Below are 72089 nucleotides of genomic sequence, written 5' to 3'. Positions count from 1 at the left end.
GGGCGAAGCTTTGACTCAAGTACAAGAAGTGGCTGATCACTTGCAAACGTTTGTAGTACAAGCCGATGTGCTGAGTTTAAAATACGAGTCAGAGTCGGACCGAGGCCAAAAGCTAGCTTGGCTTCTTAGACAGGTCAAGGCCTTAAGTATCAGGGCCAAGCCTTATATGTAATCTATTTTATGTAAAGAAACTTGTTTTCTAGAAAAGTTACTCTAATGAAATCGAATTGGAATCAACGCTTTTTTGCATTCATCGCATTCATTGCATTCATGCATCAGCATTGCATCATACGCACTAAAACTCACAAGAAACCCTAAAAATCATTGTAGTTACCCTGGAACATCGTTACAGTACAAGAGGGAAAACAAAAGCAATGGATCAAAGGTTAGAGAGATTGGAACAAACGCAAAAAGAGATGCAGGATCAACTACAAACACGTATGCAAGAACAGCTGGCCAAAATCCAGCAAGATGTAAGGGACTAGATGCTGGAGTCCCAAAGGAGTATGATGGATCAATTAACGTGTCTATTGGCTGGTGGATTAGAAAAAGGGAAAAGCCCCATAATCAATGCTGGAGATGACAATGAAGATCCCGTCTACCCTCCGGGGTTTGTCCCAGCGGACGTTCAAACACAACCTGATGTGTACCCAAGAAGGCCATCAGTCACAATCAGGCCTCAACCATTTCAAGTCGATGTCTCGGCACAGATGAATTATCAGACTGGTTCGGGCTCTAATCCGGGGGACAATCCGACCAACCCTGTGGTTCTCAATCTCGATGAAGTAATAGAAGCAGAAAAGACAAGGGTAAAATTCCCGAGAGAGCTTGAAGAAAGATGTAGATGGTTGGAAGAAAAATTTAAAGAAATGGAAAACACCAACTATCGTGGTGGAATCGACGCTAAGGAATTAAGTTTGATTCTAAACCTCGTACTCCCTCCCAAGTTCAAAACTCCAGAATTTGAGAAATACAATGGGACTAGCTGTCCCGAAGCTCACATCACTATGTTCTGCAGACGAATGGCAGGCTATGTCAATAATGATCAACTATTGATCCACTGTTTCCAGGAAAGTCTGGTTGGGGCCGCTTCTAGGTGGTACAACCAACTAAGTCGTAACCAGATTAGTTCATGGAGGGATTTAGCACAGGCTTTCATGAAGCGAAGAGAACACGTGATGAGACATGGCTCCTGATAGAGTCACGTTACAGAACATGGAGAAGAAACAAAATGAGAGTTTTAGGCAATACGCCCAAAGATGGAGAGAGGTAGCAACGCAAGTTCAACCACCTCTTCTGGAGAAAGAAACGACCATGCTCTTTATCAATACGCTGAAGGCTCCATTCATTAACCACATGCTAGGGAGCGCTACTAAAAGCTTGTCAGACATAGTAATGTCTTGAGAAATGATAGAGAACGCGATAAGATGTGGAAGGATTGAAGCAGGGGAAAGTGCTAAGAGATCAACCCCGAGAAGGAAAGAGAACGATGTGAACAACACGAGTATGTATAATAAGCCAGTCACTATGAGCCAACCAAAGGTGGTGACTACCAGCCATCAGGGCTTCGCAAGACGAGACTTCAACCCAAGGCCTAACACGGAAAGAGTCCAGTTTACGCCTATCCCGATGTCCTACAAGGAATTGTACCAAAGCTTATTCGATGCCCATGTAGTGTCGCCCTTCTATCTAAAGTCGATGCAACCCCCATTCCCCAAATGGTATGACGCAAATGCCCAATGCGAATATCATGCAGGAGCCACAGGGCACTCGATAGAAAACTGCACCACTTTCAAGAAGCTGGTTGAAAGACTTATCAACATGGGCATCGTGAAATTTGATGATACACCTAGTGCAGAAAACTCATTACCTAATCATGGGGATAAGGGTATAAATGCCATAATCGAGAGTTCAGGGAAGGAAATTAAGATGAATGTTGCAGAAGTGAATACTCCGCTAAAAGAAGTATGGAAGAAAATAGTGGAAAAAGGGTTGGTAACACAGAATTCAGGGGACAGACACCAAGGAGCAAAAAGTTATTGCGAGTTCCATAATCAAGAGGACCATGAGATTCAGAAATGCAGCAAATTCAGGGCTCTAGTACAAGGGTTAATGGATAATAAGGAGCTGGAATTCTTCAAGTATGTTAGGAACCCAGAAGGAACAGACGTGTGTGCTTCAAAGGAAGGGTCAACGAGAAACGCTTGTAAAATCAACCACCCATTGGTTATCATATCAAGCTTAAGAACTAATGAAGACGGGACACAAGTCGCACCAAAAGTCGTGATCCAGAAGCCCGTTGCTTTCCCTTATAAAGATAGCAAGAGGGTACCATAGAATTATAGCTGCAATGTGACGATTCCAGGAAAGAAGAGCCTGGCCAGTACTTCACAACAAAACCAAGATGTAGGTTTTTTTACACACAGTGGGAGATGTTATGTTCCCGAGGGTACAGGAACCAAAATTGCCGAAGAAAGGATCCCAACAGTTGAGCAAAGGAAAGAAAAGACAGTCGGGTTTGAATCGCCAGTCAATGAGTGCAGAATCGAGAATGAAGCCGAAAATTCTTAAAATTTTAAAACACAGTGAAATAAATGTCGTGGAACAACTACATAAGCAACTGGCTCGCATTTCGGTGCTAGCTTTACTTTTGAGCTCAGAAACACATCGGAGCGCGTTAATGAAAGTGCTGAACGAGACATACGTCGCGCATGACATCTCTGTCAACAAACTGGACTGCCTGGTCAACAATATCAGCGTCGACAATTTTATTTTCTTTAACGACAGCGAAATACCACCAGGAGGTATGGGGTCCACAAAGGCCCTGCACATTACCACGCGTTACAAGGGATACACATTACCGGGTGTATTGATCGATAATGGATCAGCACTAAACGTCTAACCCCTATCCACACTGAATAGGTTGCCCGTGGATAGTTCCCATATGAAAACATGCCAAAATGTAGTAAGGGCGTTTGACGGTACTGAAAGGAAAGTAATGGGGAGGATTGAATTACCCCTTCAAATCGGTCCTAGCACGTACGAGGTAGATTTCCTAGTGATGGACATCAAACCCTCTTACAATTGCCTATTGGGAAGACCATGGATCCACTCGGCGGGGGCAGTGCCGTCATCATTACATCAGAAGCTCAAACTTATAACGGAGGGTTGATTGGTGACTATAAATGCAGAGGAAGACATCATTACATCTGTTACCAGCAACGCACCATATGTGAGGACAGATGATGAAGCCATAGAATGTTCTTTTCGATCATTGGAGTTTGTAAATGCGACCTTTGTTATCGAAGAAAATAAAGTACCGACACCCAGACTTTCCAAAACCACAAGAATGGGACTACAACTAATGGTTGGGAAGGGAGCCTTGCCAGGGAGAAGACTTGGAAGAAGCCTACAATGAAGGGTCAAAGTACCTATGCTCACAGACAAACGGGACCGCTTTGGCTTAGGATTCAAGCCAGATGCAAGACAAAAGAAAGAGGAGCAAGATAAGAAACAAGAAAGGAGAAGAGCGCGTTTAAACGGGGAAGAGGTTAAATGGAAGCCAATGACCTTTCCCCATATATCCAGAACATTCGTGTCGGGAGGAACTATTTATGCCAAAGGAAGATCGACGGGTAAAGAGTCCGCCGAAGAAATGTTGGAAAGCTTAAGCATTAATGCCATGTTCGAAGAAGAAACTGAAGAGGATGGGGCAGGCATTCGCCCTTATGAGCCAGAAAGTGTCTTGAATAATTGGACTGCAGAAGAGATTCCTGTAGTCTTTAAAACTAATACAGAGTAATGCCCAAAACATGCTTATTACCCTAGGCCTAGGAGTAATAAATGTCTTTTTGTGAAATAGGCCTATGTTCAAAATCGTTATTTCAATGAAATGCATCCTTTTGTCTTATTCAGTGCAAATATTCTTTTATTCTTTAATTCATAATCATACCATATATACCATTGTTCTTAGATTCTCTTGTTCTTTGCATCTTCCCTTATTCCTAAAACAGGTCTCCAGATATCAACGATGTGAGTGACCTTGCTACTAATCCGGAGTCTCCTTTTGAGCGCGATATGTGTCTAGAGGGATCCGAAGACTTTGAAGATGACAGAGATTGTAACTTATCCCCCGATTTGTTAAGAATGGTAGAACAAGATGAGAACCAAATTTTACCTCACAAAGAGTCAGTAGAAGTCGTGAACTTGGGAGATGAACTAGAAAGGAGAGAAGTAAAGATCGGAGCTTGCATCACCACAGAGACAAAGCGGCACCTTATTGAGTTACTCCAAGAGTTTAAGGATGTCTTTGCATGGTCATATCGGGATATGCAGGCTAAATCTCGACATTATGGTACATGAGCTCCCCATCAAAGAAGAATGCAAGCCAGTTCAACAAAAGCTTGAAGGATGCGACCCGATGTTCATTGAAAATAAAGAGGAGGTCAAGAAGCAATTTGATGCTGGTTTCTTACAAGTAGTTAAGTACTGGAATGGGTAGCCAACATCGTCCCCGTCCCTAAAAAAGATGGAAAGGTACGGATGTATGTAGACTACAGAGACTTAAACAAAGCCAGCCCGAAGGATAATTTCCCGTTGCCTCATACTGACACCTTAGTGGATAACACGGCAGGTTACTCACTCTTCTCCTTCATGGATGGTTTCTCGGGGTACAATCAGATCAAGATGCATCCTAAAGACATGAATAAAACCACATTTGTGACCATGTGGGGAACCTTTTGCTATAAAGTAATGCCTTTCGAATTGAAAAATGCGGGAGCAACATATCAGAGAGCCATGGTTACCCTATTTCATGATATGATGCATAAAGAAATTGAAGTCTATGTCGACGACATGATCGCCAAATCTCGGACTGAAGAAGAGCATGTGCAAGTCTTGAGAAAATTATTTTTGAGGTTGAGAAAATTCCAGTTGAAACTCAATCCCACAAAATGTACCTTAGGGCCAGGTCAGGAAAACTGCTAGGATTCGTGGTCAGTGAAAAAGGGATTGAGATTGACCCAGATAAAGTCAAAGCCATACAAGAGTTACCTCCACCACGTACTCAGAAAGAAGTTCGAGGATTCCTAGGAAGACTAAATTACATCGCTCGGTTTATTTCGCAACTAACCTAGAAATGTGACCCCGTATTCCGTCTCCTTAAGAAACACAACCCTGGTAGTTGGGACGAGGAATGCCAGAAGACTTTCGAAAAAGTTAAGCAAGATTTGTCTAATGCCCCAGTATTGGCACCACCTAATCCAAATAAGCCATTGATACTGTATTTGACGGTATTTGAAAATTCTATGGGATGCGTGCTTGGCCAACACGATGAATCGGGAAGGAAAGAAAGAGCGATATATTACCTCAGTAAAAAGTTTACTGAGTGTGAGACGAGATACTCGTTCATCGAAAAGTTGTGTTGCGCCTTGATCTGGACAACCCGAAGACTGAGACAATACATGTTGTGCCATACAACTTGGCTGATCTCTAAAATGGATCCTTTGAAATACTTGATGGAGTCGACTGCCTTGAATGGGAGAATAGCCCGATGGCAGATTCTACTTTCTGAGTTCGATATAGTCTATGTGAACCAGAAGGCCATAAAAGGGAGCGCGATAGCAGATTTCCTAGCCAGCAGAGCCCTAGAGGACTACGAGCCTCTGAATTTTAATTTCCCAAATGAAGATTTAATGTGCATAGCAACCACTGAAGAAGACCCTCAAGAAGGTCACCCTTGGAAGCTAAACTTTGACGGAGCATCAAATGCCGTGGGTAACGGAATCGGGGCAGTCCTGATATCCCCGAACGGAGATCATTATCCATTCACTAGTAGATTGGATTTTGATTGCACAAACAATATGGCCATGGAGCATGCATCATGGGAATTCGCGCGGCCATGGAGCGTAAAATCAAGGTGTTAGAAGTATACGGAGATTCTGCCCTTGTGATTTATCAACTCAAAGGTGAATGGGAGACAAGAGACCCCAAATTGATCAATTATCGAAGGCTGATCCTTGAGTTAATTAAAGAGTTTGATGATATTGTCTTCTACTACCTTCCACGAGAAGAAAATCAGATGGCCGACGCCCTAGCAAATTTGGCTTCTATGATCAAGGTGAACCAACCAGAAGATGTGAAACCGATCCAAATGAGCATTTACGAGGCCCCGACTCATTGTTACAACCTTGAAGAAGAAGAGGAAAATGATGATCACTCTTGGTACCACGATATCCTACTATATGTGAAGAATTGTGAGTACCCCGACCAAGCTACTAAGAACGACAAGAGAACGTTAAGAAGACTGGCCAGTGACTATGTCTTAGATGGGGAGATCCTATACAAAAGAAGGAAGGATCAGGTACTATTAAGATGTGTAGACGCCATTGAGGCTAAGAAAATCTTGGAAGAAGTCTACGAGGGCATCTGCGGGACACACGCTAATGGTTTTACAATGGCCAGGCAAATTATGAGGTTCGGTTATTATTGGTCCACCATGGAAGGAGACTGTATTAACTACGCCAAAAGATGTCATAAGTGCCAAATCTATGGAGACAAGATTAATGTACCTCCCTCACCTCTGCATGTCATGACCTCGCCATGGCCTTTCTCGATGTGGAGCATGGATGTGATTGGGCCAATTTTGCCAAAAGCTTCAAATAGGCATCGTTTCATCTTTGTGGTCATCGATTATTTCACCAAATGGGTGGAGGCCGCTTCATATGCCAATGTCACTAAATCAGCAGTTAGCAAGTTCCTGAAAAAGGAAATCATCTGTCGATATAGAATGCCGGAAAGGATCATATCTGATAACGTATTGAATTTGAACAACAGCACGATAACGGATGTCTGCAGTCAGTTCAAGATCAGACACCACAACTCGTCACCGACGCTCAGAAGATGAGCAGTGCGGTCGAAGCGACCAATAAGAACATCAAGAAGATTGTAGGAAAGATGATGCGAAACTTATAAAGATTGGCATGAGAAGCTACCATTCGCCTCTATGCTTATCGAACGTCTATCAGAACTTCTACTGGGGCAACGCCTTTCTCATTAGTCTATGGAATAGAGGCAGTTTTACCTATCGAGGTCGAGATACCTTCCCTCAGAGTTTTGTCAGAATTAAAGTTGGATGAAGCAGAATGGATCCAGTCTCGATACGATCAATTGAATTTGATTGAAGAAAAGAGGCTACGGGCCATTCGCCATGGTCAGATGTACCAAAAACGAATGATGCGAGCTTACGACAAAAAGGTTCATCCCAGAGAGTTCCACGAGGGGGACCTAGTACTGAAAAAGATCCTGCCCATACAAAAAGACTTCAGAGGAAAATGGATGCCGAATTGGGAAGGGCCTTATGTGGTGAAGAAAGCCTTTTCTGGCGGAGCATTGATATTGGCTGAAATGGATGGCAAGACCTTATCCAATCCCGTGAATTCGAATTCAGTTAAGAAATACTTCACCTAAAAAAAAAAAAAGGGAGAGGCCAGAGTGAAAACTCGCAAAGAGCATCTTGAGACCAAAGGGATTTTGAATTGAAAACCCGTAAAGGGCGATTCAAATTTTGACCAAAGGTGGGGCATGCGATGGTCTTATGGTACTTAAATTAACAAGGAGGAGAGATGTTACATCTTGGGGCATCTGCAAGAGTACTCTAGATCCCCTAAACACATATTGGGCAAAAAGGGAGTCCTCAAGAAGTCAGTACAGAGAAACTCACGCTGCGATATCTGGGGCACCTATTCCCTTTTATTCATTTTGTATTCCAGCAATGTTTGTTGACTGTGATTAATATATTCCCTTCAAATGTTGTTTCTGATAAATTTCAGTTTTGTCATTATCTTTTTCAAGCATTTTACATTGAAATGATGATTAATGGACTAAAACCATTTTTGCAAAAAGAGTTCTGCACATTACTCCGAAAGTTTTTAAATAGTACAGGAACCTGAAACAGGACTATTATTTAGAACTAACCAAACTCAAAGATTGGAAGCATCTGAGAAGAAATAGTTTAAATTGGGACTACCTCTTCGGGTTTTCTATTCAAAATTTGAGCTGAACAAGAAGACAGGATACCATTTCAGTAAAGGAATCTTGATTAACTAAGAGCAATGGCAACCTAAACAGGGATTCACGCTCACAACATGCTGCATTCATACATTCATAGATCATTCATAAGTGCATCTAATTAGGAACATTTGATTCATTTTGACCATAACATCCTAATTCCTTGACATAAGCATAAATACATGGAACTGATTCTACAGGTCATGTCCCTAAGAATCAGTGAATTCATAGAAGATAATGAGCTTTAACCCCCTAAGCAGTAGGGTAACAAGCCAGATTTACAGACCTTAACCCCCTAAGAAGTAGGGTAATAGGTTGAAAATTATAGATCTTGTCTCCCTGAAGTTGTAGTGGAACAGATTAAATCCAGCGAATCCTGTCTTCTTGAAGTCTCAGCGAAGCAGATCAAAGTTGCAAGTCTCGTCTCCTTGAAGTCACAGTAGAGCAGACTAAATTTACAGACCTTAACCCCCTAAGAAGTAGGGTAATAGGCTGAAAATTATAGATCTTGTCTCCCTGAAGTTGCAGTGGAACAGATCAAATCCAACGAATCCTGTCTTCCTGAAGTCTCAGCGAAGCAGATCAAAGTTGCAAGTCTCGTCTCCTTGAAGTCACAGTGGAGCAGACTAAATTTACAGACCTTAAACCCCTAAGCAATAGGGTAACAGGTTGAAGGCTTTAACCCCCTAAGCAGTAGGGTGACAAGCCAAATTGCAGATCTTATCTCCCTAAACAGTAGTGGAGCAGATCGAAGATGAAGAACCTTAAACCCCTAAGCAGTAGGGTAACAGGCTAAATTTACAGATCTTATCACCCTAAGCAGTAGGGAAACAGATCGAAGATAATGAGCTTTAACCCCCTAAGCAGTAGGGTAACAAGCTAAATTCATAGACCTTAACCCCCTAAGTAGTAGGGTAATAGGTTGAAAATTACAGATCTTGTCTTCCTGAAGTTGCAGTGAAGCAGATTGAAAATTTACAGATCTTAACCCCCTAAGCAGTAGGGAAACAGATCGAAGGTGATGAGCCTTAAACCCCTAAGCAGTAGGGTAACAGGCTAAATTTACAGATCTTATCACCCTAAGCAGTAGGGAAACAGATCGAGGATAATGAGCTTTAACCCCCTAAGCAGTAGGGTAACAAGCTAAATTCACAGACCTTAACCCCCTAAGTAGTAGGGTAATAGGCTGAAAATTACAGATTTTGTCTCCTTGAAGTTTCAGTGGAGTAGATTGAAGTCACATGTCTTAGCTCCATAGAGTTGCAGTGGAGCAGATCAAAACAAACCTTACCTTCTTGAAGCTGCAGTAGAGCAGTGAAGCGGAGTGAAGCAACAAGATTGGAATGAAGCTACCTGGGGAAAAGGAGCGCTAGACAAGTCCAGACATAGTGAGACCGGGCAAAATTGATCTTTCTCAAGTCTTTGCTCTGTTCTCGTTACACGACAACAAGCAAAGAGGGGCAGCTGTACAAGCCCAATTTTGCGCCCAATACCCAAAACCCACTAAGCCCAATTACAAACCAACCCAAATAACTCAGCCCAACTAAGCCCAAACCTCACCTAACCCTAGCCCACTATCCTAAACTCCTCCAAAGAAACCCTAGCCGTCAGCACATGCTCCCTACCCCTCCACCACCGACGCCTGCAAGTGGCCTCTGCTCCACCACCCATTTTCCTACAAAGAGAGACAATGTAATAAAAAAACATGTAATGGCTATATATAAAGCCGAATCAAAAACCAAAAGGGGGGCACTCGGTATTTTTTTTAGGGAATTGTATTCGAAAAAAAGGGAGGATTTTTCATTTTTTTCAGAAGGAAAAAGAGATTCACATCAAAAGGTTTAGTAAATAAAAACACGAACTTGCAGTAAAGAATTTCGAAGACCGATCTAAAGGTCTATCTACTGTTTTTCTATTTATTTATCATTTTACCCTTTCTTTTACTCTTTCTTTGAACGTTATTAGCACATATTATTTATGTTTATCAAAACAACATGCATCATTAAGTAAATATATAAAACAAAAAAAATAAAAAATTTTATACCTGAGGCGATTTCCGGCCACCGAGTACGGTGGCAGGAGCGACGGAGCCACGGCGGAGCGATGGCCGGAGTCCTCACCGGCATATGGACCTGCAGAGAAAATAAAGAGCTTAGTTTTCTTTTTTTTTTCTTAACTGACAGTAGAAATGATTTAAAAGGCTGATTTTTTAACTTATATAGGTATTATAAAACGACGTCGTTTTGGTCGGCACCCATAAGCCCCAAAACGACGCCGTTTAGCCACCCTGACCCGAGAACCGGCTCCAACCCGCCTCAGGATCCGCGCATTTTCATCTGATGGTCTAATTACGCGCGCGGTCCTTCCGCTTTTCCCACGTTTTGCAATTAGCTTTTTTATTTCTTTCAAATTGGCCCCAAAGTTCATCACGTTTTATGATTTAATCCTCCCTCCTGCAACGTCGTTTTAAGGCTTCGGGTAAATTCCCCTTTTGGCCCTCGGATATTATCTGCGTATTCAAATAGGTGCCCTTTTTTTTATTTCCTTCCGAATTGGCTCCAAAATTCTGTTTTAGTTTCGAATTTAGTCCCTTCTTTGAGATTTAATCTGATTTTTATATTAGTTTTACTCTTTTTTTATTTTTAGCATTATTTTAATCTGTTATTATTATTATTATTCCCATATTCATTAACATATTATCATTATTTTTGCTATACTATTGTTATTATTATATATATACATACCGCTTATTATTTTTATGTATATTTTAAATATCATTATCATTATTATTATCACCTATATGGTTATTATTATTACTATTAATATATTTTATCGCATATGTATGTACATACATTTTCTATAAGTATAGTATTATTTTAATTATCTTATTTTAATATTACTATCATATTATATTTACTTTTTAACATTATTATTACTATCACTATTATCATTATATATTAGTATACATTTTATATGTACATATACACATTTACATATGTAGTTTTATATATATATATTATTACTTTAGTTTAATACTTTTACTCTTGTATTTCTATTATCATTACATAGTAGTACGTATTTTCATTATGTATATATATGTATATATATATGTTATATAGCCTTATTAATAGCTTAATACTATTGTTTTTAGGTATTTGTGTGTCACATATGTTTTCATTAAATATATATACATTATATTCCCTATTAAGCATATATCTTACATTACATACATTTATATATATATATATATGTATATTTTTACGTATACTCTGTCTAATCTTTTAATATATTACATATATTTTTGTGTGCATATATATCATTAATATCGCATTTTATGTACTTTAATACTACGTACACATATTATTATTTTAATATATACATTTATATGTTTATGTATTGTTATTATTAGTCTTTGGTTATTATTACTATTTTAATAAAATTGCATACATAATTATAATCTGGTATTATATGTTTTACATACATGTGCTCCCTACTACTTCATATTCACATTATTACTATCATGTTTAAATACCATGCGTTATTATCGTTCGCACTATTGTTATTTACATTATTATTATCGTTTTCATTTTCGTTATCATTGTCATTTTATTTTTGCCATGTTTATCATTTGTTTATAATCGCATATTATTAGCCTTGATATTACTTTATCTTTTATGGTTGATCATATTACGGTTTTGACAACCGTCGCACCATTATTATATTCTTATACACGTCAATGCTATATTTTGCTTTTACATTTTACTATAAATCGCGTTGCTTTTTGTTCAATGTATTAAAACAATTCTTTCATAAAAGCAAAATCCGTTATTAGGTAGTCCGAGATAATCATGCCCAAACTTACTGGGTTTCGACTTTTCTCATTTAACCTAAATAACGGAATACTCTTTCAAATCACTATACGAGTTTTGAAAAATGCTTATTCTCGAAGATGCGAAGTGTTGTGCCCTAACTTACCGGGTATGATATTTTGTCATCTCGAAATAAGAATTTTGTTTCGAAATAAAGGCAATATCCGGTGTAGCACCCCAAACTCGGCCCAGAAGTTATGGCCGGATCCGGCATGCCACATCAAAAATGTAAAAAAAAAATTCCATTCTAAGTCTAGAAAATCGTACTTGATGTTCAAAAGATTAATTCATTAAGGGTTAAAGTGAATGGAAGTCGTGCACCGGTAGGAAACCGGAAAAGAGGTGGTGAGTCCATCGATCGCTTAAGTACCAAGCTCCTTCGGATCCAATCCTAGACATGCATACCGCCATTGCCACACCTTAACGTCATGGATATTTCTAGAAACCGATTCGATTAAGTCATTTTAGGAAAAGTGATTAATTTTGGAAAATACTTTCATTGCGGAAGCTTTGCTTGTTGTCGTGTTATTTTGAAATCAACTGTTGTTTTTGAAAACGCGCCTAAAGCTATCCAATTTCAACAGTTAAAATAAGTATTACCTATCTTAGTAATACATATTAAAAACCATCAAAATAAATAAGCGGCCTTATTACATTTAAAAGCCCAAAACCTCAAACGTAATTAAAAGGATGTCCAGTTCACGAAGAAAATCAAACTTTCGAGCAGTGGCCACTCCGAATTCCCTCACGACTCCAAGCCCACTATGGTTGGGGATTTCTGCGTGGATGAAAATAAAAGGGTAAGTTTGGGAAACTCGTGTGTAAGGAAAACCCATTCAAAGCCCAAGTCACTCAAGCCTATTGGGCCTAAGCCCATTCAGTAATAGTGGTCTTGGCTAGAGCCCTTTCAGATTACAATAAACTGGGCCTTAGCCCTTATTTAGATAATAAATATGGCCCATAGGCCCATTTCAAAATACATGCAACATCGGTAAACATATGCAAGCCCATTTGGGAGACTACTCAACCCACCAACCACTACTCTCCACCGCACCAGCCATACACTCCATGTGGGAATAGCTCAACCCACTCATTAACACTCCTGATTCTGACATTCTTTGCTCGATTATCGATAAATTGAGGCAAAGCCTCCAGTACATGGACAAGCCACTTTCAGTACTTCCTCCGTCAATATCCCAGTCCCATGCATCAGATAATAACATGGCATGCAGTAAATAACAACAGTCAAACATGCATTTAGGTCAATTTAACCCTAGGGGTATTTCAGTAATTCATCTACTAGGGGTAAAACTGTAAATTTTTCACTTGTAAAGGTATTTCAGTAATTTATCTATTTTAGGGTTTTTCATGCATATTCCTACCTTTCACGTACTACAGAATCACGTATCGAGGGTTCTTACCGAATTGGGTCCGTTGGCCCATCATTCCAATTTTGGCCCATTAAGCCCAAAAATATCGAGGGCATAGAAATCACACACTTTGCAGTCCAAATTTTGCAGCTTACCAAAAACATTAATCGATTTACCTCACGAGCATTCGCACACTCGTAAATCTACAAAATACCGGTTTTCGGCATTTCGACTTTTCGACTTTTGCCGATCCAGACTAAGAAAGAGGGTGTTAGTTACACACATTTATGACGATATCTTGTGAGATCCACACACGAACCGCCTACAATTGGATTACTAACACGTTAATCTAACTATTCAATTACAAACTACATATTAACCCCTTACAATATTCGGCCAACCACACCTACAGATCATAGTAAGCTTATAAGAAATCAATAAGCAACTCATTAACAAATTTTTGTCAATGTTTACCACATAATCATAATTTCACTGCAAGCTGTCTTCCTGAGCAAAGTCACTAAATCATTTATAACCGGAGCTACGAAACTCCAAATCAAGTTTTGTTAATTTTCCCTGAAAATAGACTCATATATCTTCTATCCATAAAATTTTCAGAATTTTTAGTTTAGCCAATAAATACCAGAAATTTCTCAAAGTTTCCCATGTTTCACTGTTTGACTAATCTGACCACCCTTCATTACGAATCAAATTTCTCATTGTACAGAATTCAAAATATGTTCTTGTTTATTTCATTAGAAACTAGACTCAATAAGCTTTAATTACATAATTTATTCAGCTTCTAATTCATCTCCCACAATTTATGGTGATTTTCCAAAGTCATGTTACTGCTGCTGTCCCAAGCAGATTTATTACCAAATCACTCTTTCATACACCTACCTTGCATGCATGTTATTTAAACATGTATATCACCAATCAATCATCACATATCTATGATTTTTACTTAAGCATAATCTCCATTTCATCATTTTAAAGCACATGTTAGCTGATTTTTCCCTTTAGCATCTAAGGCACATGCATGTTCATTTGTTTGGCTCAACTTCACCTATCTTCCATTTTTCATCAAAAGAACATCAAACAACAACCATTTCCTTCATTTTAATTCATGACTAAATGCTCACAACACAACTAAAAATCAAAATATGCTTCAAGAGTTAAGATAGAATCAAGAAGAACTCATGAACATCAAGATAGAAGCAAACTACCATGAACTTACCTTCAATTTTCTTCCCCAAGTGACCGAACATTTAAGAGCTTTCTCCTCTCCTTTCTCTTCTCTAACTTTAGGCTAGGATGAACAAAGATGGACAAAACTTTGTTCTTTTCACCCCTTTTTCTTTTAATAAAACTTCATATTTCATCCATTTAATTCTTTAATACAAAAGACATGAATTTCTTATCATGAAACATTTACCTAAACCATTATCATGAAACATTTACCTAACCCATTATCATGGAATATTTACCTAATCCATTATCATGGAACATTTACCTAACCCATTATCAATTTGTATCAATTTGTACCATAAATTATGGATATCAAGTGTACATTTTGTCTACAACAACATGATGGCTAGCCACTTCATGTAAAATGGGAGGTTTGTCATGCAAATCCTCCTATTTTGCACTCCTATTTATTTGGCCACTTCAATTTAGCCTATAGCATTTTCAAACATTTTCACATAAGTCCTATTTCATAATTTCACTCCCTTTTTCTTATGGAACAAAAATTAACTAAAATTACCGAGTTCTATCTTAAGCTTGGGCTTTTTAGAGGCCCACTAACATAATTAAACCTATGCCAACATTCATAGGATTCCCGAAAATTGGGGCGTTACATCCGGTGTTTGAGAATTCGAGAAAACGTGCCCTAACTTACTGGGTTTCGACTTCTCTCGTTTATTCTAAATAATCGAATACCCTTTTAATAAAATACACAGATTTCATAAAAGGCAAGCTCGCTCTCGAAAATTCAAGATGTCGTGTCCTAACTTAGTGGGTGTGACATTTCACATTTTGAGACGAGAGGGTCTTTAACACTTGAGCTCTTTATAAGAAGGATCGTATTTTAAAATTCTTTCAAGTTTTTTTAATTTTCGATACCAAGACACTAATTAATCAACTAGGTACCAATTTTTGGGCGTATCGAGGGTGCTAATCCTTCTTCGAGCGTAATCGACTCCCGAACCTGTTTTCTTGATTTGCGTAGACCAAAATTGTTGTTTAAAAAAAATCAAACTATTTATTAAAAACAACCACCTTTATGAGGTGACCCGATCACACCTCGTCAAAAAGAATCGGTGGCTACTCCCCTTCTTTTATTTTCAAAATCCAAGTCGATTCCCTTTTTTTTCAAAAAATGGTTACGACACATACATAATTATAATGTTGAAAGAAAACATAATAATATTAATAACAATACTAAGATAAAGATCGATATACCTATATATATATTAAAGATATATACATGTATAATAAAATACATGAATAATAAATAAAAAAATACATATACGTAATACATATAATAAAAATAATAATACATATAATACACAGTATAAGAATATAAGAGTGTTAAAACATTTACATAATAGTATAAAAACATACATAATGCAAAGTTAAAAATAATATATGAAATATATATACATAATATCTATTAAAAGAAAATACACATAATATATATATACATGTATTAAAAATAATAATGATATTAAAAAATAATTATCAACAATGTTACATAAAAGTATATCTATATGAATGTTAAAACATTTATCGAAACTAAAACTAATACTAAAAGTAGTAAAACTAATAATATAATATAATATAAAAATAGGTAATTAATAACACTATGATATGAATACGTATATATATAAAAATACATGCCCAAAATTCAATAATAATAATACTAGAAATAATAATGAAAACACATAAATAAATAAAATATAATAATAATACTAAAAAGTAAATAAAAAATACTATATATAGATATATATACAATAATATAAAATGTGATATAAAAAATATGTACATAAGGTCGCATAAAATATATAACTATGACACTAAAGTATATACATGATATATATGAAAACATAATATAGCATTAGAAATACATATTAGAAATATCTCCACGTAATATAGGATGAAAAATATACATAAATAATAATAATAAGTAAATGAATAAATATAATGAATATAGTAAATATAAAAGTAAAAAGGAAGAAAATATAATATATGAACAAAAACTAGGTATAATAATGATATAAAGAAAATAAAAAATAATAGGTTAAAAATAAATTATAATAATATACAATAGTAAAAAGCACGTCTATACGTATTTAATAAAATATATATTAATAATAATAATAAGGATAATATAAGTATATATACGATAATACTACATAAATACATATATATTTTAAAATGAATACATAATATCATTAGAATAACATAATAGATATAGTAATAACTATAAGGATATAGGAAAATAATACTATATAGAAGGTATATATATACCGGTATAATAAAATCAACCAATATTAATAATAAATATAATAGGGTGAAATAGATAAAATAACATGTACATAATGCAACAAAAATGTATATATATATGTGGTAAAATGTGAGAAAATGTACACATAAGATAATGCAAAAATAATACTAACATGGTATTAAAATATATATATATATATATATATATATATATATATATATAACATAGTATTTAGGAACATATATACGATATAAAAATATATATACATGGAAGATTATAAGAAAATATAATTAATAATATTGAAAATATATGTATATAATATATATAACATAATATTAAAACACATATATATAATATATAAAAAAATTCATATATAATATAATACATAAGTATAGCACATACGCATACATATATAAAAGAATATACACTAAGACATATAATAAATACAATAAATATGATAAGTATAAATATTATAATTAATAAATAATGAAAGTGAAAACAAATAAATTGAAAATAAAGCAGTAAACTAATAAAAGGACTAAATCGAACATAAAACACAATTTTGGGGCGAAATTAGAAATAAAATGGGGCATAGGGCCAAATTGTAACGCGCACGTGACTTAGAGGGACCAAGAGCGCAATATTCCTAGTTATCAAAAAGCAGCGTATGCATGGGGACCAAATTGCAAAGCGCAACAATTAATAGGGCCAATTTGTAAATAAATATAAACCTGATTTAAAACACCAAAAATGCGGAAGGACTGATTGCGCAAATAGCCCCTCCCTTAAAAAACACGCGGATCTTACCTGGAGCGGGTGGGGTCGACCCGACCTGGGGCCAAAACGACGTCGTTTTCGTTTAATGGGGGGACCAAAACGGTGCGTTTTGGTCCCTATAAAAGCAAAAAAAAAAAAATTAAAAATCATTTGTAACAGCAGAAGAGAAAAAAAAGAAAAAAAACAAAGAGGGGAGAAAGGAGTGAGGGGAGAAAGAAGAGAGGGATTTTCGGCAAGGAGAGCACTTGGGTCGTCACGGACCACCGTCGGCTCACGGCCACCACCGTCGGCTCGTGGCAACGACCACCGTACCTACAGTGGCGGAAAGGTAAGTTTTTTTATTTTTTATTTTTATATTTATTTGTTTTATAATATATATGTTTTATGTTTATACTAATAATAAAGAAATAAAAAATGTAAATATATATATGAAAATCGAAAAAAATAAAAAGAAGAAAAATAAAAAGATAACCTTTTCGTTTGCTTTTGTTTTCCTTCGAATATTGCTTCTGTTTTTCTCAGATTGTTTAAGTTTCAAACTATGCTGCTTGTGAATATTGGTGGTTGCTGTTTCTTATTTTTTGATTGTTGAATGTTTTTTTTATTTTCTGATTTTGAAATCCCCGAATCGATTACAATCTTTCATTTGGGTTTTTATAACCCCTCTACGTTTATTTTCTTATTGCTTCTATCTTTTCTCTCTACTGTGTGCAGGGAATGGGCATGGACGGTGGATTTGACCGAGTTGGTGGCCGGTACACAGGGGTGTCAGGGGCAAGTGGCCATTGTCGGCGCTGAGGCAGTGGGATTAGGGTTTTTTTAATTTTTCTGTTTTCTGATTTGTTGGGTCAGTGGATTTGTAATGGGTTTGGGCATCTGTTGGGTTAATTTAGGTGGGTTAGGTTGGTTTAGGTTAGTGGGTATGGGTTAGTGGGTTTTAGGGGGGTTAGTGGGTTTAATGGGTCAACCGAGTTTGTAAAATGGGGTTTGGGTTTTTGTAAAGGGCCCAAAATTGGCCTGTAACAGCCGTGTGCCATTGTAAGTGTTAGGTTTATTTTTTGAATACATAGCCTAGGGTGAGTCATACGGTCTAGCGCACGGCTTAAGTCATGAACGTGTCTCTTTTACATATTATATTTTTAAATTATCATATGGGCACAGAGAGTTACATGATCTGTCCAAACAGCCGTGTATCCCTGTAACACGGTCTGAACCCTTCCACACGACCGTGTCATCCTATTTCACAGTTTTTACCTCTTTTTTGCAAATTGGTTCATTTTAGTCCTTGAGTGAACCCTTGTATGTTAAAGCTTCTATAGGAGTGATTGAGATACTATTATTAATTGTTGAATGACTGGGAATGGTACAATACTGATTGGATATATATATATATATATATATATATATATATATATATATTAATCAGTAGTTATGCATGTTACTGTTTCTGCGAATTTGTATTGGTTACGATTATGTTTGTGGATTAGTGAAAACTGAATATGAGCATGAAACCACAATACTACGAACCCGATGAACATTTGGGTTTCCGACATTGATTTTGAAATTTCAGTTAATGAATTGCAACCTGTAATGTTTGAAGAAAAATTGTTAAAAGGGTAATCAACTTGGGCCTAAATTTAATCTAATTTTGGCAACAATAATATAATGTTCTCAACACTTACGTAAGGCCACTACTGGTTTCGGTAATGTTCGAGCAAAAGTGATATTTTTCTTTTGTTTTGAAAAATGTTTTTTTTTGTTTTTGTTTTGGGTCATCTTAGTAGTTAATGTGACATTCAGGATTCGGTTAAAATTTTTAAGTCGAATTTTGACGTATTACAATTTTGCATTAAATGTATTATTATAAATAAAGATAAATTAAGAAAAGAAAAACAGTGTAAAAATATGGTTAAAATGGTAGATTTATGGAACAAAATGATATCCAAATATTATTAAAATACTTAAACATGATTAGCTTGGAATTTGAAATCGGGTAGAGGTTAGGAAGAAGACAGAGAAGGCAGGATTTTGTTGAGGCAGCTGTTGTACTTGAATGGCCTTTCAAGTTTAACGATATGCCCTGAATTTTCTATGTATTCTACACTCGCTTTCTCCCCTAGTTGCCTGTCACCAATCACAATTAGAATCACAATCTCATTCCTCCTTTTAACAACAAACTAAATCAAAAATGCTACTTACTGTTGTAAGTAATGGGCATTCTCCACCTCAAAAATCTTGTCATTCTTTCCCCACAAAACATGTATCCTCTGCAACCAATTTCTATATATTATTTCACTTCTCACAAACCAACACTACATTAATACAGCAATTTGATTTAATATTTATATTTTAATTTAACGTATCTTGTCTCAAAATATACAAAAATAATTGAAAAGAATAGTGTTGGTTTAATTTTATTTATATTATTATAATAATATTAAAATTTATTAGTTAGAATTTTCAAAATATTAAAATTTATTAAATTATTTCTAAAACTAAAAATTTTAAAAATAAAATGAATATTCAGTCTAAAATCTTTATTCTTATGAGTCATCAAACTTTAGATAACAAATCAAAATATCTAAAATATTTGTGTTAATTTCAGTGAAATTAAGTAATAATATGTTCTTTGCCTCATATTCCCATGCATTATGACTTAAAACCAAGTAATCAATCTAATATTCAAATATGTATACATAAATCCGTAAAAATAGATCGAATGATATTGAATATTTAATTTTATTATTATACATTTAATGATTATATATATATATATATATATATATAGTTATGATAGATATAAATTTTCGAACCCATGACATGATTTGATAATTAAAGGTGTTCATTATCTCATGTGTGATCTGAGTTTGAATCGCATTAATTGTTCGGTTTTATCCAATTATTGTAATTTACAAAAAATATATAAATTTTCTTAAATCATAATTATAATATTGATCACTCTATTATGCCCAATTTTATAATTTAATATGTATACTTTTATTTGATCTAATTTAGTCTCTTTATTATTATAACTTCATTAGTGTTTTTTAGGGTAAAGTAGTTTTTTAAATATCACATTAATATTTTAATTAATTAATAATATTATAAAAATATATTAAAAATTAAAGTGTAAATTCATTTTCTTATAATATCAAATCAAAAGAAAAGAGAGAAGCAAAGGTGTCAACAAAAGAAGAATCTTATAGCTTTTATTTTATATATAATTATATAAATTTATTGTGGACATGTCAATCCATAGTAAAATTACTTTTGATGTAAAATTAAACCACAAATTAAGGAGAATCACATGAATAGGGTTTGAATATAAAATTAATATATATATAATTATAAATGTAATTTTTCAGATTATGCTAGCAATTTATTTCTAAAAGAGTTTGATTATTTAACATAATCTTCCAGTAATTAACCAAAACCTTTATGAGAGCGACGTACCTGATGATAACTTGGGACTGTAAATTCCTCGTCACTTATAACCAAAGCCTTTAAGAGCTCCACTTTTTCCCTTCTGTATTTACATATTCCCTGTAATCATTTTGAATCATTTATTATTTATAATTAAAAGTCAGTGATAAAAAATATTTGATGCCCATCTCATCAATTAATAATAAAATAACACAACATCACTTATGTAGATAAATTATCTTATGGACCTTTCCCACCACATTATTCATGGTCTCTTTCCAATTATTTAATGATATTTAAACAATTTTTTTCATGTCATTAACACATCATTTTGGTAATATTTTTACTTTAAATCCTAACTCTAAACCCTAAATATTTAACCTTGAAGCCAAATCCCGAATCCTACACTTGAACTCAAACTTGAACCATGAACCCCGAATCCTAACTTCGAACCTGAATCTGAATCTTGAACCCTGAACCACAAACCTCTAAAGTGTTTAGGATTTAGTATTTGGGGCTCGGGTTCAAGTTTAAGATTCAAGGTTCAGGGCTCAAGGTTTAAGATTTGAGGTTCAATATTTTTCAAGGTTCAAGATTTGAGGTTAATGGTTAATGGTTCAGATTCAAGGTTTAAGATTCCGAGTAAAAAAAATCTAAATTATGTATTAATGACATGAAAAAATTTACTGGAATGTCATTAAATAATTGAAAAAAGACCATGGATGATGTGATGGAGAGAATCCATAAAATAATTTCTCCACTTATGTAAAAAAAACTGAAGGGTTTAGAAATAAATTTAAATATTTTTATTTTTAAGAAAATCAATTATATATCAAAATTTAAAAAAAACTAAAATTTGAATGAGAAACAAAATAATTATAATTATTCTTAAATAAAATTGGTAACATTTACTTTCTAAGTCCTTAAATATATATATTTTTATTTTATATTAATGATATGTTATCTTTAACAGTTTTCCTTTAAAATAATAATAATAAATTACTCGTTAGTCAAAACTGATTACCTCCAAAATTTCTTTGTAAATAAAATTGGGCAACTTTGGAAAACTATACGAAGCAAGTTGCATGAGGGTTTCGACGCCCTGGACTGAGTCAGGGAGCAAAAAATCTGGCCAGCTATTGAGCCCGAGACGGTGGAGTCGGGCTTTGCTGATGGACTCAGTCAAGGCCATAGGGAGCAGGTGACCACCATAGAGTGGACCAACTCAGGGTATATCTCAGCCATCTTGAAACCAACCATTCCTCCATAACTAAAACCGACCAGGGTACATTTTTGGACACCCAGTTTCTTCAACCCTTTGGCTATGCACTCAGCTTGGAGCTGCACCGACCTCTCACTCTTGTCGGTGATGGAATCGCCGAAGAAGACGAAATCGGGGACGTAAACGGAGTAGTGGTTGGCCAAAGCTAACGCCTGAAACCGCCATGTTAGGATACCGTCAAAGGCAAAGCCATGTAGGAAGACTACGGCTGGCTTTGTGGTGGTCTGTGTTGGGACCCAAATTTTGACTACCGTTCCTGGCTCGATGTCTATCTTTCTAGGGCTTATCCCAGCTAGCTTCAACACCCCGTGCAGAAAAAACTTGTATATCTTCAACAAACTCATACTCTACTCTTTTTCTTTCTAAATTTGCTGCTCAACCCAAACCTTAACAAGTATCCAATTTTATAGCTTCAACGCCTTGGCATACAATTTTATGCGTTCCTTGAATCATCAAAATTCGATTTATTCCAAAAATTTAATAAAAAAAATTTGAAATTGATTTAAATAATTCGTATGGCGACTCATACATTACTTCAAGCTGGTTTTTGAATTTCGATAATTTTTCTTTTTAAATTATTTGTCTCATGTAAACATAAAATACCTATGAACTGCTATACATGTCATCATATCAACATTGTTAAAATTTTTATATTAAAATTTGGTCTCTATATTTCTATAATGTTATTAATGAGTTTAATATTTTTATAATATTATTAATTAGTTCAAATAGTTAATATCCTTAACTTTGCAATTAAAATATTACGTAATTATATATAATTTGAAAGTAGATTTATAAATCTAAAAGTAAAAAAATTAAATTCTTGAAAATAAAAGTAGGAAGAATAAATTCGTAATGTACGAAGTGTAGAGATTTAGAATCATATTTGCTTGAACCGAACTAAATCGATCGGGGTATAGGTTCGGAGGAGGTATTAGACTAATTGACCTGCAAACTATTATGAATTGATTGAACCAAGCTAAAAAGATCAATTAAATTATTTTTAATGTTTTTCAATAATTTATTCAATCGAACCATACGAATTAGTGATTTAACCAGTTTAACCACTAGACTAGTTTTGAAAAAATTACTTAAATTTTATTTTATAATTTAATATAAATAATTAATTAAGCGAAACGTAGGATATTAAAATAAACTTTCATTTCTAAAAGAGCCTATCTTTCTATAAAATACTTAAAATTATTCATAATATTATTTTATTAACTCTTAAATATAAAAATAAATATACTTCAGTACTTAAACTCATATAATTCTGTATTAATAATAATATCAATTTCATCTAAAGTAAAATTCAATTAGCCAAAAAAAGCGATAGTAGAAATAATTCTGGATATTAATGTTTTGTTGCCACAACGACAAATTTGACAGTAAAGATTCTGACATCATAAATAAAATTTGAGCTGTCGATCATATCCTCTCTTTTTTTAAATATTTATTATTTTATAATTTCCTTTTAGATTGAATCAAGTACGACCTTCTATTATTATGTTGACGTTTAATTTTGTCCATACTTACTATTGTGAATTAATTAGGAGTTTAGTATACGATTTCTGAAATTATTTATAGAAATAGATCGTTTCTAAAAATAATAATAGGTATAGACCGAAAATTTAAAAACGTGCTGACGTGGATATATTTTCAAGGGATAACTTAGGAAAACGATTCCACGTCAACACTTTTTCCTTGTGTTAGGCAAAAGCGCGCTGACGTGAACGTGCTTTTGGCTGTATAATCCCTGCTAGATTTGTTTTTCTTGAACTTATCAACGTTATTCAAGATCTAGATTTGTTCATTGTTCATCGTTGAATCGTCATTGGAAGCACTCTAACAACTTAAATCTTGCATGCCATTGATGCTATTCTTGCTCTGAACCTTTCTTTCCTTACATGATTTGGATCTAAAATTTTCTACGGAATTATTCTGAGAGAAGAAAAAGGGAATTGAAATTTGATTTCATTTTTAGTTTTTATCTGCCTAAACTTGTGTGAGCTAATATGCCTAATAAAATGAGTAGATTTTTGTGGTTTGGAACCTTGTGCGTATGGAATTAGGTTAAATTATAGTTTTAGTCCCTTTATTATGTCAAAATTTGAGATTTTAATATATATATTTTTTAATTGAGTTTGATATTATTAGTAAATCCCAGTTGATACCGTCGTTGTTTACTATTGCTTTTTTATAAAGTTATCTTAAGCATTTTATTAAAATATAATTTTATTATTGCTTAAAAATAATTAACTAAATTTTCAAATGCTTTTAGTTGTATGGCTGAATAAAAAAAAATCATGTGTCTTGTAATAACCAATTTACCTGGGCCCGAATTACAAACAAATAAAAGGCCTAAGTAAAATCAGATAAACAAAACCAAACAAATAGACAGTCCAACTACAAGTCCGTTTCAGGGCCTGAATACACTTGAATACACTATGGCCCAAAAAATAAAAAACCTAACCCAAAAATACGAAGCCCGATAAGCCCAAAACATTTAAAATTTTCAAAAACCCTAGGGTTTCTGTCCAGTCCTTGCACCGCGCCACTGCCCACATTCCTCCGCAGCACGCCCACTACCCTAGGTGGCCTTCCTTGGACCAAATTGATAAACCCATGTGTCCGTTGACTCCTCACAAACCTGCAAACAAGGAAAAAAAGAGGACAAAGCAGAAATGAGGTAAATAAACAGCGAAAGCAGTGCAAAAAGAAGTAAATATATTGTATTTTCGGCCATAAAAGTCCCAAACCAAATCAATGTAAGATTACGCACAGAAGATTAATCAAAAGAATTCAAAGTTAAGAGAAAATGTGATCTTTTAATTTCTTTTTGTATAAAACGCAAAAATAAAAAAGAGGGGTTTAAAAACCTACTTGTTTTCTCCGTATTTCGTTGCCATCAGAGCCCCTCTCCGTTTGCGAAAGCCATGGGACACCTCCGAGGTCTCAATTAAGGCTTCGTTTAAGAGGAATTTGAGGGGTCAAAGGGCAAAAGAGGAGGCGATGGGTGAAATTTTCTTTTCTTTTTTTTTTTTAATATTTTTCCCTCTAGATTCAAAATCTAGAGTGAAAAAGATGAAAATAGACCCTTTTTTTAGAACTACGGCCACCGGAGGCGACGGTTGTCGTCGTCGATAACCGATGGCCACGGCAGATTGACGGCAGAGGTTAGGGCCTGAGAAGAAAGGACGAGAGAAGCCCTGAGAGAATTTTCAAAAAAAATAAACAACGAGGGGAGTTGTCTATTTTTTTCTGATTCTTTTACTTATATGTGGGCCTATATGGCGCCATTTTGGACCCAAGTTTCTGTGGCCAAAACGACGCCGTTTTGCATCATCCCGAAATCCGACCCGTTTCAAAGTTGGGATCCGCGTTTTTCTTCTTCTGGGGGATATTTGCACGAATAATCCTTCCGCTTTGTCTCCTATTCTCGATTTAGTCCTGCTTTCTTTTTTTAATTTTACCTTGCAATTTCGGTTTCTTTTCATTTTGGTCCTTTAGGAAACGGTGCATTTTAAAGACTGGGGATATTTTCCCATTTAGCCCTCATTCTTTTACGCGCGTTTAATTTTATTCCCTATTTCGGTTTTATTATTTAATTTATTACGATTTATACTCTAATTTTGTTTAAACTTCAATTTAATCCTTTTATGGTTATTCATTCATTTTACTATTATTTAAGACTTCAAATTTCATTTTAATTCGGTTTACCCTTTTTTAATTTCGTTTAAGTTTCGATTAAGCCATTTTCGTTTTAATTATTTTATTATCTGTTACTTATTTACTTGTTTATTTATTTATTCCTTTTATTTTATTTGTTTGCTTGTTCTTTTACTTATATATTGTGTTTTGTTCATTCATTTATTTATATATATATATATATACACATACATATTTATTTAAATCCTCGTATATATTTATTTATTAAGTTTTTTTCTTTCTTTTAACTTTTCTTTTCTTTATTTATTTTATTTATGCTTCCATTATTATTCTGCTTTATTATCATTACTATTATTACTATCACGATTATCTTTTTATTATTTTAATAATATGTATATTTTTATTATCATTAGTTTTTATGCTTTATTCGTTCATTATAAGTTCATGTTGCATCATTGTTATTAAACACTAGTTCATGTTTTAAGCCATACTCAAACAAATTTTACTACATATCATTTTAAGCATTATATTAATTTTTACCCGAATTCGTAAAAAATTGAAAATTTAAAAAATAGGGCAATGTTCGGTGTCGAAACCATCCCTCGATTTAAAAAAAAATTAATATTTTAAATTTGACGAAAATACGAGGGGGATCGACTTTTTGGAAAATAGAAATATGGAGTCGCCACCGATCTTTTTGTTTTGGGTTTGATCGGATCACCTAAAAATTTGGTTATTTTAATAAAAGATTTGCGATTTACTAAAACAATGACTTTGGTCTACGAAAATTTTAGAAAAATGGGCTCGGGAGTCGGTTACGCATGAGGAAGGATTAGCACCCTCACTACGCCAAAAATTGGTACCAAATCAATTAAATACTGTCCTTATGTCTAAAAAAATGTTTTTCGGAATGTGGCTCTTTTTAATAAAAGTTGAATAACCCGAGTTGATTGTCAAAAATCTTTTTGTTTCGACATCCGAAAATTTATAATTTGAAATTAACAAGAGGATGCTCAACTATTTGGTCCAATGAAAAACTGAAACCCAGCACAGTAGGGCACGATCCCTCGAATTTCCAAACATCGAACATTGCCTCACCTTAGAGAATATAAGTGAAATACCGAAGAAATGCTCGATTATTTTGGAGAAATGGAAAAGCGCAACCCAACACGATAGGGCTCGATTCTCAAATCGCCAAACATCGAACATTACCTTCATTTTGAAGGATTTTAGAAAATGTGAGTGAAAACCTAAAGGAATATTCGATTGTTTTGAACAAACGAGAAATCACAACCCAGCACGATAGGGCATGATTCCCGAATTGTCAAACACCGAGTATTGCCTTCGTTTTAAAGGATTTTGAGAAGACACGAGTGAAACTTTGAAGGGATATTCGATTATTTTGAGCAAACGCGAAATTGCAACCCAACACGTTAGGGCACGATTCCGCGAATTGCCAAATATCGGATCTCGTCTTCGTTTTAAAGAATTTCTCAAAAAATTATGAAACTAGTTTAAAACGCATCGATTCGATTTGAAATAAGACGACATTGATCACGAAATTTGGGTTTTATAAAACCACATTTCAAAAATCAAGTGGAAAACATTAAATGGGGTAATATGTGTATGCATAAAAATACGACAATGAAAAAAATGAAGGTAATACAATCAACTACAAGAATTTAAATGAATAAGCATAACTAGTTTGGAAATATAACTCAATTTCAACCATGCATGAAGAATAATTAACAAGGCCATATGAAACAATGAATAAATAAAATGCAACGGCAGTATATATGGCATAATAAAATTATTAGAGGCGCAAAATAAAATGCAAATCAAAGAAGCAACATGGGATAAAACTATTTCACAATAATGACGAATAAATGGACGTATAAAATATAAGTTGACCAACTACATGATGATTTAAATAATGTAATATAAAAGAATGAGAACGAAGATATATGACAAGACTTAATACACAAAATAGATTTATAAAACATATGTACATGCAAGTTTGTTATAAAAGGAACATAAGATTAATAATGAGATATATATATTTTAATATAGTCTAAAAAAAAATACATATCCTTATATCAAAACGTTTAAAATAATAGACTACACAAACACCTAAGCAATATAATATATAGATCTACTCAAAGATAATAATTTTATAATTACAAAAAAATGAAGTTTCCAAAATTACTTCATATATGTATATTGAAAATACTTGATAAATCACAAAGCAAAAAGGATTTTAAAAATAGAAAAATCCATTAAAGTAGTGAATGTATTAATATATATATATATATACATAAATTTAAAAGTAATTACATGTAAATTTGTATAGAAAATGATAATACGTATAGGTTAAAAATGTATGTAAGTCAAATATATATTATAGGTAAGTATAAAAATAATTTATATAGAACATATATACAAAACATATTATCATAGCAAAAATACACATTAAAATACATGGGTCTAATAATATATAGACCAAATATAAATAACGATAAAAATATATATAGTAATAATTTAAAATATGTTATGTAAGATTATATAATAAAAGACGAGAATAAATTTAAAAGACTATATGCGTAAAATAATATAGAATTAATAAGATGCATAGAATAAAATAATTTTACTATAAGGTATGTATACATATGTATAATAGCGTAAAATAAAATAAAACATTACAATAGTGGTTTTAAAATGAAATAAAATTATTAAAATAATTTACAAAATAAAAAAAAGGGACAAATTATAAAGGGAATGAACTATTTAGATAAAAGGGGGATCTAATCAAAATACAATTACAATGAATGGGCTAATTTATAAATAAAGTAATCAAAAAAGGGACCAAAGTGCGAAACGCACAAATGCGTAGGAGCCCAGAATGGAATTAATCCATGCCCTAAAACGCTGCACACAAGCGCGGACTCGATTGCGAAATAGAGCAAATTATAGGAAGAAATTAAAAAGCAAAAAGAAGCGCAGATGGGCTGGTTTAAACGCGGGGCAAAAGGGAAGGACTTAAGAGGCAAATTTCCCATTCATGGGAAGCATGCGGATCCTCCCTGGGTCAGGTCACACGAGTGCGGGTCATGCCAGATGGGTCCATACGGCGTCGTTTCAAAGGCTATTGAACTTAGCCTGAAACGGCGTCACTCCATGCATTCAACTAGAAGGGAAAATCGGCCCAAACATCAGAGTATTTTAGCAAAGCAGACAGGGAAAGTCGAAACCCTAAGTACTTGCCCTCATTCAGCCGCCGTTCGACCTTTAATCCACCACGAAGATTGATGGATAAAAGCCTGCGGTGGAGCCTTCTTTCTACTGGACTCCACAGTTTAATGACTTTAGCCACAAAGCCCTCTCTCCGCCTTCGATATCGACGAAGGGGATGGAGGTCTCCAAGGCGCACTCACGAAGGTAAAGCTTCTGTCTCTTTTCTCTTTGATTTTTCTTTGTTCAAGAAAATAGGGGGAAACGAAAAAAGAAAAAAGGAACTCGGAATCTGAATCTCACCTTTTAATTTCTTTTGTGTTTAGTATTTCAAATGTATTGATTGTGTGTCTTTTTTACAACTGGTGAAATCCCCTGGCTTTATAGCCGAATCGGGGTAAAAATGATAAAAAATAAATCGAAAAATACAATATTCTTTGTTGTTTTGTTTGTTTTGTTGTGCGTTTGTCCCATCTTTGCAGTCTGCAGGTGCATGCCGCTCGGAGTCTGGGGCTGATTGGGCGTGTGGCGTGGCTTCTAAAACATTAGGCGTCGAGGCACGGAGTGATGTCCGATTGTTGCTTGGCGAGGAAGGAGGAGTGACCTAGGGTTCTTGAAGTTGTTTCAGCTTTTGGGCTATTTTGGGCCTTGAAGCTTTGGACTGTTTTGTAAATGGGCTAGGGTATTAATTTTAGTGGACTGTTTGGGCTTGTAATAGGACACTAACTAAATGAATTTTATTTTATTCATTTATTTATTTGTAGATATTTTATATGTATATGTGTGATTGGGGTTTTAGCGGGCCCGGGCCAAAATTGGTCATTACAGTTACCCCACTTTGCTCATTGTTGTGTAACGAGAATAGAGCAAAGACTATAAAAGGACCAAATTTGCCCGGTCTGGCTAAGTCTCAAAGTCTTGATCCTCTTCTTCCCCAAAGGTACTCTGATGTCTTCAGGAGTGGCAAATTGGCTATCCTTAACTTGCTTCTTGAAAACTCAGGAACACCAAATCTGCTATCTTCGATCTGCTCTCCGCCAATACAGAGACGCCAAATCTGCTATCTTCGATCTGCTCTCTGCCAATACAGAGACACCAAATCTGCTATCTTCGATCTGCTCTCCGCCAATACAGAGACTCCAAATCTGCTATCTTTGATCTGCTCTCTGCCAATACAGAGACGCCAAATCTGCTATCTTCGATCTGCTCTCTGCCAATACAGAGACACCAAATCTGCTACCTTCGATCTGCTCTCTGCCAATACAGAGACGCCAAATCTGCTATATTCAATTTGCTCTCCGCCAATACAAAGACGCCAAATCTGCTATCTTCGATCTGCTCTCCGCCAATACAGAGACGTTGAATTTGCTATCTTCGATCTACTCTCCGCCAATACAGAGACGCCAAATCTGCTATCTTCGATCTGCTCTCTGCCAATACAGAGACGCAAAATCTGCAGGATTTACCAATGTCGCCATACTGCCTTCTAAAGATATGACGTGTAAAATGGGTTTCCTGTATTTGTGTATGTCAAATAACTAGGATGCTATGATCGAGATGAATCAAGTGTTCCTAACTAAATGAATGATTATGAATGTAGAAACATTATGAAAGTGATTTCTTTTTAAACGCTTAAGGCATCATTGCTCATAACCCGTCCGGATTCCATCATTGATGTACTATCACGTCTTCTTACTTAGCCGTTATCTCTGACAGAAAATTTGAAGAAATAGTCCTAATTTGGATTTCTCTTTTTCCAATATTTTCCAACTTTGAGCCTAGTTAGTCCTGACTAGTGGCCTTGTTTCGGGTCCTTGTACTATTTAGAGACTTTTTTAGAGTAATATGCATAATATCTTTTGTGTGAATATTACATGTTCGAAAATTTTGATTTCAATAAAAATGCTCGAAAGAGATTATCATAATGGACCAATGGAATTTTATTAAGCAAAATTTGATGTGAATACATAGGATAACGAATTTGGTGAGGTGTGAAAAATAAGGAAAAGATGCCCCAGATATCGTAGCACGAGTTTCACTATTCTAGTTTCTTAGGGGTTCCTTCGAACCAAATGTGTATTCAAGAGATCCTGTGCATTTTTTTGATGCTCCAAGGTGTAACGTTCTTCTGTCTTGTTGATTTTAGAAGTACAAGACTACCATAAGCCCCATATTCAAAATTTGAGCTGCCCGTTTTCGGGTTTTCAACTCAAAAACCCCTTTGGTTCCAAAGTGCCCTTTGCGGGTTTTCACCTTGGCTTCTCCTTCTTTTTTTTTTTTTAGATTTCAGAGCGCCCTTTGCGGGTTTTCACTCTGGCCTCTCTTTCTTCAGGTAAAATACTTCTTGACCGAATCTGAGTTTACAGGATTGGGCAAGTTTCTACCGTCCATCTCGGCTAGAATCAATGCTCCTCCAGAGAAAGCTTTCTTCACCACGTAAGGCCCTTCCCAATTAGGCATCCATTTCCCTCGAAATTCTTTCTGTATGGGAAGGATCTTTTTCAAAACCAAGTCTCCTTCGTGGAATTCTCTAGGGCGAACCTTTTTGTCATAAGCCCGCATCATTCGCTTTTGGTACATCTGACCATGACAGATAGCTCTTAACCTCTTTTCCTCAATTAGGTTCAATTGATCATATCGAGACTGGTTCCACTCGGCTTCTTCTAACTTTAACTCTGACAACACTCGAAGAGACGGGATCTCGACTTCGATTGGCAACACTGCTTCCATTCCGTAGACCAGGGAGAAAGGGGTTGCCCCGGTTGAAGTTCTGACTGATGTTCGATAAGCAAAGAGGGCAAATGGTAACTTCTCATGCCAGTCTCAGTAGGTTTCAGTCATCTTCCCCACAATCTTCTTAATGTTTTTATTGGCCGCTTCCACTGCCCCATTCATCTTCGGGCGATACGGCGATGAGTTGTGATGTCTGATCTTGAATTGACCGTAGACTTCTGCTATCGTACTATTGTTCAAGTTTAATGCATTGTCAGATATAATCCTCTCCGGCATTCCATATCGACATATAATCTCCTTTTTCAGAAACTTGCTCACTGCCGACTTGGTCACACTAGCATACGAAGCGGTTTCTACCCACTTGGTGAAGTAGTCGATAACCACGAAGATGAACCGATGCCCATTGGAAGCTTTCGGCAATATCGATCCAATCACATCCATGCCCCACATAAAGAATGGCCATGGAGAAACCATGACATGCAGTGGTGAAGGAGGCACATAAATTTTGTCTCCGTAGATTTGGCATTTATGACATCTCTTAGCATAATTGATACAGTCTCCTTCCATGGTGGACCAATAGTACCCGAATCTCATAATTTGCCTGGCCATTGTAAAGCCGTTAGCATGTGTCCCACAGACGCCTTCATGGACTTCTTCCAAGATTTTCTTAGCCTCTACAGCATCTATACATCTTAGTAACACTTGATCCTTTCTTCTTTTGTATAATATATCCCCATCTAAGACATAGTCGATGGCCAGTCTTCTTAGCGTTCTTTTGTCATTCTCGCTCGCCTGGTCCGGGTATGCACGATTCTTCACGTATTGCAATATATCGTGATACCAAGGCCTTTCATCTCTTTCTTCAACTTCTTCAATATTGTAACAGTGGGCTGAAATTTCATAAATGCTCATCTGGATGGGTTTGACATCTTCTTGTTTGTTTACCTTGATCATGGAGGCTAAGGTAGCCAAAGCATCAGCCATCTGATTTTCGTCTCGTGAAAGGTAGTGGAAGGTGATGTCATCAAACTCTTTAACCAATTCAAGGACCAGTTTTCGATAGTCAATCAACTTGGGGTCTCTGGTTTCCCATTCTCCCTTGAGTTGATAAATCACTAGCGCGGAATCCCCATACACCTCTAGCACTCTAATCTTGCGTTCTATGGCTGCGCGGATACCCATGATGCACGCTTCATATTCCGCCATATTGTTTGTATAATCAAAATCCAATTTACTAGTTAATGGATAATGATCTCCGTTTGGGGATACTAAGACGGCCCCGATTCCATTGCCCACAACATTTGATGCCCCATCGAAGTTCAATTTCCAAGGAAGTTCTTCCGGAGCACCTTCTTCAGCTGTAGCAATACACATTAGGTCTTCATTCGGAAAGTCGAAGTTCAGAGGCTCGTAGTCTTCCAAGGCTCTACTGGCCAGAAAATCTGCTATTGCACTTCCTTTTACTGTTTTATGGTTCACATAGACTATGTCGAATTCAGAAAGCAGAATCTGCCATCGGGCCATCCTTCCATTCAAGGCTGTTGACTCCATCATGTACTTTAAAGGGTCCAATTTTGATATGAGCCAAGTGGTGTGATACAACATATACTGCCTCAGCCTTCGGGTTGTCCAAATTAGGGCACAACACAACTTCTCTATCGGCGGGTACCTTGTCTCACATTCTGTGAACTTTTGACTAAGATAATAAATGGCTTTTTCTTTCCTTCCCGACTCGTCATGCTGACCCAATACGCACCCCATAAAATTCTCAAATACTGTTAAGTACAGTATCAACGGCTTATCGGGATTAGGTGGCATCAGCATTTGGGCGTTGGATAAGTACTGTTTGACCTTGTCGAAAGCCCTTTGGCATTCTTCATCTCATTCACCTGGGTTACGTTTCTTGAGGAGGCGAAAGACAGGGTCACATTTCTCGGTCAGTTGTAAAATGAACCGAGCAATGTAATTTAATCTTCCTAGAAAGCCTCGAACGTCTTTCTAAGTGCGCGGAGGGGATAGCTCTTGTATGGATTTAACTTTGTCTAGATCGATCTCAATCCCTTTCTTACTAACCACGAATCCGAGCAACTTTCCAGACTTAGCTCCGAAGGTACATTTGGCTGGATTGAGTTTTAGCTAGAACTTCCTCAACCTCAAGAATAATTTTCTCAAAACTTGTATGTGCTCCTTCTCTGTTCGGGACCTAGCTATCATGTCATCAACATAGACCTCGATTTCTTTATGCATCATATCGTGAAAAAGGGTTACCATGGCTCTTTGATAAGTTGCCCCCGTATTCTCCAGTCCAAACGGCATCACCTTGTAATAGAACGTGCCCCACATGGTTACAAACGTGGTTTTCTCCATATCTTCAGGATGCATCTTGATCTGGTTGTATCCCGAGAAACCATCCATGAACGAAAACAGTGAATGTCCCGCCGTATTGTCCACTAGGGTGTCGATATGAGGTAATGGGAAATTGTCTTTTGGGCAGGCTTTATTCAAATCTCTGTAGTCCATACACATTCGCACTTTTCCATCTTTCTTAAGGACAGTGACGATGTTGGCTACCCAATCTGAGTATTTTACCACCTTCAGAAATCCAGCGTCAAACTGCTTTCGGACCTCTTCCTTTATTTTTAGCAAGACATCGGGCCTCATTCTTCGGAGTTTTTGCTGAACTGGCTTACACTCTTCTTTTATAGGGAGTCGATGCACCACGATGTCAGTGTCCAACCCGGGCATATCTTGGTATGACCATGCGAAGACATCTTTGAATTCTTGAAGTAATCCAATGAGGTCTCACCTCATCTCCGTAGTGATACATGTTCCGATCTTCACCTCCTGTCCTTCTCCTAAACTCACAATTTCAATTAATTCTTTGTGAGGTGGGATTTGTTTCTCATATTGTTCTACCATCCTCAGCAAATCAGGAGATAGGTTACAGCCTTAGTCATCTTCAAAATCCTGAGAATCATCCATACACACATCTTGCTCGAAAGGAAATTCTGAGTCACTAGTAGTGTCACTCGTATCATTAATATCTGGGGACCTGTTATGAGGACGAAGGCAGATACAAAGAATCAAAAGAATTCGAAATGTTTATTTGCGTGATATGATTATGGATGACAAATGAAAGAGTATGTAAAAGAATGTTTCATGAATAAAAGAATTTGAAAGTAATCATTTGTATGGTTATAAATGAAATTGAAAGGACGAGATAACATCTGCTCAAAAATGATAATAACCGTGCATCTTATTGAAATATCATTTTTAAACATCAGCCTATTTCACAAAAGATTCTTATCACTCCTAGGCCTAGAGCAATAAGTGTGTTTTGGACATTACTCTGTATTCGTTCTAAAAACTACAAGGATCTCTTCCGCAGTCCAGTTGTCCAGAACACTTCCAAGTGTGTAAGGGCCAATGTCCGATAAACTTTCTCTTCCAGTCTCCTCTTCGTACATGACGTTGATGTCCCAACTTTCCAGGCTTTTTTTTATAGCTCCCATCATTGATGTGTGTCTTTCGGGATGAATGATTCCCCCGGACACAAATGTTTTCGATATATGGGGGAATATCATTGGTTCCCACTTGATTTTCTTCCCCGTTAATCTAGCTCTCCTTCTTTCCTGCTTCTTTTCTAGCTCCCTTCTCCTTTGTTTCGCGTCCGGCTTAAATCCTAAGCCGAAGCGGTCTCTCTTGTCTTTCAGCATTGGCGTTTCAGTTCTTCCTTGTAGATGTCTCCCAAGTTCTTTTCCGGGTAGGGCCCCTTTTCCAAATGTCAGCTGGAGGCTCATCCTCGTGGTTTTGGATAATTTCGGCACTGGAATTTTGCTTCCCTCGGCGATGAACGTCGCGTTAACAAATTCCAAAGATCGAAATAAGCATTCGATTGCTTCGTCATCTGTCTCCAAATAGGGTGCATTATTGCTCACAGTTGCAATAATATCTTCTTCAGCCTTAATCGTTATCAACCTTCCCTCCGACACCAACTTCAATTTTTAATGCAACGAGGAAGGCACTGCCCCAGCTGAATGTATCCAGGGCCTCCCCAATAAGCAATTATATGAGGGCTTGATGTCCATTACAAGGAAATCTACCTCATATGTGTTTGGCCCAATCTGAAGGGGTAGCTCGATTCTGCCCATCACCTTTCTTTCCGTACCATCGAATGCCTTCACGATGTTCTGGCACTCCTTCATGTGAGAGCTGTCTATAGGTAATCTGTTCAGTGTGGTCAATGGTAGGACGTTCAGGGCGGATCCATTGTCAATTAATACACCTGGTAGCGTATACCTTTTACAGCGTGTGGTGATATGCAGAGCTTTAGTCGACCCCATGCCCCCGGGTGGTATCTCATCATCATTAAAGAAGATATAGTTATCGGCACTGATGTTGTTAACCAAGCGGTCTAACTTGTTAACGGATATATCATTGGGAATATACGTTTCATTCAAGACCTTCATTAGCGCGCTTCAATGGACTTCCGAGCTCAGAAGCAAAGCCAGCACTGAAATGCGGGCTCGTTGTTTGCGTAGCTGTTCCACCACACTATATTCACTATGCTTTAGGAATTTTAAAAACTCCTTGGTCTCTTCTTCGTTAACTGGCTCACTAATAGGTTTGGTTGCTTTTCCTTTCACTTCCTCGACCATCTTAGCTTTTTCTTTTGTGGGTTGTGCCTCCTCATTCACCATATCGTAACTTATCCCACTACGTGTATAGGATCCTCTGTCCTGATCCCCTATTGAAGCGTCAATCGGGCTCTTCTTTCCCGGCGTGATCATACTGCAATCATAATTCTATGGGACCTTTTTGCTGTCTTTGTAAGGGAAGACTGCAGGTCTTTGGATTATGACCCTCGGTGGCATTTGTACTCCAGCTTTATTATTTTTGGGTCTCGAAATGATCACCACAGGATAGTTAGGTGTTCGGTTTTGTGCCGTCGATTCCCCCTCTGATGCGCATATATCTCCCACTACGGGGTTTTTGGCTTCTTCATAAAATTCCATTTCTTTATTGCTCATCATGTTTTGTATTAGGGCCTTGAACTCCACGCAATCTTGGATTTCATGCCCCACTTCGTCGTGAAACTCACAGTAGTTTCTCTCTTCTTCAGGTTCTTCCCTCGAATCCAACGTAATCAATCCTCTCTTGACCATCTCCATCCATACTCGCCTCAACGGAGTCCTGACTTCCGCAACCTCATACTTGGTCTTCTTGTTCAAGCCTTCACATATCCCATTCACTCCCTGGTCGGTATGATTGGGGAGCGGGTTTCCCGCTATATTGGATGTGGTTGGGTCGTCAAATCTCACGATCCCCATCTTAATGAGTCTTTCAACTAATTTTTTAAACGCTGTACAGTTTTCGATAGAGTGCCCAGTGATTCCCACGTGGTACTCACATTGGGCGTTCGCGTCATATCATTTGGGATACGGGGGCTGCAGTGGCTTTAGGTAGAAAGGGGAGACCACATGAGCATTGAATAGGTTCTGGTACAACTCTCTATACGTCATGGGTATAGGGGTGAATTGTGGTCTTTCTGTGTTCTCCCTCGCGTTGGATTCTTGTCTTACAGAGCTTTGCTGATTGGTGGTCACTGCCTTGGGTTGATTTACGGTGAATGACTTAGGCTGACCTTTGCTAGATGTGCTCGTGTTGTTCACTTCATTGTCTCTTTTCCTCGGGACCGACTTTCTGGTACTTTCTCCGGCTTCTATCTTGCCACTCCTTACAGTATTTTCGATCATTTCTCCTGTCATTACTATATCAGAGAAGCTCTTGGTGGCACTTCCCAACATATGAGTGATAAAAGGAGCCTTCAAGGTATTAATAAAGAGCATTGTTGTCTCCTTTTCTAGAAGTGGTGGCTGAACTTGTATGGCCACCTCCCTCCATCTTTGTGCGTACTGCCTGAAGCTTTCATTCGATTTCTTCTCCATATTCTGGAGAGTGATTCTGTCAGGGGTCATGTCTTTCATGTGATTGTATTGCTTCATAAAGGCCTGGGCCAGGTCCTTCCACGAGTTAATTTTAGAGCGACTCAATTGGTTGTACCACTTAGACGCCGCCCCGACCAAACTATCTTGAAAGCAATGGATTAATAACTGATCGTTGTTAACATATCCCGTCATTCACCTGCAGAACATAGTGATGTGGGCTTCAGGGCAGCTCATTCCATTGTATTTCTCAAATTCGGGCATTTTGAATTTGGGGGGAAGGACTAAATCTGGGACCAAACTCAGGTCCTTGGCATGAATCCCTTGATGATGATCCGCGCTTTCCATGGCTTTAAATTTTTCCTCGAGCCATCTGCATCGTTCTTCCAATTATTTTTGTGAATCCATCCTCGCCTTTTCCTCTTCGGCAATTTCATCCAAGTCGGGAACGGGCGGATAGTTCGGGTTGTTGACAAAGTTAGAGCCTAAGTCGGTTTGGAAATTTATCGGTTCCGAAGCTCCGGCCTGAACCTGCTGGGGCATGATCGTGACAGATGGTTTCGGTAAATTAATCTCAGGCTTCATCGGTACATGCGTCGGAGTAAAGCTAGGGGGTATTGAGGATCCTCGTTAGTTTCTTCAACTTTGTCCATAGGGCCCTTTCCCTTATCCGTTCCTCCCAACAGCAGCTGGGATAACTGACTCATCATTTCCCTCTGGGACTCCATCATTTGCTCTTTCATCTCTCGCTGAATCTTGGCTAGTTGCTCTTGCATCCGAGGCGCATTTGTTCTTGTATTTCTTTTGCATCCGCTCCAATTTCTCGAGTCTCTTATCCATTGATTTTTTCTTGTTCCGTAGGGTGTGTGGTTGGTTGGTTTTCGTTGGTTTCCAGGTTACTGAAATAATTTTTAATTAATTAATTAGAAAACTCTTATGGCCTTTTATGCATAATGATATGATGCAAATACAAATGCATGAATGCAAAAGAGGTATCAATTTTTGATTGAATTGCCCTTAGAAAGTTTTACTTGAAAATAAAATCTTTTACATAAAGTCGAGTTACAAATAAAATTTCGCTCTAACACTTAAAGTCTTAATTTTTTTAAGCAACGAGGCCAGCTCTTGTCCGTGATCCGACTCCAACTCATATTTCACGCTCAGTGTGTCCGCCTGAACCGCTAAAGTCTGCAAGTAGTCGGCTACCTCCCGAATCTGCGTTATGGGTTCCCCCATAAGATAGTCTCTGTTTCTGACTTGGTCTTACACATGGTGAAGCTCTTCTTTCCAACGACCTCGTTTGCCTCGAAAAACTGGATCCACATCTCACAATTCTGCAGTGATGCCTCTAACTCTCCTATTCTTCCTTTCATTTCCTCTATCTTGCTCAAACTTGCCCTCAGCTCTATTGCGGTGTTACGATTTCGGTACTGATGCAGAGACTTCTCGAGTTCTGTTACTCTAGCCCTTAATTCACCTAGCTCTTTTCTACTTTCCGACAGACTCTTCTTCAAACCTTCGTTTCATGCCTGAGCTTCTCGGAATTTCCTTTCCCACCAGTCGGTATTGGCCTTTTCTTCCCGAATTTCATGGCGCCATTGTTCGGAAGTCTTACCTAAGCCCGCAGTCCTCATAGATAGGCGTAGCTTCTTGTAGTCCGTCTTCAGGCTGTCTAGGTCTTCTTCGGCCTTGGTTTTTCCTTTTCTCCACTTCTCAGCCTCTAACCTCTGAACATCGGCGTCTAACCTTAAGTGCATCTTTTCTTCTTCCAATTGCTCGATCTTCTTCCCAAGTCCAAACTCTTTTTCTCGAAATCTTGCTTTATAATTTCCAATTCTGATGGGGCGACTTGTAATTGTTCCCCGATAGGTCGAGCACTCTCTAAGTTTGGCCTAGGAATATTGTCATTAATCCTCTTTTTAAACTACTCGCTGTACTCGGGTGTTACCATGGAACCAACGGCTAACCTTTTCATCCAACAAGTTTGCTTTCAAGCATCCGATAACTCCCGAACTCTCTTTTTATAATGAGCACCCTTAAAAGAGAATTCACTCTGAGCAAGTCCGTAAGTCATGGGTACAAACTACCTTGACTTGTATTGCCTCAAGGCTATCAACGGAGTATACCCGGTAGCTCCCCAAATTCCTAACAGTGGCACCCAATCGAAGTTACCACATCGGTATATGATCTCGTCAGGGACCATCCAATAAGCTCTCCATTCAATGTAACCCTCCTTGAGGTTTTGAAGAATATCCATCCATTTCTCCTCCGAGATATCTTCTCTCCTCTGTATAGCTGCTTCTTCCTTCAAAGGGGAATAACCTTCGGAAAAGACTCGGTAGGAAACCTTGTCTACCTTCCAAAAGTGCCCATGAAACCATACCATCAATAGTTGAGCACATCCAATAAATCGCCTCTCGCTCGTCTTCCGACATGAGCTCAAAGATCTGAAAGTTTCTGCCAATATCGCCGGTATTGGAGTGATTCCCTTCTCAAGGTGATCGAACAAGTCGATGACCGCCTCGTCTACGTGCCTCAAAGCCTTAGGAAAGATCACTAATCTGTAGATGCTTAAGGCAAATATATTGACCCTCTTTCTTTCGTCTGGATGAGTCAAGATCAAATCTCGCAAATTCTCCCAAGGGACACATTTGCTATCTCCTTTTTACTGAATCCGAGCGGTGACCCAAGGCTCGCTCATCCCAGAAATGCTCATCAGTTTCTTCACGAAAGCTTGACTACTAAAAACCCGGGCATAAGTTTTCCAGACCTGAATCTTTGGACACCTAAGCAGCGTAGTGTATTCCTCTATAGTAGGTACCAAATCCACTTCTCCAAAGGTGAAACGCTTATATACGGAATTCCAAAACTGCACCAAGGCTCGGAACAAATGCTTATCTACTCTAATGTCTAGCAGGTAGGATATATCACCATAACTTTGGTAAAACAACTGCTTGATCCTTTCATCCCAGCTAGCCCAAATGTCTCTCAACTCTTGCAGCTAATTCTGTACTACATTGACGCGAGTGAAATCCCGTAGCTCCGATACATGCCCTTCTGCCAAGCTATCCCCTCTCTCAGATTGTAGCCTTTCCGACCAAGCACGAACAACCGCATTATCCTCGACTTTACTAAGAAATTCATTCTCCATGTCAAATTTTCTAACTTAGTAATTGAATGTAGATTAACGCCTCCTTTAGTATGCAATGTCATGCAAAACAGACAATCAGAACAAAACATCGGTTAGTATCAAATAATAACGATAGAATGCAAGCACATAAACGATGATTATAACGCATATACAGGTAAGTACTAAGGCTCGACGCGGCTCCACCCAAGGATAGCTCCTAAGGTTCACTATATGTGGTTTAGTTCTAGGAAAAGGGGTACCCGAACCAGCAGATTCCTCAATCCTCACCCATTATAGGCTCATATAGATCGAGTTCGATTCGGGGGATACATTTCCCTATGACCATGCGGAGATGAAGATCTCACGAAATCATAGGTACGGATGTACCCCGGAAGCAATCCACTAGCCATGCGGAGGTGAAAACCTCACGAAAGCGTAGTTTCTTACTCCCACTTAGAAGGTGTGACCACAGTGGCCATGCAATGAAATGCAGTGCTATTCTACAAGACCCGCACCAAAACAATCATACAATCAAATGCAATCGAAAGATAGATGATTTTTAAAATAAATTTTCGGTCTTTTAACAAAAGGACAGTAGATAATCGATTTTTATGGCTTGACTCTCAAGTTCAATCCCCAGTGGAGTCGCCAAGCTGTCGAAACCATCCCTCGATTTAAAAAAAAATTTAATATTTTAAATTTGACGAAAATACGAGGGGGATCGACTTTTTGGAAAATAGAAATATGGAGTCGCCACCGATCTTTTTGTTTTGGGTTTGATCAGATCACCTAAAAATTTGGTTATTTTAATAAAAGATTTGCGATTTACTAAAACAATGACTCTGGTCTACGAAAATTTTAGAAAAATGGGCTCGGGAGTTGGTTACGCATGAGGAAGGATTAGCACCCTCACTACGCTCAAAATTGGTACCAAATCAATTAAATACTGTCCTTATGTCTAAAAAAATGTTTTTCGGAATGTGGCTCTTTTTAATAAAAGTTGAATAACCCGAGTTGATTGTCAAAAATCTTTTTGTTTCAACGTCCGAAAATTTATAATTTGAAATTAACAAGAGGATGCTCAACTATTTGGTCCAACGAAAAACTGAAACCCAGCACAGTAGGGCACGATCCCTCGAATTTCTAAACATCGAACATTGCCTCACCTTAGAGAATATAAGTGAAATATCGAAGAAATGCTCGATAATTTCGGAGAAATAGAAAAGCGCAACCCAACACGATAGGCCTCGATTCTCAAATCGCCAAACATCGAACATTACCTTCATTTTGAAGGATTTTAGAAAATGTGAGTGAAAACCTAAAGGAATATTCGATTATTTTGAACAAACGAGAAATCACAACCCAGCACAATAGGGCATGATTCCCGAATTGTCAAACACCGAGTATTGCCTTCGTTTTAAAGGATTTTGAGAAGACACGAGTGAAACTTTGAAGGGATATTCGATTATTTTGAGCAAACGCGAAATTGCAACCCAACACGTTAGGGTACGATTCCGCGAATTGCCAAATATCGGATCTCGTCTTCGTTTTAAAGAATTTCTAAAAAAATTATGAAACTAGCTTAAAACGCATCGATTCGATTTGAAATAAGATGACATTGATCACGAAATTTGGGTTTTATAAAATCACATTTCAAAAATCAAGTGGAAAACATTAAATGGGGTAATATGTGTATGCATAAAAATACGAAAATGAAAAAAATGAAGGTAATACAATCAACTACAAGAATTTAAATGAATAAGCATAACTAGTTTGGAAATATAACTCAATTTCAACCATGCATGAAGAATAATTAACAAGGCCATATGAAACAATGAATAAATAAAATGCAACGGCAGTATATATGGCATAATAAAATTATTAGAGGCGCAAAATAAAATGCAAATCAAAGAAGCAACATGGGATAAAACTATTTCACAATAATGACGAATAAATGGACGTATAAAATATAAGTTGACCAACTACATGATGATTTAAATAATGTAATATAAAAGAATGAGAACGAAGATATATGACAAGACTTAATACACAAAATAGATTTATAAAACATATGTACATGCAAGTTTGTTATAAAAGGAACATAAGATTAATAATGAGATATATATATTTTAACATAGTCTAAAAAAAAAAATACATATCCTTATATCAAAACGTTTAAAATAATAGACTACACAAACACCCAAGCAATATAATATATAGATCTACTCAAAGATAATAATTTTATAATTACAAAAAAAATGAAGTTTCCAAAATTACTTCATATATGTATATTGAAAATACTTGATAAATCACAAAGCAAAAGGGTTTTAAAAATAGAAAAATCCATTAAAGTAGTGAATGTGTTAATATATATATATACATAAATTTAAAAGTAATTACATGTAAATTTGTATAGAAAATGATAATACGTATAGGTTAAAAATGTATGTAAGTCAAATATATATGCTATTATAGGTAAGTACAAAAATAATTTATATAGAACATATATACAAAACATATTATCATAGCAAAAATACACATTAAAATACATGGGTCTAATAATATATAGACCAAATATAAATAACGATAAAAATATATATAGTAATAGTTTAAAATATGTTATGTAAGATTATATAATAAAAGACGAGAATAAATTTAAAAGACTATATGCATAAAATAATATACAATTAATAAGATGCATAGAATAAAATAATTTTACTATAAGGTATGTATACATATGTATAATAGCGTCAAAAAAATAAAACATTACAATAGTGGTTTTAAAATGAAATAAATTTATTAAAATAATTTACAAAATAAAAAAAAGGGACAAATTATAAAGGGAATGAACTATTTAGATAAAAGGGGGATCTAATCAAAATACAATTACAATGAATGAGCTAATTTATAAATAAAGTAATCAAAAAGGGGACCAAAGTGCGAAACGCACAAATGCGTAGGGGCCCAGAATGGAATTAATCCATGCCCTAAAACGCTGCGCACAAGTGCGGACTCGATTGCGAAATAGAGCAAATTATAGGAAGAAATTAAAAAGCAAAAAGAAGCGCAGATGGGCTGGTTTAAATGCGAGGCAAAAGGGAAGGACTTAAGAGGCAAATTTTCCATTCATGGGAAGCACGCGGATCCTCCCCGGGTCAGGTCACACGTGTGCGGGTCATGCCAGATGGGTCCATACGGTGTCATTTCAAATGCTATTAAACTTAGCCTGAAACGGTGTCACTCCATGCATTCAACTAGAAGGGAAAATCGGCCCAAACATCATAGTATTTTAGCAAAGCAGACAGGAAAAGTCGAAACCCTAAGTACTTGCCCTCATTCAGCCCCCGTTCGACCTTTAATCCACCACGACGATTGATGGATAAAAGCCTGTGGTGGAGCCTTCTTTCTACTGGACTCCACAGTTTAATGACTTTAGCCACAAAGCCCTCTCTCCGCCTTCGATATCGATGAAGGGGATGGAGATCTCCAAGGCGCACTCACGAAGGTAAAGCTTCTGTCTCTTTTCTCTTTGATTTTTCTTTGTTCAAGAAAATAGGGGGAAACGAAAAAAGAAAAAAGGAACTCGGAATCTGAATCTCACCTTTTACTTTCTTTTGTGTTTGGTATTTCAAATGTATTGATTGTGTGTCTTTTTTGCAACTGGTGAAATCCCCTGGCTTTATAGCCGAATCGAGGTAAAAATGATAAAAAATAAATCGAAAAATACAATATTCTTCGTTGTTTTGTTTGTTTTGTTGTGCGTTTGTCCGTTCTTTTGGTGTGAGGTGCATGGCGCCGGATGCGGGATCTGATTGGCTTGGCGTGGCTTCTAAAACATTAGGGCGTACCGAGGCACGGAGCTGCTGTCCGATTGCTGTTGCGGCGCAAGAAGGAGGAGTGACCTAGAGTTACTGAAGTTGTTTCAGCTTTTGGGCTATTTTGGGCCTTGAAGCTTTGGACTGTTTTGTAAATAGGCTAGGGTTTTAATTTTAGTGGACTGTTTGGGCTTGTAATAGGACACTAACTAAATGGACTTTATTTTATTCATTTATTTATTTGTAGATATTTTATATGTATATGTGTGATTGAGGTTTTAGCGGGCCCGGGCCAAAATTGGTCATTACATTCGGTATTTGGAGACTCGAGAAGTCGTGCCCTAACTTACGGGGTCTCGACTTTCTCGTTGAACCTAGATGATCGAATCTCCTTTTAAAATACTTGAGATTTAAATAAAAATAATAAAAGGCAAACTTATTCTCAAGAATACGAGATGTCGTGTCCTAATTTATGGGATGCGACATTTTGTTACTTCGGGATAAGGAGGCATTTTATACATTTTAATTTACTCGAGTAATTTTAATTGAAATTAACATTAACATAAAGAGGGGTCGTATTTTAAATTCTCTTCGAATTTTTAATTTTCGACACTAAGACATTAAGTAATCAATTAAGTACCAATTTTGGGTATATCAGGGTGCTAATCCTTCCTCGTCCATAACTGACTTCTGAACCTATTTTCTGAACTTCGTAGGCCTACAAAAAAAAGTTGTTTTAATAAATCAATCATTTATTTAAAACGATCAAATTACGAGGTGATCCGATCACACCTCATAAAAAGGATTGGTGGCGACTCTTATTTTTTGTTTTTTTAAAAAACAAAAGGTCGATTTCAAAAACTGGTTTCGACAGCTTCACGACTCCACTGGAGACTTCAAATAAGAGAGTCAAGCCACGAGTTGATTATTTCTTATCTTTTGTTGAAAATTGAAAATTCAGTTTAAACTTACGATCCTTTCGTTGCATTTCATTTTATGGTCTACATCGTTTTGATATGTTTGCTTTATTGGTTCGAGTCTTTTAATATATCTCTATACATTGCATCACATAATCCTTCTATTTTACCCTTTTAAGTGAGAGTGAGAAACTATTCATTCGTGAGGTCTTCACCTCTATATAGGATAGGGGATCGCTTCTGAGACACGTCCGTACCTATGTCTTCGTGAGATTTTCATCTCCGTATAGCAATAGGGAAATGTATTCCCCTGAACTGAACTCGGTTAGTTTGAGCCTATAATAGATGAGGATCAAGGAATCTGCTGGTTCAGATACTCGTACTTTAGAACCGAACCACATATAGTAAGCCCTAAGAGCCTACCCTAGGTAAAATTGCACCAAACCCCTAGTGGTTACCCTGATAGGAGCTTTATTTACTATTTCTTGCTTACTTTGAATCCTGGCTTTATATACTGACTTGTTTTGTTTTGTTTTAACTATAATTGCATGACATTTTCATTATAAAAAGGGTGTTGATTCATATTCGGTTACTAAATAGAGAGCTTAGCATGGAAAGGGGGTTTTTTGATAGAGTGGAGGATAATACGGCAGTCCGAATATCGTCCGAGAGGATGCAGTAAGAGAAATGTGATAGTCTAACCAAGGGATACATATCAAAGTTGTGGGATTTCACTCGCATCAGTGTGACTCAGAATAACTTGTAAGAATTAAAAGAGATTTGAGACCAATAGGGCGACGAGATGAAGCAACTATTTTACTATAACTACGACGACTTGCCCTATCTACTCGATATAAAGGTGGACAAGTACTTATTTCGAGCCTTTGCCCAATTTTGGAATCCTGCCTACAGTTACTTCACTTTTGGGAAAGTTGATTTGACACCTACCATGGAGGAGTACATGGCCTTACTTCGTTACCCGAAGATTCAAGCCGACAAAGCATATTCAAGAGCTGCTAATGTCCTAACCTTTTTGAAGAAATTGATAAGCATCATGGGAATGACTGAACAGTCGGTTGCAGCTCGAATCAAGCAAAAAGGAGATAATAAATGCATCCATTGGAAAAACTTAAGGGATTTAATTCTAACTCATCCGGATATAAAGAAGAGGGTTGATGTTTTTGCTTTAAAGATCTATGGGTTGGTCGTCTTCCCCAGGCTTTAGGACACGATGATGAGGCAGTTTCAGACCTGTTTGATCTGCTTGACAAAAGGGCCACACCCGTCCCTGCAATCTTGGCTGAAACTTTCAGATCCTTCAATTCTTGTTGGAGAGTGAGCGAGGGAAGATTCATAAGATGTGCGTAGCTTTTGTTAGCGTGGTTCTATGGCCACTTTTGGAAGGTAAAAAAAGTCTCATATCGAGTTTTTTTTCTGAGAACTACTCTCCATTGAAGGAATTAGTGGCTACACCGATGCGGGACAACATTTTCGAAGAGAAATAGATGGCGATTTTCCAGAATCTACAAGCTGAAGACGTCGAATGGAGGGCTCCATGGATGATCCCTGACGAGATATTGTTTCGATATGGAAACTTTGATTGGGTTCACCTACTTGGGATATGGGGAAACATCGGATATGCTTCACTGCTTGTGTTAAAACAGTATCGATCAAGGTAGTTCATACCGGCAACACAAGGGTTGGCTTAATGCGAGTTTACTTATAAGGGTGATAATTATAAGAAGAAGGTTCGTGAAATATCGAATGCTTGGAACCAAACTCATAGAATGAACGGATTCGCTGCAGATCTAATGACGACCCCCGAGTATGACGGGTGGTGGGGCAAAAAAATCAATGACAACATCCCAATACTAAGTAAAAAAAATGCTCGGCCAATAGAGGAGCACTTAAAAATAATCTCATCTAAATTAGAGATCATCAAGCAAGATTTTGAGAAAAGAAATCGGGAATTGAGAAAGAAAATAGAGCAGTTAGAGGAGGAAAAGATGCATTTGGGATTAGACGTCAACATTCACAAGTTAGAGGCTGAGAAATTGAGGACAGAAAAAAAAAGGCTGAAGAAGATTTGGACAGCTTGAAAACGAATTACAAGAAGCTGCGTATGTCAATAAGAACTGCTGATTTGGGTAAAATGTCGGAGCAATGGCGGTAAGTAATCAAGGAAGAAAAGACTAGAGCTGATCACTAGGAGAAGAAGTTTCAAGACGCTCGAATACGGGAAGATGCTCTAAAAAGGAGTTTGTTAGAAAGCCAAAATGAAAAGGAGAGGTTAAGAGCTCGGGTGGCAGAGTTAGAAATGTCACTACACCAGCATCATAGTCATAACTCCGTAATTGAATTAAAGGCCAGCCTAAACAAGATTGAGGAGTTGAAAGGAAGGTTAGAAGAGCTCGAAACTGCACTGTGAAATAGTGAACTTCGAGTTGAATTGCTTGAAGCAAACAATGAACATTAGAAAGAGCAACTCCACCACTCTCAAGATCAGATTAGAGACAAAGATTATATCATGGACGAAGTTATGGCTCAAGTACGAGAAGTGGTTGACCATTTGCAAAACATGGTAGTTCAGGCTATGTACTAAGCTTAAAATATGAATCAGAATCAAATCGAGGTCGAGAGTTAGCTTGGATTCTTAGGAAAGTTAAAGCTTTGGGTATTAGGGCAAAGCCGTATATGTAATCCATTTTATGTAAAGAAATTTGTTTTTTAGCAAAGTTGTTTTAATGAAATTAAAATCAGAATTAACGCCTTTTTTTGCATTCATGCATTTGCATTACATTGCATCATAAGCATTAAATTCCACAAAAAGACCCTAATTAAACAAAACTATTTCAGTTAATTTGGAAAACAACAAGAGTCAACCAACTGAACATCGTTATAGTACTCGCGCCAAAACCAAAAAAATGGACCAAAGATTAGAACAGTTTCAAAAAGAGATGCAAGACCAGTTGCAAACACAACTGCAAGAACAATTAGCAAAAATACAAAGGAGATGAATGATCAGATAATGGAATCCCAAAGAAACATGATGAGTCAACTGGCGCAGTTACTGATGGGAGAACATGAAAAAGGGAAGAACACTGCGGTCAACTCAGGGGATGATAATGAGGATCTTATTTATCCCCTGGCTTTTACCCCGATAAACGCCTAGACACAGCCAAAGGTGTACCCACGAAGGGTACCCGTTACAATCAAACCCCAACAGTATCAAACCAACACCTCGGCGCTAATGAATTACAAAACAGGCTCAGGTTCCAATTCGAGGGATAACCTAACTAATCCCATTGTTCCAGATTTAGATGATAGGCAGAAATAGAAAAAAACAAGGATGGAACTGCTAATGTAACTTGAGGATCGATGTAAATGGCAGGAAGAAAAATCCAGAGCAATAGAAAACACCGATTATCATTACCAAATTGATGCCAATAACGTGAGTTTGGTCCCAGATTTAGTGCTCTCCCCCGAAATGCAAAACTCTAGAGTTTGAAAAATATAATGGAACTAGTTGTCTAGAAGTTTACATCACCATGTTCTATCGAAGGATGACAGGATACGTTCATAATGATCAATTACTGATCTATTGCTTCCAGGACAATCTGATCGGGTCTGCCACTAAATGGTACAATCAATTGAGCTGTGCCAAAATTAAATGGTGGAAAGATCTGGCACAAGCTTTTATGAAGTAGTACAGTCATGTAACAGACATGAAGCCTGAAAGAATCACATTCAGAATATGGAGAAGAAGTAAAATAAGAGCTTCAGGTAATACGCCCAAAAGTGGAGAGAGGTGACAACACAAGTCCAACCATCTCTTCTAGAGAAAGAAACCACAATACTTTTATCAATACTTTAAAAGCCCCATTCATCAATCATATGTTGGAAAGCGCTACTAAGAGTTTCTCAGATATAGTGATGTCTGGTGAAATGATCGAGAACGCAGTAAGAAGTGGTAAGATAGATACGGGGAAAAACTCCAAAAGATCGGCCCCGAGGAAGAAAAAAACGAGGTGAATAATGTGAGCACATATAACAAAAGTTATTCTAAATTGATTACGGTAGCTCAGCCAAAGACAGTAGCTGCTGGCCATCAAAGCCCTCCAAAGTAATAATCTAATCCAATGCCAAAAATAGAAAGACTCCAGTTTACGCCTATCCCAATATCATATAGGGAACTGTACCAAAGTTTATTCGATGAACATGTGGTATCTCCATTCTATCTGAAACCCATGCAACCTCTATTCCCTAAATGGTATGACGCAAACACTCAATGTGAGTACCATGCAGAGATAACGAACACTCAATCGAGAATTGCACAGTATTTAAAAAGTTGATCGAAAGATTCATTAAGATGGAGATCATAAAATTCGACGACCCATCAAGACCTAACGTAGCAGGGAATCCGTTACCCAATCATTCTGATAAAGGGGTAAATGCGATAATTGAGAGTAGGGGTAAGAGAGTCAAAGCTGACGTGGCAGAGTTGAAAACCCCACTAAAATAGGTTTGGAAATAAATGATAGGTGGAGGTTTAATCACATAAGATTCAGAGGAAAGGCCTAGAGGAGTAAGAAAATACTGTGAGTTTCATGCCAAAGAGGGTCATAACATCTAAGAATGTACTGAGTTTAGGACCACAGTGCAAAATTTGATGGACAATAAAGAGAGAGAATTTTATGAAGAGATCAAAGGATCAGAAGGATGAGAGGTTTCTGCCTCAGAAGAAGTCTAGAAAGTTAACCAGCTGATAATGATTATTTTGCGACCAAGGAGCGATGAAGCAGAAATATGAATGGCACCGAGAGTCATAATTTAAAAACCTTTATCATTTCCCTACAAGGATAGCAAATGGTTCCTTGAAATTATGACTGCAACGTGACAATCCCGGGAGAGAAAAATCTAATTAACACTTCAGAGGAGGGTCAAAATATAGGCTTTTACAAACGTAGTGGGAAACACTACGATCCAGTGAATTCAAGAGCGGAACCTGTAAAAGGAAAGGCCTTAGCAGTAAAACAAGAAAAAAAAAAGATTAAATCACTTATTAATGAACCGGTGACTGAAAAAGAGGCTAGAGAATTCTTGAAATTCTTAAAGCACAGTGAGTACAACGTTGTAGAATAGCTACATAAGCAACCGACTCGCATATCAGTGCTAGCTTTACTCTTAAGTTCGGAGGCACATCGTAGCGCGTTGATGAAGGTGCTAAACAAACTTCTGTCTCGGATGATATCTCTATCAACAAGCTAGACTATCTTGTTAATAATATAAGCGCCGATAATTTCATATTTTTTAATGACAATAAAATACCGCCAGGGGGAATGTGGTCTACAAAGGCTCATCACATCACCACCCGCTGTAAGGAATATACATTACCAGGAATATTGATTGATAATGGATCTGCATTGAATGTCCTGCCCATATCCACACTGAATAGGCTGCCAGTGGATAGTTCCCATGATGGTACCGAAAGGAAAGTAATGAGAAGGATTGAAATACCCCTTTTGATCGGTCTAAGCATGTACGAGGTTACAAGTGTTTATTGAAGAGGCCATGGATTCACTCAGCAGGGGTAGTGCCGTCATCGCTATATCGAAAGCTCAAGTTGGTAATGAAGGGCCGACTGGTCATCATAAACGCGGAAGAAGATATCATCGCATTAGTAGCCAGTGATGCGCCATACATATAGGTAGACGATGAAGCGATAAAATATTCCTTTCGATCGCTAGAATTCGTGAATGCAACCTTCGTTGTCGAAAGGAACAAGATCCTGACGCCCAAAATCTCCAAAACTAAAAGGATGGACCTACAACTGCTGGTTGGGAAAGGAGTTTTGGCTGAAAGGGGACTGGGAAAACGCTTACAAGGAAGGCTTAAGACACCCATGCTCATGGACAAACAAGACTGTTTTGGCTTAGGATACAAGCTAGATTCGAGGCAAAAGAAGAAGGAGATAGAGAAGAACCAAGAAATGACGAGAGCACGACTGAGCAGGGAAGAGGTCAAGTGAGAACCGATGACCTTTTCCCATATACCCAAGACATTCGTGTCAGGAAGAATTATTCACCCTGAGTGGAAGATGTCAAGGGAAGAAACTGCTGAAGTAATGATTGGAAGTTTGAACATCAACACCATATCTGAGGAAGAAATGGGAGAAGAAAACCTATCAGGCATTTGCTCTTACGTACCAGTGAGTGTTTTAAACAATTAGACTGATGAGGAGATCCCTATAATCTTTAGAATTAATTCAGAGTAATGTTTAAAACACGCTTATTGCTCTAGGCCTAAGAGTAATAAGAACCTTTTTCTGAAATAGGCTTATGTCCAACGATCTTTATTTTAATAAAATACATATTTTGTCCCACTTTGAGCAATTATTCTTTTATTCTTTCATTCATAATCATACCATACAAATATTTATTCTTCGATTTTTTGTTCTTTGGATTTTTCTTCATCCCCATAACATGTCTCTAGATATTAATGATACGAGCGAAACTGTTACTGACTCAAAATCTCCTTTTAAGTAAGATATGTGTACGGAGGATTCTTAAGATTTTGAAGATGATCGAGACTATAACCTATCTCCTGATTTATTGAGGATGGTAGAACAAGATGAAAAACAGATTCTACCATACAAAGAATCAGTAGAAGTTGTAGGTTTAGGAGAAAATAAAGAGGTGAAGATCAGAGCTTACATTACTGCAGAGACAAAATGTGACCTCATTGAATTACTTTAAGAGTCTAAGGATGTTTTCACATGATCGTATTAAGATATGTTTGGGCTAAACATTGATATCGTGGTACACCGGCACCCCATAAAGAAAGAGTGTAAGCCAGTTTAATAGAAACTCCAAAGGATGAGACCCGATGTTCTGTTGAAGATAACAAAAGAGGTCAAGAAACAATTCGATGCAGGTTTCTTACGAGTGGTTAAATACTTAGAATGGGTAGCCAAATCGTCCCCGTCCCCAAAAAAGATAGGAAAGTATGAATGTGCGTAGACTACAGAGACTTGAACAAAGCCAGCCCAAAAGACAATTTTCCATTGCCTCACATCGATACTTTAGTGGACAACACAGCAGGTTACTTACTATTTTCCTTCATGAATAGTTTCTCGGGATACAACCAAATAAAGATGTATCTTGAAGAAATTGAGAAGACCCCGTTCGTGACCATGTAGGGAACATTTTGCTATAAGGTGATGCCATTTGGACTGAAGAATGCAGGAGCAACATACTAAAGAGCCATAGTGACCTTATTTCATGACATGATGCACGAAGAAATCGAGGTTTATGTTGATGATATGATCGCAAAGTTCCGAACAGAGAAAGAGCATGTACAAGTCTTAAGATTAAGAAAATTCCAACTGAATCTCAATTTAGCGAAATGTACTTTCGAGGCTAGGTCGGGGAAATTGCTAGGATTTGTAGTCAGTGAAAAGGGGATTGAGATCGACCCAGACAAAGTCAAAGCTGTACAGGAGTTGCCTCCGCTGCGCACTCAAAAAGAAGTTCGAGGTTTCCTAGGGAGACTAAATTACATCCCCTGATTTATTTCACAACTAATTGAAAAATGAGACCCCATATTCCATTTCCTTAAGAAATACAATTCAGGCGTTTAGGAAGAGGAGTGTCAGAAAACTTTCGATAAGGTCAAGCATTACCTATCCAATGCTCTAGTATTTATGCCTCCCAACCTAGACCGGCCGTTGATACTGTACTTGACAGTATTCGGGAATTCCATGGGATGTGTGTTTGGTCAACATGATGAGTCAGGAATAAAAGAAAGAGCCATATTCTATCTCTGTAAGAAATTCACCGAATGTGAGAAAATATACTCGCCAATCTAGAAGTTATGTTATGCCTTTATCTGGACAACTCGAAGACTGAGACAGTACATACTATACCATAAAACTTGGCCATCTCAAGACTCGATCCCCTAAAATACATGATGGGGTCGATTGCTCTGAATGGAAAAATGGCTTAGTGGCAAATTCTATTATCCGAATTTGATATAATCTATGTAAATCAGAAGGTTATAAAAGGAAGTGCACTAGCAGATTTTCTGGCCAGTAGAGCTCTAGAAGATTACGAGCCACTAAACTTTAATTTTCCGAATGAAAATCTAATGTATGTGCCAATTAGTGAAGAAGACTCTCAAGAAGCTCATCCTTGAAAGCTAAACTTCGATGGAGCTTCAAACGCTGTAGGTAACAGAATCGGGGCAGTCCTGGTATCCTCGAACGAAGATTATTGTCCCTTCACTAACAAATTGGATTTTGATTGCACAAACAATATGACAGAATACGAAGCATGCATCAAGGTATCTGTGCAGCCGTAAAATGTAACATCAAAGTGCTAGAGGTATATGGAGATTTTGCACTAGTGATCTATCAACTCAAAGGTGAATGGGAGACGAGAGACCCTAAGTTGATCAATTATCGAAAGCTAGATTTAGAGCTAATTGAATAGTTTGATGACATCACATCCTGCTATCTTTCACGAGACAAAAATCAGATGGCTGATGCCTTAGTTACTTTGGCTTTCATGATCGGAGTGAACAAAAAAGAGGATGTAAAACCTATCTAGATGAATATTTATGAGGCTCCAACTCATTGTTACCATATTGAAGAAGAAAAAGAGAAGGATGATCATGAATACCCTAACCAAGCAACTGAGAATAATAAAAGGACGCTTAGAAGGTTGGCCAGTAACTATGTCTTAGATTGAGAGATCCTATATAAAAGAAGGAAGGATCAGGTGTTGCTAAGATGTGTAGACGCTGTTGAGGCTAAGCAAATATTGAAAGAGGTCCATGAGGGTGTCCGTGAAACACATGCCAACGGTTTCACAATGGCCAGGCAAATTATGAGATTCAGATATTATTGGTCCACCATGGAAGGAGACTGCATCAATTACGCCAAGAAGTTCCATAAGTGCCAAATTTATGGAGATAAAATTCATGTACCTCCTTCGCCTCTGCATGTTATGACTTCTCTATTGCCTTTCTCTATGTGAGGCATGGATGTCATTAACTACTTCACCAAGTGGGTAGAAGCTACCTCATATGCCAATGTTACAAAATTTGCAGTTAGCAAATTCCTAAAGAAGGAACTCATATGTCGATATGGAATGCCAGAAAGGATCATATCTGACAATGCACTAAATTTTAATAACAACACGGTATTAGAAGTTTACAGTCAGTTCAAGATCAAACACCACAATTCATCACCATATCGCCCAAAAATGAATAGTGTAGTAGAGGCAACTAATAAGAACATTAAGATAATCGTGAGAAAATGATTGAGACTTATAAGGATTGGCATGAGAAGTTACTATTTACTCTCTCTGATTATCGAACATTTGTCAGGACCTCAACCAGGGCAACGCCTTTTTCTTTGGTTTATGGAATAGAGGCGATTTTACCCATTAAAGTCGAGATTCATTCTTTCTGAGTTTTGGCAGAATTGAAATTGGATGAAGCAGAATGGATCCAATCCCAATATGATCAACTAAACTTAATTAAAGAGAAAAGGTTGAAAGCCATCCATCATGGTCAAATGTATCAAAAGCGAATGATGCAGAGAATTCCATGAGGAAGACCTAGTATTGAAAAAGATCTTTCCCATACAAAAGGATTTCAGAGGGAAATGGATGCCAAAATGGAAAGAACCTTATATAATAAAGATGGTCTTTTCTGGATGAGCGTTGATTTTGACTGAGATGGATGGCAAAATTTTCCCAATCCTGTGAATTCAGACTCAGTCAAGAAGTATTTCACCTAAAAAAAAAAAGGTGGAGAGGCCAAGGCAAAAACCCGCAAAGGGCGCCTTAAGACCAAAGAGGTTTTGAGTTGAAAACCTAAAAAAGGGCAGTTCAAATCTTAATCAAAGCTAGAGCATATGGTAGTCTTGTTATCCCCGAATTAACAAGAAAGAGGGATGTTACATCTTGGGGCATTAACAAAGTCTTGTAGATCTTCTAAACACATAGCAAGTTCAAAGGGTATTTGAGAAGTTTTGGGCGGAGAAGCTCATGCTACGATATCTGAGGACTTATTTTCATCTTATTCATTTAGTATTTTGGCAAAATGTGCTATCATGATTAATTTATTCTCATTTTGTACTTTAGCAAAATTTGCTATCGTGATTAATTCATTTTGAGCTTTGCTCTCAATAAAATTCCATCTTGTCCATTGTGGTAATCTTTTCCAAGCATTTTTCATTGAAATAACGATTAATAGACTAGTAATATTCAAACAAAATGATTTTTGCATATTACTGTGAAAAGTTCTCTAAATAATACAAGGACCTGAAGCGAGACCATTAGTTAAAACTATCCAAAGTTAAGAATTGGGATCATTTGAGGAAAGAATAGTCTAAATTATGACTATTTCTTCAGGTTTTCTGTCAAGTATACCAGCTGAACAAGAAGGCGTAGTAACACATCAGTGACAAAACCTTGAAGAACAACGAGCAATAACAACCTAAGCATTAAAAATGGATCATTCTCGAAAAATGACATTCTGCATTCATGCAAATATCATTCGTATACATCTAGTTAAGAGCATTTTATTCATTTCAATCATGACATCCTAATCACTTGGCATAAATAGGCCCATCAAATGAATTCTACAAGTCATGTTCTTCAGAGAATAGGTTAATAGATCGGTGAAGCCAAAATCCTACCCCTGAAGTTGCAGTGGGATGGATCATAATCATCGTGGAAAATCTTATCTCCCTGAAGTTTCAATAGAGCAGATTAAAGCCACTAATCTTATCTCCCTGAAGTTGCAGTGGAGCAAATTTAAACCATTGCGATGAATCTTATCTCCCTGAAGTTGCGGTGGAGCAGATTAAAATTATCGCGGTGAATCTTATCTCCCTGAAGTTGCGGTGGAACAGATTAAAGCCACAAATCTATCTTCCTGAAGTTGTAGTGGAGTAGATTGAAGATACAAATCTTATCAAATCTTATCTCCCAGAAGTTGTAGCGGAGCAGATTGAAGTTATCACGGTGAATCTTATCATCCCGGTGAATTTTATCTCCCTAAAGTTGCATTGGAGCAGATTGAAGTTATTATGACAAATCTTATCTCATTGAAGTTGCAGTGGAACAGATTAAAGCCACAAATCCTATACCCATGAAATTGCAGTGGGATGGATTGAAATCATTAAAGTAAACCTTATCTCCCTAAAGTTGCAATGGAGTAGGTTGAAGCGACGAATTCTATACCTCCGAAATTGTAGTGGGTTAAAGAGAGGCTACTTGTAGAGTCGAGATTTGGCGAAACTGGGCAAAGTTGGTCCTTATTAAAAGTTTTTGCTTCATTCCCGTTACACAACAATAAGCAAAGAGGGGCAGCTGTAATAACCCAATTTGCACGGGCCCAAATTACAAACAAACAAAAGGCCCAAGTAAAATTAGATAAACAAAACCAAACAAATAGACAATCCAACTACAAGTCCGTTTCAGGGCCCGAATACACTTGAATACACTATGGCCCAAAAAATAAAAAAAGTTAACCCAAAAATACGAAGCCTAATGTGCCACTGCCCATGTGCCTCCACAGTACGCCCACTGCCCGAGGTGGCCTTCCTTACACCAAATTGGTAAGCCCCTGTGTCTGTTGACTCCTCGCAAACCTGCAAACAAGCAAAAAAAGAGGACAAACCAGAAACAAGGCAAATAGACAGCGAAAACAGTGCAAAAAGAAGTAAATATAATGTATTTTCGGCTATAAAAACCCAGACCAAACCAATGTAAGATTACGCACAGAAGATTAATCAAAAGAATTCAAAGTTAAGAGAAAATGTGATCTTTTAATTTCTTTTTTGTATAAAACACAAAAATAAAAAGGGTTTTAAAAACCTACTTGTTTTCTCCGTATTTCACCGCGATCGGAGCCCCTTTCCTTTTGCGAAAGCGATGGGATGCCTTTGGGGTCTCAATTAGGGTTTCATTTAAGAGGAATTTGAGGGGTCAAAGGGCGAAAGAGGAGGCGATGGGTGAAATTTTCTTTTCTTTTTCTATATTTTCGCGTTTAGATTCAAAATCTAGAGTGAAAAAGATGAAAATAGGCCCCTAGGAACTCCGGCCACCGGAGGCGATGGTCATCGTCGCCGTTGACCGGTGGCCACGGCGGATTGACGGTCGAGGTTAGGGCCTCAGAAGAAAGGGCGAGAGAAGCCCTGAGAGAATTTTCAGAAAAATTAAAAAATAAGAGGAAGTGTCTATTTTTTTCATGATTTTTTTACTTATATATGCGTCTATACAGTGCCGTTTTGGATCCAAGTTTCTATGGCCAAAATGACGCCGTTTTGCATCATACCCGAAATCCAACCCGTTTCAAAGCTGGGATTTGCGTGTTTCTTCTTTGGGGAGATATTTGCACAAATAATCCTTCCGCTTTGTCGCCCATTCTCGATTTAGTCTTGCTTTCTTTTTTTTTAATTTTACCTTGCAATTTCAGTTTCTTTTCATTTTGGTCTTTTAGGAAACGGTGCATTTTAAGGACTGGGGATATTTTCCCACTTAGCCCTCATTCTTTTGCGCGGGTTTAATTTTAGTCCCTATTTCGGTTTTATTATTTAGTTTATTACAATTTATACTCTAATTTTGTTTAAAATTCAATTTAATCCTTTTATGGTTATTCATTCATTTTACTATTATTTAAGACTTCAAATTTCATTTTAATTCCAGTTTACCCTTTTTTAATTTCGTTTAAGTTTCGATTAAGCCTTTATTATCTTTTACTTATTTACTTGTTTATTTATTTATTCCTTTTATTTTTTTGTTTGCTTGTTCTTTTACTTATATATTGTGTTTTGTTCATTCATTTTATATATATATACATACATATTTATTTAAATCCTCGTATATATTTATTTATTAAGTTTTTCTTTTCTTTCTTTTAACTTTTCTTTTCTTTATTTATTTTATTTATGCTTCCGTTATTATTACTGCTTTATTATCATTATTATTATTACTATCACAATTATCTTTTTATTATTGTAATAATATGTATATTTTTATTATCATCGTTTTTATGCTTTATTCGTTCATTATAAGTTCATGTTGCATCATCGTTATTAAACACTAGTTTATGTTTTAAGCCATACTCAAACGAATTTAACTACATATCATTTTAAGCTTTATATTAATTTTTACCCGAATTCATAAAAAACTAAAAATTTTAAAAATAAGACAATGTTCGGTATTTAGATACTCGAGAAGTTGTGCCCTAGCTTACGGGATCTATACTTTCTCGTTGAACTTAGATGACCAAATCTTCTTTTAAAAATACGTGAGATTAAAATAAAAATAATAAAAGGCAAACTTATTCTCAAGAATACGAGATGTCGTATCCTAACTTATAGGATGTGACATTTTATTACTTCGGGATAAAGAGGCGTTTTATACATTTTAATTTACTCGAGTAATTTTAATTGAAATTAACATTAACATAAAGAGGGATCATATTTTAAATTCTTTTCGAGTTTTCAATTTTCGATACTAAGATATTAAGTAATCAATTAAGTATCAATTTTAGGTGTATCGAGGCTGCTAGCCCTTCCTCATGCGTAACTAACTTTCGAACCTATTTTTTGAACTTCATAGACCCACAAAAATAATTTTTGTTTTAACAAATCAAACATTTATTTAAAATGATCAAATTACGAGGTGATCCGATCCCACCTCATAAAAAGGATTGTTGGTGATTCTCATTTTTCGTTTTAAAAAAAAAAAACAAAAGGTCGATTTCAAAAAATGATTTCGACATGTCTAATTATGAAAATTTTCCCTTTATTACGTTAAAAAAAATCTATCTCATCACATCAAATTTATTTTTTCAAAACTCATATTTTAAAAATTATTTTTTCCAAAATAATACTTAGTAATTAAAAAAATAAACCCTAAAACCCTAAACAATTAAAAACCTAATACCCTAATTTAAATTTAATTTAATTTCGGCAACAATAATATAATGTTTTCAACACTTAGGTAAGGCCACTACTGGTTTCGGTAATGTTCGAGCAAAAGTGATATTTTTTCTTTTGTTTTGAAAAATGTCTTTTTTAAGAGAGTTAGAGCGGTGTTTTTGTTTTGGGCCATCTTGGTACTTAATGTGACATTGAGAATTCGGTTAAAATTTCTAGGCTGAATTGTAGAGTGTTACAGTTTTGCTTGAAATGTATTATTATAGTAAATAAAGATATATTGTGAAAAGAAAACAATGTAAAAATATGGTTAAAATGGTAGATTTATGGAACAAAATGATATCCAAATATTATTAAAATACTTAAACATGATTAGCTTGGATCTGAAATCGGGTAGAGGTTAGGAAGAAGACAGAGAAGGCAGGATTTTGTTGAGGCAGCTGTTGTACTTGAATGGCCTTTCAAGTTGAACGATATGTCCTGAATTTTCTATGTACTCTACACTCGCTTTCTCCCCTATTTGCCTGTCACCAATCACAATCACAATCCTCATTCCTCCTTTCAACAACAAACTAAATAAAAAATGTTACTTACTGTTGTAAGTACTGGCCATTCTCCACCTCAAATATCTTGTCATTCTTCCCCCACAAAACATGTATCCTCTGCCACCAATTTCTACATATTATTTCACTTCTCGCAAACCAACACTACTACATTAATACATTCACCAACTATGTAATTCATCAAATCAATTGATACCTAAATGCTCCAGAACATATGGAAACAAATATTTGCATGTAAAGATATATATATTTATGGTATTTTTAACTATAAAAATAATAAATCTCATGTTATGGCGTGATGGTCAAGTGTATTCATAATCTCGGGTGTGGCTTAGATTTATGTCTTATTTATTGTTTGAACTTTATTTTATTATTGTAATTTACTAAAAACATATATATATTTTTTTTTTTTTAATTTATATTTTCCTTCCCTTTCTTTCCTCCTAGGATGACTGAGCAACATTACAACAATAAATTTAAGTTTTCATATCAATGCTTTTAAATTCCCAACCTAAAAGCCTATCATGCAAGACAGGGTACGGTAACGTCATTAATGCATTTTTTCCCCAATGATTTTAAGACCTAAAAACTTAAAAATAAAACCCCTAAATAAAATAACTAAAATAAATTAAACCCTTAATTTATTAATTTTAAAAAAAACTTAAAGGCTAAAAATCCTAATCAAACAATTAGATTATTAAATCCAAGATTTAATATTTATATTTTAATTTAACGTAATTTGATTTTTGTACATAATATCATTAATTAGTCAAAATAGTAAACACCATTGATTATTCCAGTTAAAATGTTAAATATTTGAACTAACTTATATTATTGTAAAAGTAGATGACTAGATTGTATCAAATTAAAGTATAAATATTAAATATCAAATTTGAGCATAATAGAAAGATCAAAATTACAATTTTGATATTTTTATTAACAAATTATATTTTTAATATGAAAGCTAAACTATCTTTACTAGGAATTAATCAAAACAATTTTTAGAAGAAAAAATCAACTTTTGTGTTAATCAAGTTACAAATTCATAAAATTAGTATTTAGCCAGAGTTTTTCATTATTAAGATTATGAAATCAAAATTGACCAATTATTTCTACTATTTTTTTCTCAAAAGATAAAAAATATATATAAAATATACAAAAAATAATTGAAAAGAATAGATTGTATTTTGTGTTATTAGTTAGAATTTTAAAATATTAAAATTTATTAAATTATTTCTAGCAACTATATTTTATTTTTTAAAATAAAATGAATATTCAGTTTCAATATCTTAAATCCTTTTGTTCTTATAACAAATCAAAATATCTAAAATATTTATATTAATTTCAAAGTGAATTTAAGTAATAATATATTTTTCCTCATATTCCTATGCACTAGGACTTAATACTAAGTAATAAATCTAATATTCAAATATGTATACATAATTCTGTAAAAAGATAGATTAAATTAGAGGTGTTTATAGGTTGGGTTTAGTTCTGGCTCGATTCAGCCTGAAATATGAGCCTAAGATTTTGCCTAAATCTGTCTATATTTGCAAAGGACTAACCTAAACCCAATTTAGGCCCGCCCATATTAATTTTTTTAAAATATTATATTATATTATTTTAATATTTAATTATTTTATACATTTTTACTTATTAAAATTTTTTATAGTCATCTTAACATTATTTTAATATTTACATTACAGTAGTATTATATATTTAGTATAAATTTATTTTTTTAATGTGTTCTAAATTACATATATAAAAATAATATAATATAAAGTATTATAAACTTAAAAATAGGTCAGGTTAGGTCAGGCCGAGCTTTGACCTTGAATATTCAAACCTGAGCCTGACTCATATTTTAAATGGGCCTAAATATTTTTTGTCTAAGTCAATTTGTTCGAGCCTAATATTTTTACCCAAACCCTCTCAAATTTCAAATAGACATTCGAATCTGGACGAGTAACCTAACTCATGAACAGGTCTAGATTGAATGATGTTGAATATTTAATTTTATTATTATACATTTAATGACTATATATACATGGTTGTGTTTGATATAAACTTTCTTAAGTCATAATTATAATATACATCACTCTATTATGTTTAATTTTATGATTTAATATGTATACTTTTATTTGATCTAATTTAGTCTCTTTATTATTATAACCTCATTAGTTGTTTTTTTGTGTGGGGTAAAATAGGTTTTACCAAAATAGCACATTAATATTTTGAATAAAATAATTAATGATATAAATTATTTTAATTAATTAATAACATTATAAAAATATATAACAAAATGAGTGTAAAAAACCAATACTGAGATCTCTTCATTTTCTTATAATATCAAAAGAAAAGAGAGAACCAAAGGTGAAATACGTGTCAACAAAAAATAAATCTTATAGCTTTTATTTTGTATATAATTATATAGATTATGAAATACTAGATATATTTATTGTTAAAATTACTTTTGATATAAAATTAAATTATAAAATTAAGGAAAATGATAGTAGAATTTTATGAACCATTTTTATTATATTATTTATGATCCCATCAGATTAAAAAAGATATATAATTTTTATTTAAAAGTTTAGTCAGAATGTACATATAATGTAAAAAAAATTATATATCCTCTTTAATTGAATAGGATCATGAATGATGTGATAGAAAAGGTCTATAAAATAATTATTCCATTAATAGGGTTTGAATAAAAATAAATGTTATATATCCATATCTAGGAAAGAAATATATATATATATATATATATAATTATAAATGTAGTTTTCAGAATATGCTATCAATTTATTTCCAAAAGAGTTCGATTATTGAACATAATCTTCCAATAATTAACCAAAACTTGTATGAGAGCGACGTACCTGATGATAACTAGGGACTGTAAATTCCTCATCACTTATAACCAAAGCCTTTAAGAGTTCCACTTTCTCCCTTCTGTATTTACATATTCCTGTAATAATTTTGAATAATTTATTATTTATAATTAAAAGTTAATAATAATAAAATATTTGATACCTACTTTATTAATTAATAATAAGATAACACATTATCACTTATGTAGATAAATTATTTTATGGACCTTTCCCATTATATTATCAATGGCCTCTTTTCAATTTTTTAATGACATTTTAACAGTTTTTTTATGTCATTAACACATATTTTTAGTAAATTTTTTACTTCGAACTTTGACCTTAAACCTTGAACATTTAATATCCTAAATCTTAAACTCAAACATGAACCATGAACTCTAAATTCTAACTTCAAACCTTAAACCCTGAATCCCAAACATCGAAAGTGTTTAGGATTTAGTATTTGGGGTTCAGATTCGAGTTCAAGATTTAAGGTTCAGGACTCAAGGTTTAGGGTTTGAAGTTTAATGTTCAAGGTTTAGGTTCGGGGTTTAAGATTCTGAGTAAAAAAAATTCAAATTATGTACTAATGACATGGAAAAATTTGTTGGAATGTCATTAAATAATTAAAAAAAGACTATAAATGATGTGATGGGAAGAATCCATAAAATAATTTCTCCACTTATGTAAAACAAAAATACTGAAGGGTTTAGAAATAAATTTAAATATTTTTATTTTTAAGAAAATCAATTATATATCAAATTTAAAAAAAACTAAAATTTGAATGAGAAACAAAATAATTATAATTATTCTTAAATAAAATTGGTAACATTTACTTTCTAAGTCCTTATATATATATTTTTATTTTATATTAATGATATGTTATCTTTAACAGTTTTCCTTTAAAATAATAATAAAAATTACTCGGGAGTCAAAACTGATTACCTCCAAAATTTCTTTGTAAATAAAATTGGGAAACTTTGGAAAACTATGGGAAGCAAGTTGAACAAGGGTTTCGACGCCCTGGACTGAGTCAGGGAGCAAAAAATCTGGCCAGCTGTTGAACCCAAGACGGTGGAGTCGGGCTTTGCTGATGGACTCAGTCAAGGCCATAGTGGAGCAGGTGACCACCATAGAGTGGACCAACTCAGGGTATATCTCAGCCATCTTGAAACCAACCATTCCTCCATAACTAAAACCGACCAGGGTACATTTTTGGACACCCAGTTTCTTCAACCCTTTGGCTATGCACTCAGCTTGGAACTCCACCGACCTCTCACTCTTGTCGGTGATGGAATCGCCGAAGAAGACGAAATCGGGGACGTAAACGGAATAGTGTTTGGCCAAAGCTAACGCCTGAAACTGCCATGTTAGGATACCGTCAAAGGCAAAGCCATGTAGGAAGACTACGGCTGGCTTTGTGGTGATCTGTGTTGGGACCCAAAAGTTGACTACCGTTCCTGGCTGGATCTCTATCTTTTTAGGGCTAATCCCAGCTAGCTTCAACACCCCATGCAGAAAAAACTTGTATATCTTCAACAAACCCATGCTCTTCTCTTTTCCTTTCTAAATTTGCTGCTCAACCCAAACCTTAACAAATAACAAGTATCCACTTTTGTATGCCTTCCTTTACATCCTTTTATCACTTTCACGTCTTAAAATTTCAATATTTTTATTGAAAAATTAATTGAACTATTTTCCTAAAAATTGAAGACAAAATTTAATTAAAAAAATAAAAAATAATCATTTTTCAGTCTATATTCACACGAGTAAAAATCTTCTGCCGCTAACTGTGCCGCCATAACAAAATTAAGGTTGCTTTTAAATCTTGCCTTTTAACCCTTTTTTTAATCTATTATAATTTCAACTGCTCATGAATTAAAAATAATAATAATCTTTAAAAGTCATATGAATGAATAAGTACATTTTTTAATATATTTCTACACAAGATATACAGATAATAAAATTATTGAAAAATAAAATATTTATGTATCAATAAGGTAAAATTACCAAAAATTCATTTTTTTCCAAACAATTAATATTTTTTTTTGAACTCAAAAGCCGGCCTCTTTATTGAAGAACGGAACAAAGAAAAACAATTAAAAGAACCAATAATTACAAGAAAAGCACTAAAACGAATCCCTCAGTCGTGGGATTCTGACCGGCATTTGCTCAAACAAGATAATTAACAATATTGGATAGAAAGCAACCAAAAAAGAAATGAAGTCATTAGAATGCAAATCCTCACAACCCTTCAAAGAAAACCAACAGTTCAATAGAGGTTCATGAAGACGACAGTATTCTGCAGCCGCTTCTTCTACCAACGCCGGAGCATCTTCGACCCAGTAGCTATCCTTGCCTCGACTTAATCCCTTTTGCGCCATTGCATGCACTGTTTTGTTCCTGATCTACCAAGGAAGTGGAAGGCGTGAGCCTGAAACTCCTTCGCTATCTCCTTTTCGGACCATGTAAGAGCACTTATATCTGAGAAATCCTGTTCATGATTATTAATCTTCCTCATAATAGATCTTGAATCTGCCTCGACTATTATTGATAGAAAACCCAACTCTTTAGTAAATCGGAGCCCCGAAAATTTCCCCGTTTTCATCTCGAATCACAACCCCTGCTGCAACCGTCTTTTGATTATTTTAAAAGTATTATTTTCTTATATGTTGATAAATTTAAAAAATATACAAACATTATAAGAATCATTGAATTTAAATCCAAAACAAAACATTCTATTTTCTATCAATTTTATAATTTTTTTATATATCACGAAGATTTGATAATCTAATATTTATTAATAATAAATCTATACTTACGCACACACCCACCATGCTTTTTTTCTTCTTCTTCTTTTATATAATAAAAGTGGTTAATTTTAATTTTGGTCCTTCTAATATATTTAAATTTGAGATTTAATCTTTATATTTTAATTTCTAACATGTTCTATAATGTTATTAATTAGTTCAATATTTTTATAATGTAATTAATTAGTTCAAATAGTTAATATCGTTAACTTTTCAATTAAAATGTTATTTGGTTATATATAATTTGAAAGTAGATTTATAAATCTAAAAGGTAAAGAGGTTAAATTTTTGAAAATAAAAACAGGAATAATAAATTTCAAATGTATGAAGTGTAGAGACTTAGAATCATGGTTGTTTGAATCGAATTCAATCGATCGGGGTATAGATCCAAAGGAGTTATCAGACTAATTGACCCGCAAACCAGTACGGATCGATTAAACCAAGCTAAAAAAATCAATGAAATTATTTTTCTTTAATTTTCTTTTTTAATAATTTATTCAATTGAACTATACTGAACTAGTGACTTAACTAGTTCTGAAAATATTACTTTGATTATATTTTAATTTCTAATATTTTATTTTTCAATTTAATATAAATAATTAATTAATTAAGCGCGACTTTCGTTTTTTTAATAATAAAGAAGATAGCCAAGTGCCGTTATTTATCCTTTACAAAGGAATTACCCAATTCATCTTCTAACAAAAGCTTCCTAACATGAATAGTAGGAAAATCGATAATAGAAAGTTCGGTTTCCCCTTTCAGACAAGTTCTAACTATCCAATCAACAACCACATTCCCCTATTTTCGAATAAACTGAAATTTCACCATTTAAAAATATCTCTTAATCATTAAATAAGAAAATAAATATATTTTAACATATTTAAATTTATTTCATTTCACATTAAATATTGATATCAACCGAAGTAAAACTCAATCGACGCTATAAAATTATAAAAATAACTTATTTAGCTTGTGGACATTAATGATCGGTTGTTGCAACCACAAATTAGTACTCAATAAAGATTCTGACATCTTAAATAAATTTCATGGGTCCCCTATGTATCCACGTTAGGTGAGCTGTGGATTATATATATATATATATTAGTTTATAATTTCCTTCAGATTGAGTCAAACACGTACTTCCATAATTAAGTTCACATTTAATTTTGTCCATACTTACAATTTTGTCCATACTTACGATTGTGAATTAATTAGACCCTAGAATCGTTCGGCAAGAGCTAAAATTGATTTTTATTTTAAGTAAAATTAGCTTTAAAACTAAAATTAAACTTCTAGATTTTTAAACAAGGACTGAATCAAACTGATTTTACAAGTTTTGGGATTGAATTGAATTTCACAATTAAATTTAGACTGAATTTCAATTAATTTTGAGGATATTTTTTAAGTTTAATTTCTATTTAATTAAAATTTTGAAAAATACACCATGATGGGTGGATATTAGGATATCCATTTAAAAGAAAAGAAGGAAAATAATTTTTTTTAAAAAAGGTTTTTTTTGCCGGTTACTGTGCACTGATGCCGGAAATCAAAGAATATTGAATTCTTTAGCGGCAGTTGCTCACCGGAAAGTGAAGAAGAAGGCAAAAGATGGTGGAGAAATAATTACATCTAGAATGAATCTAGTCCATTTAGTTCTAAATAAGTACAAAACTATAAAAGAAAAAAGAAAAAGAAAAGAAAACATCTAAAATATTAAATAACATTTAAATCTAGATACACATTTGTTCATTTCATTCTAAATAGGTGTAAAACTATAAAAAAAATAGAAAATATAAAAAATATTAAATAATATTTGAATCTGGATACACATTTATCCATTCTAAACAAGTGCAAAACCATTAAAATAAAAAAAATATATACAAAAATATTAATAATTATTTAAAATTTTAAAAATTAAAGTATGAAACAAAAATTAAAGAAACGATTGACATAAAGATTCAAATATGAAAAAATTAAAAATATTAAAATATTTTTAAATAGTTTGGATTTCAAATGTGGAAGTTGATAGTATTCACATAAAATATAATTTAATTTTTACTATATTAATAGAAAAAGAGTTTATAGTTCTTATTCTTTATATATATATATATATATTTAGAATTATTAATATATTTTAAAATTTTAAAATTTTTATAGTTTTGCACTCCAAAATGAGTTTAAATAATCATATGTTTAGGTTGAACTAAACTTTAACAATCATTAGTTTAGGCTCATTTTAGATGTACATTTTATTAAGTTTATAATTTTTTATAAATTATTATTATTTTTAATTCTTTTCATATTTTAATTTCTTAGAATTTTAAATAATTATTGATATTTTTTATGATTTCTAATTTTCTATAATTTTGAACGCATCTAGAATGAATCTAAATAAATGGTTATTAAGATTCAAATAAATCTGGATAACTAATTGTTTAAGCTTATTCCATATGTAATTTTATTAATTAATTTTATATTTTGTAAAAAATTGTTGACATGGCATGTCACATAAACATCCTTCAACATGGCTTGCCACATGTCATCTTTTGATGGTTGTTATCAATAATGTCAGTATCGTTAATGGTCAAGCTGGTCAACTAACGGTTTTCAGAAGAGCATAATTGATTTATTTTTTTTTGTCATTAGAGACTCAATAAGATGTACTTTTTTAAGCACTCAATTGATTTTTATTAGTAGAAGGGGAAAACAATTGGCTATCATCATGTATACTTCTTTGCATTAATTATTTAAATGTTAACTAATAATTCTAAAGTTTAATTATTTAGATATCAATTAAGTAACATCATGGAAAAAAATAATATGACTTATCAATTCAAAAGTTTTTTCAGCTCTTGATTACATTATACATAAAATGATCCTACACCTAGATGTGTCCTTTTTAGGAGGAGCAAATCCCTGAATTCTATAACACTGTAATACTACATATGTTTGAAGAACACCCATGGAAAGAGAGTACCATGGCATTTGTGTGACCGTAGCCATTACATATTCCATGGAAAATTAGACCACCCAAAATTGAACCCTTCCATTTGGAGCTTGTAATGGGTGGGGAAAAGGGAACTTATCCTCTGTGGGTAATGTAAAACTTATTTAGGTTCCCTTGTCATACGAATTCCCCAACTTGGATAGTTCGGAAAATAGTTCAAATGGAAGGACCATCTTGAATAGGTTCAATTGGTGGAAAATCTTGACCCGAAGCACTTGAATATTTTAAGGAACTGTAGCTATATTAAAACTATGACCCACTTAAACTTGACAGAATACTCGAACCTTGGTAAGCCAAGTCGCCATACTCCTTGATGGGAAACGAAGTGATAAGACAATTGGGTGAATACCACAAACTCGTAAAAGTTTGATAAAAAAGAATTATTCATTCTGCTCATGTTTCACTCCAAAATCTTGGCTTTTACCTCTCAGATGCTCTTACCGCACTCGTGCCTTTTTCCACTCGCAATTTTCTCTCATAGGCTCTCAATAGAACTAAGAGAACTCATTCAAACACTTCAAAATTAGTGGCTTGGAAATTGGCTTTGGCTATTCATGGGTGCTTGCAACAAGAATACACATTAGAATGTTCATAAAAGAATGAATGAAACTTGATGAAAGGAATAGAAACTGAAATTTTTTCACTCGAACTTTCTTTTTTTCGAAAAAACAAATTAGAATCTTTTTTCGAATTCTTTTCCTTTTTCTTTTTTCAATTTTTCTCTTTTTTTTTTTATTTTTTTGAAACTTTTTAATGATTAAAAAAAAAGATAGATACGAACCTAGTTTCAAGAATCCCGAGCTAATGCATGGCCTAATTAAATGCAAAACACATAATGCAAGTCACAATTTAAAGGTGCAGATAAATAATGCAAGACATTAATTAAAGATGCAAACATAAACTAAATTAAAACTTAATTAAAGTCTTTTAAATTGTCCCATAATTAATCAAACCCACCACTAAATTGCTCCACACTTGAACCCAATTAACCATCATAGACATTCGGCTCAGCCCAATTTGATTGATAAGCTTCATTTTGCACTTGGGCCATTCCAATTTGGGCAATTTAAACATTTCCGAATTGCATCGTAATATGATATGACCGGAATCACATCACCTTGTGTATCAGAATCAACCTTCAACCATGCATTGACCATTTTAGATACCCAATTATAGGATAGAATCATGCCTAAACCTTTGTAGAAATAAACCCTATAATATGCATAAATATATATATATATTGGAAAAATACATGAGTTGGCTATAAGTTGAACATGATTGCTCAAACATGTATTCAGATACAAGTTTGATCAACCAATGAAACAGGAACGAAAAATAGAGAAAATAAGGAAAGATTTACACACATTGTTTGTTAACGCAGCTAAGAAATAATCCTACTCCACAGAGTCTCGTTTAATAAATGATTCTTTTTCAACAATCAAGATCACCTATTGATTTAAGCCTAATATACCCTTACACAAAACAGTAATTGCAATCCCAACATCGACCCTAGTTGCTACAAATCTGTAACGCCCCTAACCCAAATCCGTCACCAGAATAGAGTTACAAAGCATTACCAGAGTTACAGATTTATTTATCAGATATTTCATTTCATCTAACGTTCATATTTGGAACCAATTAAAATCAAACATATTGTCCCTTAACGTACTTATTTTTCTCGATATGTTATACTTGAATTTATTACTCGTCTCAATTTTATTAATTTCCTTGTATCAACGTATAAAAGATAATCACCTATTTACATGTCATGATAAATATCATTCTCTTGCCATTTCTTCATAAACATAAATCAGGTAATTCATTATATCGATATTTCATGCATTTAAAAATACAATTCAAGTTACACTAACTTACCTCGTTACTTGTTCATGTTTATAATTTCATTAATCTGATATCTTTTCTTTTCCACGTTCAAGTCTCGTATTCGAGTCATCCGGATCTTTATAAAGAAATTTGATCGTCGTTTTCATTTATTTCATCTTCTAATACATTCAATTGACGCTCTAAACAAAATTACTATTTTACCCCTAAACTTTTTAATTAATGACGATTTCATCCTTAGGCTAAAAAAAATAAAATTATTGCAATTTAATCCTTATTTCCAGCTGTTATTCTCAAACAAATTGATAACAACCCATGAATTCTATAAAATATCAGAATTTTCCATAATTTCAACAATTTTTAATTTAATCCTTAAAACATGTTTTTCCCGATCTTGAGCTAAATTAATAATTTCATTCAATTTTGTAATTTTAAATAATAAAATAATCCATTTCATGTAAATTGGTCATTTCTAACATTTTTACAAAATTACCAATAAAGTTTTACTTTTATTCAATTTAGTCCCTGAGCCTAAAACATGCAAATTAGCCATGCTAGATGAGTATTCATACATATTTTCCTCCTCCTCCTCTCCGTTATACATCCTTAATTTATATAACATGCTACAAATAACAATATCAATAATTTCACTATTTACTTATATGTATATTTAAAACTGTCCATTTGCATCATAGTCACTAAATTATTTATATCTTGAGCTAAAGAACTCAAAATTAAGATCTGATAATTTTCCATGAAACTAGACTTATGTATCTTCCTACCATAAAATTTTCAGAATTTTTGGTTTAGCCCATAAGTACAGTTTATTATTTAAAGTCACCCTTATTCTGCTGTCTGACAATTCCAACCCTTCTTAACTAAAAATTAATTATCTCATAGTACATAATTCAAATGATGTTCCCATTTATTTATCTTGAAAATAGACTCATTCATAATTCTAATCATATAAATTTAAGCCTATAATTATTTTTCTCCAATTTTTTATGATTTTCCAAAGTCAGAACAGAGGAACCCGAAATCATTCTGACCTTATCTCACAAAATTTACTATATCTCACAATTTACAATTTCATTTCTTACATCGTTTCTTATAAAAGAAACTAGACTCAATAAGCTTTAATTTTATATTTATTTAACCTCTAATTCAATTCCCAAAATTTTTGGTGATTTTTCAAATTTAGACTATTGCTGCTGTCCAAAATTGTTTTAGTGCAAGGTATTATTTACCATGTTTATAACACCCTTATTTTCTTTCTCTACACTAGAGGTGTGCATGGGCCGATCCGGGCC

General features: G+C 35.0%; 3 protein-coding genes across 5 annotated transcripts; 1 reads left to right on the top strand and 2 right to left on the bottom strand.

The window, feature by feature from the left end:
• Positions 1-1407: 1407 nt before the first annotated feature.
• On the top strand, positions 1408-3418 carry LOC128285263 (uncharacterized). The gene is made up of 3 exons (XM_053022673.1): positions 1408-2328; positions 2456-2804; positions 3192-3418. Exons 1-3 carry the CDS (start codon positions 1408-1410, stop codon positions 3416-3418), a joined length of 1497 nt encoding a protein of 498 aa, XP_052878633.1.
• A 16095-nt stretch (positions 3419-19513) lies between these two features.
• Positions 19514-65039, bottom strand: LOC108479970 (uncharacterized). Of its 3 annotated transcripts, none has more exons than XM_053023459.1 (4): positions 64066-65039; positions 21045-21134; positions 19791-19858; positions 19514-19715 (listed from the first exon to the last, which is right to left on the bottom strand). In XM_053023459.1, exons 1-4 carry the CDS (start codon positions 64666-64668, stop codon positions 19592-19594), a joined length of 885 nt encoding a protein of 294 aa, XP_052879419.1. In that variant the 5' UTR covers positions 64669-65039; the 3' UTR covers positions 19514-19591. The 3 variants fall into 3 exon arrangements, with proteins under 3 accessions (XP_052879419.1, XP_052879420.1, XP_017638337.1); XM_017782848.2 differs by lacking the exons at positions 19514-19715; positions 19791-19858; positions 21045-21134 and adding exons at positions 60014-60214; positions 60285-60352; positions 63133-63222 and having other exon boundaries at positions 64066-65004; XM_053023460.1 differs by lacking the exons at positions 19514-19715; positions 19791-19858; positions 21045-21134 and adding exons at positions 57033-57395; positions 63133-63222 and having other exon boundaries at positions 64066-65026.
• LOC128285625 (uncharacterized) lies at positions 22090-22804 on the bottom strand. The gene has a single exon (XM_053023461.1). It carries the CDS (start codon positions 22638-22640, stop codon positions 22197-22199), a length of 444 nt encoding a protein of 147 aa, XP_052879421.1. The 5' UTR covers positions 22641-22804; the 3' UTR covers positions 22090-22196.
• Positions 65040-72089: the final 7050 nt, after the last annotated feature.

The sequence above is a fragment of the Gossypium arboreum genome, chromosome 12 (assembly GCF_025698485.1).
Source record: "Gossypium arboreum isolate Shixiya-1 chromosome 12, ASM2569848v2, whole genome shotgun sequence".
Taxonomy (NCBI): domain Eukaryota; kingdom Viridiplantae; phylum Streptophyta; class Magnoliopsida; order Malvales; family Malvaceae; genus Gossypium; species Gossypium arboreum.
This window is presented reverse-complemented; position numbering and strand designations above follow the sequence as displayed.

Bases quoted from the DNA above. Each gene is read 5' to 3' on its own strand.
- LOC128285263 (XM_053022673.1), top strand. From the start codon at position 1,408: ATGATAGAGAACGCGATAAGATGTGGAAGGATTGAAGCAGGGGAAAGT. The intron at 2,329-2,455 runs GTACCATAGAAT...CCGAGGGTACAG, and splicing joins CTTATAAAGATAGCAAGAGG to GAACCAAAATTGCCGAAGAA. The intron at 2,805-3,191 runs GTATGGGGTCCA...CTATAAATGCAG, and splicing joins CAGCGAAATACCACCAGGAG to AGGAAGACATCATTACATCT.
- LOC128285625 (XM_053023461.1), bottom strand. From the start codon at position 22,640: ATGAGTTTGTTGAAGATATACAAGTTTTTTCTGCACGGGGTGTTGAAG.
- LOC108479970 (XM_053023459.1), bottom strand. From the start codon at position 64,668: ATGGGTTTGTTGAAGATATACAAGTTTTTTCTGCATGGGGTGTTGAAG. The intron at 19,859-21,044 runs GTACGTCGCTCT...AATTGGTTGCAG, and splicing joins CAGTCCCAAGTTATCATCAG to AGGATACATGTTTTGTGGGG. The intron at 19,716-19,790 runs GTAAGTAGCATT...GATTGGTGACAG, and splicing joins AATGCCCATTACTTACAACA to GCAACTAGGGGAGAAAGCGA.